The 72,089-nt window shown below is 41.2% G+C and overlaps 2 protein-coding genes across 2 annotated transcripts in view; both read right to left on the bottom strand.

Moving 5' to 3' along the window:
- Nucleotides 1-17,309: 17,309 nt before the first annotated feature.
- Nucleotides 17,310-61,392, bottom strand: LOC308285945 (uncharacterized protein). The gene is made up of 7 exons (XM_080726882.1): nt 61,315-61,392; nt 39,401-39,514; nt 38,419-38,484; nt 33,680-33,793; nt 28,110-28,181; nt 19,853-19,978; nt 17,310-19,432 (listed from the first exon to the last, which is right to left on the bottom strand). The coding sequence occupies exons 1-7, from the start codon at nt 61,376-61,378 to the stop codon at nt 19,116-19,118; spliced, it is 873 nt and encodes a 290-aa protein (XP_080583008.1). The 5' UTR covers nt 61,379-61,392; the 3' UTR covers nt 17,310-19,115.
- Nucleotides 61,393-70,671: 9,279 nt separating this feature from the next.
- Nucleotides 70,672-72,089, bottom strand: part of LOC308285836 (uncharacterized protein) — a gene marked incomplete at its 5' end in the record, with an annotated part of 13,616 nt that continues 12,198 nt past the window's right edge. The window contains one exon of the mRNA XM_080726727.1: nt 70,672-72,089. This exon is cut by the window's right edge and continues 611 nt beyond it.

Raw genomic sequence — 72,089 nt, 5'->3', positions numbered from 1 at the left:
GTGAAGATGAACTCTCCAGACCCAGACAGGCCTGTTTCCATTAAACAGAAGGAACCTGGAGACCACCAGGACCTCAGTGAGTTTCATGCCCTCTTTGTTACTTTGTTTTATTCTGTTCTGTTGTCTCTCATCTTTCCCTTGTCATGTAAAACTGGAGATTAATATGATCTTTGATAGAAAAAGTCAGACAAATATTTGTCAACGTAGTAGACATATTTTGATATTTCAGTTTTGTGTTTTCTATCTCAGATTCCTGTCCTGCCCTGTCCTCAGTTAAACCAAGACCCTGCTGTAAACAATGTGGGAAAAGCTGCACTTCTACTTATTATCTCAAAGAACACCAGAGAATTCACACTGGAGAGAAGCCTTATTGCTGTGATCAGTGTGGGAAAAGCTTCAGTTACTTGTCTGTCCTCAAAAACCACAAGAAAATTCACACTGGAGAGAAGCCGTTCAGGTGTGACCAGTGTGGGAAAAGCTTCACTCTAATGTCTCACCTCATACAACACAAGATAATTCATACTGGAGAGAAGCCTTACAGCTGTGACCAGTGTGGGAAAAGCTTCAGTCACAGGTCCTCCATCGAATCCCACAAGAGATTTCACACTGGCGTGAAATCATTCGATTGTAAAATATGTGGGAAGTGTTTTGCTCACTATGAAACATTAAAATCTCATCAGCTCATCCATACTGGGGAGAAGCCCTTCATCTGTGATCAGTGTGGGAAAAGCTTCAATCAAATGTCTCAACTCAAATCACACAAGAGAATTCACACTGGAGAGAAGCCATACAGCTGTGTAATATGTGGGAAAAGCTTCACTCAATCATCAGCCCTTAATCCCCACATGAGAATTCATAGTGGAGCGAAACCTTACTCTTGTGACATGTGTGGGAAAAGCTTCAATATAAGGAGTCACCTCACTGTACACAAGAGAATTCACACAGGAGAGAAACCTTACAGCTGTGATCAGTGTGGGAAGAGCTTCACTCAAACATCTAGCCTCGAAAAACACAAGATGACTCACACTGGAGTGAAGTTCTTCAGTTGTGAAGTATGTGGAATGTCTTTTTCTCAGAATAGAAACTTACAACATCATAAGCGCATCCATACTGGAGAAAACCTTTTGGGATGTAAAATATGTGGGAAAAGCTTCACTTCATCTGCATTATTAAAAAGTCATCAGCGCATCCATTCTGGAGAGAAACCCTTTCGGTGTGAAATATGTTTGAAGTGTTTTATTGAGAACTCAAAGTTAAAGATACATCAGCGCATCCATACTGGAGAGAAGCCATACAGTTGTGAAAAATGTGGGAAGTGTTTTAATCAATCCGCAAACTTGAAAACACATCAGCTCATCCATGCTAGAGAGAAACCTTTTAGTTGTGAAATATGTGGGAAGGGTTTTACTCAGAAAGTAAACCTGAAAAGACATCAGCGCTTCCATACTGGAGAGAGCAGCATCCATTCTAGAGAGAAACATTTTCGTTGTGAAATATGTGGGAATTGTTTTATTGAGAACAGGTACTTAAAAATACATCAGCGCATCCATACTGGAGAGAAACCATACAGGTGTGAAACATGTGGGGAGTGTTTTACTCAGTCCTCGGGCTTACGAAGACATCGGCGCATTCATAGTGGAGAGAAACCTTTTAGTTGTGAAATATGTGGGAAGTGTTTTGCTAGGAAAAAAAGCTTGGAAACCCATCAGCGCATCCATACTGGAGAGAAACCATACAAGTGTGAAACATGTGGGGAGTGTTTTAATCAGTCCTCGGGCTTACAAAGACATCGGCGCATTCATACTGGAGAGAAACCTTTTAGTTGTGAAATATGTGGGAAGTGTTTTGCTTGGAATAATGGCTTGAAAAGCCATCAGCGCATCCATACTGGAGAGAAACCCTTTAGTTGTGAAATATGTGGGAAGTGTTTTGCTCATAAAGGAACCCTGAAAACCCATCAGTGCATCCATAGTGGAGAGAGCAGCCAGACAGGAGGAACCTGAAGACCACCAGGACCTCATTTAGTTTCAGGGGAGGAGTGGATAATCCAAAAGGCAAACGTAATCAACAAACCAGCAGGTGGGCACGGTGGCACCACAGGTTTAACTGGACAAGATGTGACTTATTAGTGGGCCAAACAAGTTGTGCACGTGCATGAGTAGTTGTGCACGCTGTCTTTGTTGCCTTCAGTCTATGCCATTATTACACAATGGCTCACTTTTACCTCCCCTCTTCCAATATATATTGGAAGAGGGAATATATATGTAAATATATTTTATTTTACTTAACTTTTTTTGTTATTGGTGATATCCTTTGCATAGTACTGTGTTATATCCGCCTGTCTTTCAATGTTATGTGGTTCCTGTGTAAATATGCTTCAGGAGGTAGGGTCCAAACGTCTAAGGTTCGATTCCCGGATTCCTTGAGCAAGACACTGAACCCCTAACTGCTCCCGATGAGCAGTTTGGTGCCTTGCATGGTTTCCTCCGCCATCATGGTGTGTGAATGTGGGAGAATGTGAAATACATTGTAAAGCGCTTTGGAGAAAAGCACCATAAGTGACAATAAATACATTGTTGATACTTGAAATGACTGCTAAATAAAAAACGGTTCCAGTTTATATGAGATTATAACTTAAGTTAACTTTTCTTTGTAATCTTCCTTGCCATGCATTATTGAATAAACTATTTTCTACTTTGAACTGAACAGAGCTGCCTTGGATCCTTTCTAAGTTCCCCACCTCATCATTACAATTCTTTGAAACGGAATGGAACTAGATGTTTTTTGTCCTAAACTTTTCTATGGCTTGTCTTTTAGTTTTTTTTCCAAATAAATGTTATATGATGTTTTTGCATAGTATTGTTGTATATTTGTCTGTCATTTAATGTCTCAATGAATTGAGTACAAAGGACCCCAGAGTACAAAGGCCACCAGTGTAAACAAGCCCTTTCTTGGGTTTAAATCTTATTAGTAGACATTGTATCCAAACTGTACTGTCCTGGGCTTTTACTATGCGACCTGATAATAGACGATCAATTAATCAATATAACGATTATGTATTATCTATATAAATAAATAATACATGATTGTGCGACAGGCTGATTTTACACTTGGTTGTACGCATTGTTTTACTTGCCCAAAAAAAAGGTCATGACTACTTGCCCATAAAGTAAATTGTCCATTATACAATGATAGGTAAAATTGTAATTACTTCAATTGTACACTTATTATTACTTATACTTTATGGGGCTGTGCGAGAAAAAAAAAATGCAGATTTACTCGCCTAAAATCTTATGATATTTAGTCAACTAAAATTAGACTAAAACTAATACTTTTCAGGTGACTAAATTATGACTAAAACTAAATGACATTTTATTCAAAAGACTATGACTAAAACTAAATCAAACTTTGCTGTCAAAAACAACACTGCGCTATACAAATGCACCATTTACCATGTACCCTCTCAAACAAGCACTTCCCCGGTCGGGCAACCTGAAAGCAAACTCCACCTGCCCCAAAGTGTTGCATAGGGCTACGCCCATGAAAATCTAAAATCCACATCTCAAAATATTAGAATATTCCACAAGACCACTAAAACAAATTTACAGAAATGTCAACCATTTGAATACGTTCATTTATGCAGTCAATACTTGACCTGGAATACGTTTTTTTTTTTTTTTACAAATTACTGTTACATCAAAGGGGCGTGGCATGAAGGTGCTCAGCCTGTGGTTGGGTCCGGTGTCTGTCTCCCATCTTCCTCTTGACAATACAACACATACCGTTGTTCCCTATTGAGATTGGCACATTTCCTGGGAAAAGCTGGCCAGATCACACATGTCACACGTGTCTTCTTATTTTATCACTATAAAAAAAAAAAAAAAACGCCTGCAATGTAGTGCATTTGAAACTACATTGCAGTGCACATCATGGGGTGATCACTGCTTGCCTCATGTGATTTTTTTCTTCTTTTTCTTTTAGTTTATTTTCTGTTTATTTTGAGTGAGGTCAGGAGACAAAGTGAAGTGAGTGAGATGAAAAAAACAGGGTGAAAGGTGCCAATCTCAACGGGAAACATCGGTATCAACCATGGGGTTCAGGTCAGGCCAGTTGGCTGGTCAGTCAAGCGCAGTAACCCGGGTGCATCCCCTCCATTCCGACATGCTGCCATTCTGAAATCCCTCCATTCCGACACTGCCTATACCTAACCCTAACGTTTATGGAAGTGCTGCCACTCAGACAATTAGAAGTCAAGGTCGCAATGGAGAGCGTGTCCGACCGGTAATACCATGGTCAATACAGCAGTTACTAGTAGTTTGTGGCTCTGTGGGCTGCTGGAATAAGAAATCATCATGTCCATAATAACGCTTTTCAACCCTGATAGATGGTGACTCTGGACTTAAAATAAAAAGCACCATCACTGACTTTGAAAATGTCACACTCGGGTCAAAACAGCTGATCTAATGTAATGGGTCCCTGGACACTCTGTTGAAGACCCATGTCTGAAGATATGGCATGTCCTGATAAAGTGTTCTCAGCACTTGAGACCTCCTCGTGATTCAGATAACTAGCCTACAGCCCCTTGGTGTGAAGCAGACAGACGCTTGTTGACGCCCATTTGTGATGTAAATCGCATCACAGGACAAAGCCGCCTACAGGCCAAAATTTTGGGAAATATTTTAAACATTTGGGGATTATGAGAAGTAGAGACACATTTGAAGGTGATAAAGTTGATGTTGGGCAAGATACATGCGTTATTGATTTTTGTATTATGTTTTTAGACAATTGAACAACTGCTGAACGTGGAGTTACAGATGGAAAAACACACAAACACACAAACACACAAACACACGGGGCGATTCTAATTAAGGTTGTGGGATGAGGTAAGGAGAGATAGCTGGTATGTATTCAGTTATGGTTTTCCTAGCTCCTTTCAGAACCTCTCCCTCTGCTATGTAGCTCCGAGATGAGGTTCCTGGAAAGTACATGCCCAAATGAGACCTTTACCAAACACTGTATGCAAAAGGTACAGGTCGTATACCTGTATCTCAAATGTCGACTTTTTAAGCGATGGAGAAAATCAAAGCGATGTGTTGAAACAATACTTTTAAATTGCTAGTTTTGTCAACCAGTTCCATGTTTTAGTCAGCCTGTACAGTGTGGCCAGTTTTCTCGCCCCGATCGCTTGGTGGCAAAACATTTCTGCAACACAGATTAATGGCGAGTCACGCATACGCACATTACTGCTTCCGTAAAATGTCATTGCATGGGAAAATAATGGAACTGAAAACGAACGATTTAAAAGTATTGTTTCAACACATCGCTTAGATTTTCTCCGCCGCTTAAAAAGTAGGCATCTGAGAGACGGGTATGCAACCTTTACTTTTTGGATACATTTTGTTTGATTGATTGAAGAATTTATTAGCAGTTTGCAATAGAAAAAAAAAGTACAGTTTCATGACAGCACAAATCACTGGTACAAGGTCAACTAAAAGGAGATCCTAGAAAGCTCTGCGGCTTATTTCCACAGGAACCACACATATCTCATAACATTGAAAGACAGACGGATAGAACATAGTACTTTATCTAGGATAACATAAATTTCAAAAGCAGAACATCAAATACCAAGGCAGACAAAAGGGGTGGTGGGAGCATGGGGGCTTAGTCTATTTATAAGTCACGAGTAGCAGCCCCCTGAAGGTGACTTTTTATACCAATTTTGAAGGAGGCTAGGGATTTGCTCTCCTTTAAGGCTTGCGGAAGGGTGTTCCACCTGTTGGTGGTATAGCAGGGGAACGAACACTGTTTGGTAAAGGTTAGAATCTTGTAAACATGTCGAACTATACCACCGGAGCTATATAGCGGAGGGAGAGGTTACGAAAGGAGCTATGATTGTCCTATGTGGTTGATAACCTTAACCTCATGTATAGGTGATGGCACAACGGGAAAAGACTACTAACAAGAACAAATGCATTGTAATGAAACAATTTAATTCATAATCTACAATGGAGTTGTTGATGAGAGGTATTGATTTTCAAGCTTTCAAAACAATAATCACAATAGGCCTACTGTAGCGAAAATAGCGATCTAAAATCTATCATGAATGAACAGTATGTCTTACAAAAAAAAAAACTTTTTCTCTGGATTCCTTTGGTCATGATGTAATAACCCATAAAGACCACTATTTAGCATTTTCATCAAAACACTCGTTTTGCTGCTACTCCTACAAACTCCTGTGAAGGGAAAAAAAGAAAGGAAAATGTGAAATAAATCATTTCACTACCTCTCATGTGGTCATATAGATTGGTTTTATGTTTGGCTATTTATAAAATGTGGGAAGAACCTATTTTACACAAAACAAAAAGAGATGAAAAACATGAAACAGTTGACACCACATTGAATCACATATTTAAAGGCCTCTACGCAACGCAAAGACATAAATGATCATGAATAATGAACATATTTAACATTTACTACTTTTACATTTATCAGACTACAAACTCTACATTCTAAAACCCTCGTGAGCAGGGTTTTAGAGATTAGTTTTCATTTCATAGTTTAAAGGGCCACTTCACCTCTGGGACAACCCTATCTTATTCTATTGTTGTTTGGGACATGATCAACACAATCTTGAGTTATTTTTTGGGTTCAATCTGTGTTTTGAGATATTTTAGTATTTCAGCATGTACTAGTGATACATTTTGCATCATCAGTGATGCGTTTTGCATCATATGATGCAAAACGCATCACTAGTACATGCTGAAATACTAAAATATCAAAAGAAAAACAGATTGAACACAAAAGATAACTCAGGATTGTGTTGATCATGTCCCAAACAACAATAAAATAAGATTGGGTTGTCCCAGAGGTGAAGTGGCCCTTTAACCTTTGTAAGAGAATAAACAGAATAACCATAGCCACAATGAATAATATGTAAATTATCATTACCGCAATTTGGGTTCTCTCTAACGCAACAGGCATTAAAATGTTGCGGTGGATGAGACCATGTGTTGCGGAGGATGATAAAATGTTCCGGTGGATGAGACCATGTCTTCAAACTATGAATTGTGTGGTAAATATAAGTACAAATAATACACTAGTTCATCCTCCTGGGGTTCCAGATGACCAGGGTAAAAAATAAAAATAAAAACAAAAGCTATGATGACTAAAATTAAGAATAAACATAATGACAATTTTGTCAACAAATAAAAATGACTAATACGTTAGGGAGGGACTCTTGGAGAAGACATCCACTAGAACTAAAAGGACAAGTCATTTTATGTTTGGTTGGTGCTCTGTTGTAGCACTGTGAACATATAGCAGACAAGCTCACGATGCCTTGTGAGCTTGTAGATCTGCTATTTTCAGCATGCAGCCAGACGTACTGAGGTCCTGGTGGTCTTCAGGTTCCTCCTGGTGCTGGATGGCTCACAGTAGAAAGGCTGCTCTTTCTGCTATGGCTGCTCAGATGTATTTTCATGTTTCCGTACTGAGTAAAACACTTCCCACATATTTCACAGTTGTAAGGTTTCTCTCCGGTATGGATGCGCTGATGTATTTTTAATGTTCCTTTCTCAATGAAACTCTTCCCACATATTTCACAACCGAAAGGTTTCTCTCCAGTATGGATCTGCCGATGCTTATTTAATGAGCCAGCATCAGTAAAACACTTCCCACATATTTCACAACCGAAAGGCTTCTCTCCAGTGTGGATGCGCTGGTGACGTTTGAGATTCTGATTGTCGGAAAACCTTTTCCCACACTTGTCACAGCTGTAAGGTTTCTCTCCAGTGTGGATGTGCTGGTGAGATTTGAGATGCTGACTGAGGGTGAACTCTTCCCCACACTGGTCACAGCTGTAAGCCTTCTCTCCGGTATGGATGAGCCGGTGGGTTTTTAAGTGTACATTCTGGGTAAAACTCTTCCCACATGTTTCACAGCTGAAAGGCTTCACTCCAGTGTGAATTCTATTGTGTCTCACAAGGGTATCTATTCGATTGAAGCTTTTCCCACACTGGTCACAGCCATAAGGCTTCTCTACCGTATGAATTACATGGTGCTGTTTGAGAACATTCAGGTATGCAAACCTTTTCCCACACTGGTCACAGCAGTAGGGCTTCTCACCAGTATGAATTCTTTTGTGGGTCAAAAGGTTAGACATTTGAGTGCAGCTTTTCCCACACTGGTCACAGGAATACGGTTTCTCTCCAGTATGGATGCGCTGATGAGTTTTCAATCCATCATATCGATTAAAACCTTTCCCACATATCTCACAGCTGAATGGTTTAAATCCTGTGTGAGTTCTATTGTGTTTCACGAAGCCAGTCAATGAAGAGAATCTTTTCCCACATTGGTCACAGCGGTAAGGTTTCTCTCCGGTATGAATTCTCTTGTGTCCTTTAAGAGTAGACATGAGGGCAAAACTCTTCCCACACTGGTCACAGCAGTAAGGCTTCTCTCTAGTGTGAAGTTTCTTGTGGTGTAAGAGGTGAGACAATTGAGTGAAGCTTTTCCCACACTCCTCACAACAAACAGGTTTCTCTCCGGTATGAATTCTCTTGTGTCTTTTAAGAGCAGACAAGGAGGCAAACTTCTTCCCACACTGGTCACAGCAGTAAGGTTTCTCTCCAGTGTGAATTCTCTTGTGTTTCACAAGAGCATCCTTTTGGTTGAAGCTTTTCCCACACTGGTCACAGCAGTAAGGCTCCTCTCCAGTGTGAATTCTCAGGTGTTTTTTTAGATTAAAGATTAAATTGAAGCGTTTGCCACACTGGTCACAACAGTAAGGTCTTTCTCCGGTGTGAACTATCTTGTGTCTTTTGAGTAAACACGCTGATGTGAAGCTTTTCCCACATTGGTCACAGCAGCAACGTCTTGGTTTAACTGAGGACAGGGCAGGACCGGCATCTGAGGTAGAAAACACAAACTTAATGAGAGCTAGTTTCATGCAACTATCAGACTTTACATTCCCATTTCACCTCACGACCAAAGTCAATGTTACTGTCAAATATTAATCCTGTGAAACATGAGAAATGAAAGATGAGGGACAACAGAACAGAATAGTTAACTCTTTTGCCGCCATGTTTATATGTTTTAGGTTGTTTACATAATGCTCACGGCCATAAAAGTTGCTTTGCGAATTTATAGAAAAATAGCCATCCATTACTTCCAGACAGGCTGTGGCGGGGAAAAGAACGATCGCTCGTAATGGCGGCCGGGACACGCTATTTAAAAAACCGAGCACTCGTTTAGCAGTAAAAGAGTTAAAGATGAGGGACAACGCAACATGACAAAGACAGAGACGTCATGAAACTGTTTGTCATCAGGCCTGGCTGAGTCTGGAGAGTTAAGCTACATTCATACTGGGCACATTAACTATAAAGATATTTATAGTTGATTCGTTCCCAGATCAAAACAAGAAGACAGAGACATACAGTATAACCAAAACATGATCTGGTAGTCAAGATAACCACAGTCACCATGACCTGTAATCCACTAGCCTGAATTTACAGTACAACCAAAACATGGCCTCCTATACTCCTAAGTTAAGAAAGTAGTTCACATAATATAACCTAATAAATGAATCATATACCGGTAATTATGTATCATAATTCATATCTAACAATGAATATGAATTGATAAAAGGATGATATTAACCACAACAAAATACCTATCAAACACTACATACCTATTCTGTGTAACCTGATCGCTGGTTTCAACATGGTGGTCTGCATCTCTGCTGCAACTTCAGGATGTGTGTTGTTAGGCCTGGGCGTCGAATCTTTCATGGAAAGCTCCAGATCTGAAAAAAAAACTTCAAATGATGAAAAGAGAAAATGCTATTTTTTAGCCAAAGCAAAAAACTTAAGATGACACAGAGGCTTCCCCGCAGGGGTGTTGCACCACATTCTGGGCCCTGGGTACAAGGATTCACTGTGGCCCCCCCCCCATGAATGTTCTTCATAGGGGGAGGGGGTTTAACCCATTTAGACTGGGAACGCATTACTACGCGTTATTTTGTGCTTTAACTTTGAAAAATAGCAGATATACAAGCTCGCAGCGCGGCACCTTGTAGATCTGCTATTTTTGAAAAATAATGTGTGCAAGTCTTTGAATATTTCAAATCCTTCAAAGGTTTTTGGAAAAACGTATGTTTCTATGTCAGTGGTGCGCAAACCTTTTCATGTGAAGGACCCCCAAAATGATATGTATTTGGCCACGGACCCCCATCTCAAACAGAATACCTGTCAAATCTGGGAATGAATTCCTTACCAAACAATTTCTTCACCAATGTGTTCGTAAAGGTGTCTAGTAACATATCAAAGATTGAAATTCAACATCCCTAGCAAAATGTTTGACAGCTAGGGTAATTATTGGGCTCATTCACTTACTATACACTGTACTTTAAGGGGAAAAATCACTCCCAAAAATATGCTTCAAGTAGGATGTGAGGGGTCTAACTAGGTGTTTTTAATTATTCTGAATCCATTGCAAGCATTTGTTTTGCACAAAAAACATCCCTTGGGCTAAAAATGGACCCCCATACCACTGTGAAAAGTGATGACTCCTTCATGCAAAACAAATGCTTGCAATGGATTCAGAATAATTTAAAACACCTAGTTAAACCCCTCACATCCCACTTAAAGCATATTTTTGGGAGTAATTTGTTTCCCTTATACATAGTATAGTGTATAGTGAGTGAATGAGACCCAGAATTACCCTAGCTGTCAAAGATTTTCCTAGGGATGTTGAATTTCAGTCTTTGTTAGATATGTTACTAGACACCTTTACCAACACATTGGTGAAGAAATCGTTTGGTAAGGAATTTATTTCCAGGTTTTTATTAATATTCCCTGACTATTTTCCGACTACTGAGTATACAGCAGGTACTTTGAGCCCATAAAGCAGGAGTTCTCAAACCTTTTCAGGCCGGGACCCCCAAAATAAACATATTTGAACTGGGGACCCCCACCCTGACAAGCACTTGGAATTGTAGGTATTACATTTAATGCAATCTAACCTAACACGGACCAGTTTGTGTAGGCAGATGGTAAATGGTAAATGGTGCATTTATATAGCGCTTTTGATCCAAAGCGCTTTACAGAGATTGTGCATTACATTCACCCATTCACACACACATTCATACACCGGTGGCGGAGGAAACCATGCAAGGCACCAACCTGCTCACCGGAAGCAATGTGGGGTTCAGAGTCTTGCCCAAGGACCCTTCGACATTAACTCAGGGGGAGCCCGGATTCGAACTGGGAACCCTTCGGGAACCCTTCGTGCTCTAATAACGGTTTCTCTACCCCTGAGCTATGCCGCCCCACATGGGTGGGCGCGGCGAATCTCTCCGCGAGTCTCCGGCCAATAGCATGTGTTCTCCTCCCCCCACCCCCCTCTGCTCCTCTGCTCAGCGCAGAGAACGCTGCTGCGTCATGACGCCAACACATTCGGTGCGACGCTCTCTGCACTCTGATTGGTTAGGGGAAATTCTACACTTCCTCCAACAGTGATCATAACGCGATCGCCCAGGCTTCTTTTTCTTTCCGATCGCCAAAAGAAGTCTGGGTTTCCGAGGCTACATTTAATGTGACTTGGTTTCCACAGATAAATATGTAAATATCTGTCGCACACTTGGCACACTGGCCAAGCTTTGCGGGAACGCTTAATGAAATGTACTCATAAAAAGCACTGCTCACTTCACACTGGGTGTGAATTATTTCCACTAAACATTTAAAAATACAAATACAAATGTATGACACATGCCAAGACTGCAGTTCTACTTTTACAACATGGTTGCATAACATGTGATTGCATGAAACGTGCTTGTCTGCGCATGTGCGTGTGTGTGTGTGTGTGTGCGTGTGTGTGTGTGTGTGTGTGTGTGTGTGTGTGTGTGTGTGTGAGAGAGAGAGAGAGAGAGAGAGAGAGAGAGAGAGAGAGAGAGAGAGAGAGAGTGTGTGTGTGTGTGTGTGTGTGTGTGTGTGTGTGTGTGTGTGTGTGTGAGAGAGAGAGAGAGAGAGAGAGAGAGAGAGAGAGAGAGAGAGAGAGTGTGTGTGTGTGTGTGTGTGTGTGTGTGTGTGTGTGTGAGAGAGAGAGAGAGAGAGAGAGAGAGAGAGAGAGAGAGAGAGAGTGTGTGTGTGTGTGTGTGTGTGTGTGTGTGTGAGAGAGAGAGAGAGAGAGAGAGAGAGAGAGAGAGAGAGAGAGAGAGAGTGTGTGTGTGTGTGTGTGTGTGTGTGTGTGTGTGTGTGTGTGTGTGTGTGTGTGTGTGTGTGTGTGTGTGTGTGTGTGTGTGCGCGCGCGTGCGCGTGCACGCGCGTGCATGTGTGTTAACTGCCATCTCTAACAGCCACACACACACACACACACACACACACACACACACACACACACACACACACACACACACACACACACACACACACACACACACACGTACGCGCGCGCACACACACACCAGTGCTACAGAAGTGGGAGGGACGGGGCACGTTCAGGGCCGTGGGAACTCATTTACAGCAGCAGGTGCTCGTTCCCAGGGACACCTCCTGAAAAAAAAAATGCTTTTAATCGTTTTTTATAAATAGGCCAAATTGCAGAATCGTCGTGCATCCCACGGCTATGGGCGCATTCCCAATCTGTGTTTTCAATCTGCTCTTCCGTTCCACACATGCAAGCAGTTAAACTGTGAGAGAGCCAACTCTCTCTGTCAGGGGCGTCAATTGGGTATGGCAGGGGTATGCAGCTGCCATACCCTGGGTCCAGGGGGGGGGGGGGGGGGGGAAATACAAGTTACTTGTAAATATGTTAATACGTTGTAAAATTACAGTAAAATAACTACAAATTAAACATTTTACAACATGATCACTTTAACAAGGTATCATTATATTCTCCCCACTTGTATTCTCCTTGACAGAATGGTATAAATAATCCCAGGTTCCGCAGGTCAGCTGCACAGGTGCAACGCATTATTATTGTTAATTGTGGCACGTTTTACTAACATGCCAAGTTTAGCTGCACTTGAACAACCGTTCCAGGCTGCCATATCCAGCCCAAGAAACCATAGAAACCTGTGTAAAAAACTGACAAAACTCGTTTTTTTTTAGACATTGTGAAAATAGCCGATCTACATGCTCTGCGAGGCGTTGTGAGCATGTAGATCTGCTATTTTCACAATAGAACGGTGTTATACAAAATGTAATGCCTATTTTCCATGAGGACTTTGCCATACCCTAGCCTTTGCTGAACTGACGCCACTGCTCTCCGTCTCCAGACAGGAGACATGTCTCCCTTGTGCTACCATAATGTGTTCAAATACAATGTCCAAGTATTTGCTAGAGAATCACTGTAACCACATATAATATTTGTTTAAACCCATAATAATAGATCTTTCCCTTTAACAAAAACTGCACTATCCACACTTTTCACAATTTCTTGGCTAAATAGTTACTATATCGATTTTAAATCATTGAATCGAACCGTATCGTATCGCCATGAATGAACCAATATCGTCCATGTATCGTATCGTCGGTCACCAGCACTTTCGCCAATAACATATTTGCCTACACGCATTTGGTCCTTTCGCCTGGCATTTTCGCCTTGGAGGAGAGTCTTTTCACCTACCTGTCTGAGCCATTTCGCCTACCCTCAATTCTGCTGTCAGACTGTCCATGTTTTCATATTATCTCTTTGTCATTTAAATATTAGAGTGACTGTGACAGTGGTGTCAAGTGAATCTAACAGTTTACTTGACATTTATTATTTACATCACATTTTATTCCTAAAAAATTGCAAAATAGTTTGTTATGCCTGTTGACAGGCAAGGTTGATTCTATAGGCTATTTAGGTGTAGCATATCTTATATAGACCTATAGGCTAATAGCCTATATTATGTTGTATAGCCTAATGTTAAAACAATATAGGCCTACAATACTGTTCATTTTACAATAGGCCTACTGTTCAATACTGCACCAAAGAATGTATAGTATCGGGACATGGATTAATTAATTATTTGGGCGCACCTGATTCCAATAGCTCTGTATTTGTGTGATTACTATGGAGTGCATAGGATAGCCGTGAGTAGCACCACTGTCACAGTCACTCTAATATTTAAATGACAAAGAGATAATATGAAAACATGGACAGTCTGACAGCAGAATTGAGGATAGGCGAAATGGCTCAGACAGGTAGGTGAAAAGACTCTCCTCCACGGCAAAAGTGCCCCGCGAAAAGACCTGGCGAAAATGTTATAGGCGATTATGCCTGACACCGTATCGTCAACCATGTATCGTGATATGTATCGAATCGTTATTAAAATGTATCGTTAAACCCCTAGTACAGTACATACCTATCCTGTGTAACTTGATCATTGGTTTCAACATGGTGGTCTGCAAAAGCACAAAATTTACGTCCTATTGGGTCGTCGTCCCTGTGTCATTCAAGTAGCTGATCTACTTCACACTGCTTGGTACATGCGGGGAGAGAGAGAGAGAGAGAGAGAGAGAGTGTAGTGGCAGTTAACGCACACACGTGCACACCCACATAGGGACGTGCTGGGCCCCTGATTCAGCCCGGGAAAAGGAGTCGGAGAGGCCCTCATTGCGCGCGGGCATCGGCCATGCACCAGATTTTTTCGCGATAGATCTCTCTCTATAGCGATGCTGCTACTCAAAGATTGTCCATTTCAGATCATGAGAGACAAGCCAATTACATGAGTTATATTTACTTTGTGGGCCGGCCATTTTTTTTAATGGCCGGCCTGGACCAGCACCCGGCCGGGAATGGACCGACCTTTTGGGAATTGTCTCGCTTTTCCCAATGGCCAGCACGTCCCTGCACCCGTGCACACACCCACACACACACACACACACGGACACGAACACACACACACACACACACACGCACACACACACACACACACACGCACATGCACACACACACACACACACGCACATGCACACACACACATGCACACAGGGGCAGAGAAGCATGTTTCCTGCAGTCACACACACACACACACACACACACACACACACACACACACACACACACACACGCACACACACACACGCACACACACGCACACACACACACACACACACACACACGCACACATGCACACACACACACACACACACACACACACACACACACACACACACACACACACACGCACACGCACACACACATGCACACAGGGGCAGAGAAGCATGTTTCCTGCAGTCACACACGTGTGCTTTGTGCACAAAGGGAAGGAAACTACTGGTCAGCGGCGATAAAAAAAAAGTAAATCTGGCGTCTCCAGCCTTCAGCCAATCAGCAGCCTTCCCCACCGCGGAGGAAAGAGGTGGAAGCAACTAAGTACATTGAAGTAGATTAAAGTGGATCAAAAACTACAAGTTCTAAATATTTGGTCCATATTCTTAAGGTTAGGTAAGAATGAGCCAGCACATGTGTATGTAAGTGACTGACCAACAGCTGCGGTCACTCTCACCCTATGTGTGGCTCTTTTCAAGGTTTGGGTCAAGATAAGGCCTGTAATGATTGACAGAATGGCTCATATAAGTAACACTGAACATGTATGTTTGTGTGTGTCTCCCACTGGGTGAGCCGGCGACGGGCTCGCTCAGTCTCCGCTGCTGTCTGTCCAGGGACGTGCTGGGCCCCTGATTCAGCCCGGGAAAAAGAGTTGGAGAGGCCCTCGTTGCGCGCTATAGAGAGAGATCTCTCTCTATAGCGTTGCTGCTACTTTGTCATTTCAGATCATGACAAGTGACAAGCCAGTTGGCCAATTACATGAGTTATATTTCGTCGTTGTCGGGTGAAAACCTGTCCAAAACCGTTTGTTTTGTATTTATCATTTTAAAAATATGATTTAAACTAGTGAAAACAGCAGATCTACAAGCACACAACCGCGAGGCGTTGTGTACTTTTGTGAGACGGCCTTGTATGATGAAGCAGGGCTTTGCTTTGCGAAAAAAATTACAAATCTGAAACTTGGAGATACAAGTTTTCTGCCCGACAGTGACGATTTACTTTGTTGGCCGCCCAGCCCCCAAAATGGAACGAAGGCCGACATTTTTATTTTTTTATTATTATTTTCCTAATGGCCGGCCTGGACCGGCCGGGAATGAACCGGCCTTTCTTGAGTTGTCCCACTTTTCCAAATGGCCAGCACGTCCCTGTGTCTGTCTCTGTGCCTAATACAACTGATGGAAAAACCTGATTACCTGCCTGCGTCTCTCGTCTCCTCTCTCCAGCACAAGGCTAAGAACTATGCACAGCAACTTCGTACTTATGAATTCAGTCTAAAATTTGTGTCAGAACTCTCCGATCCAGTGTTTCCAATACACTGCATAATGGTGCCGAAACCTGGGACTACAATACACTATGTAAAGTACAGTCTGTACCCAAGTACACTTTTGATGACATTTTGTCTCTACTTGAGTATTTTTGTTTCAATACTTGTATTTCTACTCCGCTGTACATCTCAGAGACACATATTGGACTTTTCCTCAAACTTTTATGCAAACATGTCATTGCAATGAATCATGCTCTTTCTCCCACTGTGTGTGTGTGTGTGTGTGTGTGTGTGTGTGTGTGCGTGCGTGCGTCCCCATGGGTGGTCCCGACCCACAGGTTGAGAACCACTGTTCTATATCAGTGGTTTTCAACCTTGTTCAAATCAAGGTCCGTTATTTATTTATTTGGCGTTTGAGCAACGATCCACCATTTAATGAGATGCAGGCCTACAGCCTCTCACACTCAACACTTATAATATTTAGTTATTGTTGGATAGGATTCAGTCCACAATTCATACTGTATTGATGTGGTGCCATAGGAGAGATAACAGGCAAACCATCACAATAACAATTATTCTACATTCTGTAATCGTGTAGACGTCTTGTAAATTAAGAATATGCAAATGTTTAACAATAATTTTACTCTTTAGAGTGTAAAATGAAACCAAATGGACCCGTAGGGGTCCATTTGGTTTCATTTACACTGTCAAGAGTTAAAGGTCTATGAGGGTCCATTTGGTTACCAACTCTCCATTATTTAGCTGGGGACCACCTGGAACCCCCTCCAGGACCACTGGTGGTCCCCGGACCACTGGTTGAGAACCACTGTTCTAGATGTATCAATACAGTGTTAAACATAATCAGTGAAACATACAATAGACACAGTGCTTTGGAATATGTTTTTATTTATTGACAGATGAATATGAGCATTATGGAAGCTCTTTAAAGTATATGGTACCAGTAGTGTGGTAGAAATACTCACATTGATTACCAGTAGTGTGGTAGAAATACTCACATTGATTACCAGTAGTGCTGGTAGAAATACTCACATTGATTACCAGTAGTGCTGGTAGAAATACTCACATTGATTACTTGAGTAAAAGTAGTAACAGCACAATGTAGACATTTCTCAAAGTGTTTTAATAAATTGCAGGTCTACTGTACAGGATAAACGTTTGATTAGGAATATTGAAAGTATAAAACAAGCAGCAACAAAGTAACTAAAGCTTTCAACTAATTGCTTTAGAGTAAAACTATGGAAAATTATAGGAATATTGTCCTTCTGAGACAGGGCCGTACAGAGAGCAGTGAGGGGGCAGGTGCTCAAACAGGGCCGTACAGAGAACAGTGAGGGGACAGGTGCTCAAACAGGGCCGTGCAGAGAGCAGTGAGGGGGCAGGTGCTCAAACAGGGCTGTACAGAGAGCAGTGAGGGGGCAGGTGATCAAACAGGGCCGTACAGAGAGCAGTGAGGGGGCAGGTGCTCAAACAGGGCTGTACAGAGAGCAGTGAGGGGGCAGGTGATCAAACAGGGCCGTACAGAGAGCAGTGAGGGGGCAGGTGCTCAAACAGGGCCGTACAGAGAGCAGTGAGGGGGCAGGTGCTCAAACAGGGCCGTACAGAGAGCAGTGAGGGGACAGGTGCTCAAACAGGGCCGTACAGAGAGCAATGAGGGGGCAGGTGCTCAAACAGGGCTGTACAGAGAGCAGTGAGGGGGCAGGTGCTCAAACCTAAACAAAAGGACACATTATGCGTTCACAGATCTTTGGGGGAGTCTTTTTGTGGGGGTCCCTCGTTCCATCTCACTCCAGAAATGTAGGACATTGAATGTCTTATGCTAATAGAGAAAAATAAGATGTTCCACTTGTTTCACTGTCCCATTTCATTGGACAGTGAAATAAGCAATGTGTTCTCATTACCATGTAACATTTAAATCATTAATATTACTTGAGTAAATGTACTTTCCATTTCCCCACTGCCAGTAGCAGGGTTACACAGCAGTGGTCCTCAAACCTTTTCACCTCAAGGACCCCCAAATGAGGCTGTTTGGCCCTGGACCCCCGTGGACCCCCAGATGAGGCTGTTTGGACCCCCGTGGACCCCCAAATGAGGCTGTTTGGCCTTGGACCCCTGTGGACCCCCAAATGAGGCTGTTTGGCCGTGGACCCCCATCCAAGACTTGTGTTGTTAAAATGTTTACAAAATTTCCCCAAATCGTTTTTATTTTTAAAGCAGATCTATGAGCTCACAATGAATCAAATCGCTACATGTTGTGAGCTTGTAGATCAGCTATTTTCAGATAGCCGATGTGTGTACGGTTGAAGTGATTAAACAATTTTTTTATGCAATATTAACTCATATTGCTGGGGACCCCCTCGAGGACCCCTTGGGGTCCCTGGACCCCACTTTGAGAACCACTGTTACATAGCAGAAAATCACAGTCATCATTTTGCAGTATTTAATTATTATTATTATTATTATTTTATTTACCATTATTTTAGTGAGCACATTTTCTCTCCTCTACATTTCCAATAGAAATATTGTACTTTTGATATTTCTAGGAAGAGACTCTAGGGACCCAAATTTTTAAATACATTCAAATATAGTGAAAATAGCCGATCTTCATCCTCACAAGTGTTGATCTGCTATTTTCACATCCACACATTCATTTTTGAACATTTCAGATTTTTTATCATTATAATTTTACTTTTTGAGAAATGTTCTGAATTTCAACAGAACAATGCAATGATATCAAAATGCACTTTGTAATTAAATTTGTACTTTTGAATACTTGAGTATTTGCTAGAGTTTATCCTTACAGAGTGTAGAGCAGAAACCCAGAGAATATGTTCTGATTGTCGGTAGTGTCATAGAGTGTGCGTGTTCTACGAGTACCATCCACGATCCCACTACCAGGTAAACGCATGTCAACTGTGTCTCCTCTCTCCAGCTCCACCACAATGCCATTAGATACATATTCATAATGATTAGTAGGATGACTTTGGTATCCACAATTATACATGAGTTGCTGTCCATTCTTATACAGCTTGATGCACACTACCTGTAATTTTGTACCGTGAGCGGCAGTAAACCTGAAGAAATAGACTCCTTTGACTGGTGATGAGAAGACGCCTATATGAGAGAACATGTACACGCATGCATGCACACACGCACACGCACACGCACACACACACACACACACACACACACACACACACACACACACACACACACACACACACACACTCTATTAGTACAGGTATGTGAATAATTGTCCTACCATAATTGTGGACAAGAAGATGATGGTTTCAACCACAATGTCATTCTTAGCATAGATAGACATGTTACTGTATGATGTATTCTCAGTGTGTTGGAACTTGCATTACTGTCCTATTCTGCTCTATTAGTAGCAGATGAGTTTCACTGGACACACAGCTGGACAGTAGTCCACATTTCAATGTGTCTGATAGATACAGTATGTAAATCGTGTAATAATTAGTTGATGAGTGTTAATTGATTGTGTAAGTGAATTAACCTGGTAATCCCTCTTACCTGTAGATGGATTGTATGCGTTGCCGATGTTAGTGTGAACTCTGGAGTAGACCAGAGTGGTTGTAGAATCATATGGTCCAAATACTCCTACACCCAGACCAGCAGAGAAGGCCACCTTTGGTTTGTCTGTCAACACAGGAGCATTAACACAACATTTGTTATAAAACTTATATTATACTATTAAACAAATCAACTGTATTAACACACACACACACACACACACACACACACACACACACACACACACACACACACACACACACACACACACACACACACACACACACACACACACACACAAACAGAGAGAGAGACAGAGAGAGAGAGAGAGAGAGAGAGAGAGAGAGAGAGAGAGAGAGAGAGAGAGAGAGAGAGGATTGTGCCTGCCCTGGCCTGCACAAAGCTCACAGCTGAGCTGACAGAGACATGGAAATGTATTATACATGCAGTTCAGAGTCGGACCTAAGGGACAGGTCGTTTTTTTTTAAAGAGGGGAACCCCTGGAGAAAATGTATGTGCCTGATATAAAATGCTGACCCTCCCCATGACTGTAAAAAGAATTCAATGACCCTCCCCAAGAGATAAAAGAAAAAAGATGAACGCTCCCTAGGGGTGTCACAACATGTTGTGTAAAATGTGACAATAAGTATATTCTTTAATAATTGTTATTTTATTTTATTGTCTCCACCAGGCCGAAGGCATGGGGAGTTTTCGCTCCTGTCCGTCCGTGTGCGTACGTGCGTCTGTTGGCCCGGTCTCAGCCAAACTATGCACACACACTTAGTGTGGTATGCTATGTCCAAAATACAGCTCCCGTAGATTTTTGTGCCAAAATTGATTTTTCTGCAGATTTTGGTTCTATAGGGTCCAAACTATCAGAAAATGACGGGGGTCAAATTTTCCGACCCCTCCCTCATTTCCTGGGGGCGGGTCACTTCAGTTTTGGCCCTATTCGGCTATGTATTCCCAATTTCCCATAGTATTTTTTGCTAATATTGTTTTGTTTGCTGTTTTGGCTTCTATAGGGACCAAACTATCAGAAAATTATGGGGGTCACATTTTCAGACCCCTCCCTCATTTCCTGGGGCGGGTCACTTCAGTTTTGGCCCTATTCAGCTATGCATTCCCAATTTCCAATAGGTTTTCTTTTTGCAAAAATAGTTTTGTTTGCTGTTTTGGCTTCCATAGGGAACAAACTATCAGAAAATACGGGGTTGAAATTTTCAGACCCCGCCCTCATTTCCTGGGGGCGGGTCACAGTTTTGGCCCTATTCAGCTATGCATTCCAATTTCCCATATGATTTTATTTTTTGCTAAAAATTGTTTTGCTGTTTAGGCTTCTATGGGGACCAAACTATCAGAAAATTACAGGGTTCAAATTTTCATACCCCTCCCCCCATTTCCTCAGGAGGCAATACTTGAGCTCATCACATTGTGTGTGCAAAGCAGGTTGCAAGGGACAGTCGTCTCTGCAAGTGCTATGGCACTGGACTGGAGACTTTGCCAAAAGTATAAAAAAAATATCTGTGACAGATATTTTCTTTTATCTGTATCTTACCATCCACTTGAATGGAGAAATATATTTTTGTATCTGTTTATCTGGTCCAGTGGGAATGAGCCTTAAGGGAGGACATAGATAACAGTGATCATGAATAGATCCTGTATTTGACTAGAATAATAACAGGTCAGAAGTATAAATGCTACCCCATCCTCCTCACTTGAACTGTTCCTCAGAATATACTGTGAAGTTGTGTATAAAGTACTGTAAAGTACTCCCCCCAGGATATGGGGTCTGAAAATTGGAACCCTGTCATTTTGTGATAGTTTGGTCCCTATAGAAGCCAAAACAACAAAAGAAAAAATATATTTTAGCAAAACAATCCTATGAGAGATTGGGAGGGGTCTGAAAATTTGACCCCCATCATTTTCTGATAGTTTGGTCCCTATAAGCCAAAAGAGCAAACAAATCATTTTTTTTTTTTGCAGAAAACTCCAGCAAGATAGCTGAATAGGGCCAAAACTGAAGTGACCCACCTCCAGGAAATGAGGGAGGGGTCTGAAAATTGAACCCCCATCATTTTCTGATAGTTTGGTCCCTATAGAAGCCAAAACAGCGAACTAGAGGTATGCGAACTAGAGGCCAAGGAAAAACCTTTGCCCTGCATTTTTCACAACTGCCTTTTATAGCACCACCAGGAGGCCGACTTATGTAAAACACATTTTTGGATATTACTCCTTCAGATTTTATCCAAAAATCACACAAATCTGTACACAGTATCTCTATTGTCATGTGATCAAGACAGATCTGTCTGATATTTCATATTCCATCCTGATTGGCTAACATTGCCTTCCAAAGATGCCAGGATTCGTCAGTTTTGAACAAAATGCCTCAAATCATGAATGCAGCTTTCCGTGAAACTTTGCACATACATTCCCACTAGGTCAAGGAACAAATGCCACCCTTTTGACATTGGCCTGTTATAGTGCCACTATTACACTCCAAACACGATCTTGGTGTATAAAACAGTTCAAAACATTTTATTTTCACTCACAGCAGGAGACAGGTAAAAAAAAAAAAAAACATGTCCTCTCCTACAATTCCCTCCAGAGAACTGGTCTGCCCCTACAATGCATTACCTCTCACAACTACTGCTGTCACCTACTGCCATCTACTGGCGTGTGGTTGCTACAATAAATGTAAATAGCTTACTCTCAATAAGTACATTAAATACTGTGTGAACACAAATAATATTAATGTCTTTCTTTTACAGATAGAACAATCACCATTAACTTTTCAGGTAGGAATAAACAGGTAGGTATGATGCCATTTCAATATGTGTATATGTATATAAGTGAGTATTAACAAACAGTCAAGCATAATCCTCACAGGTGCTACACCACCATCAGGTCGACTTTTGCCAAACAGTTTTTTGGAACAAAATCATGCCATGAAAGGCTGAAGAAGACCTCGCCCAATTTTCACAATGGCCTATAACGCCACCAGGAAGCCACAATAACCTTCCTGACCTGGTGGAGACCTGTGCTCAGAAGAGCACTGCTTCTAGTCTGCAGATAAAAACAGACTATGTTATTAATAAAAACTGGTATGACCCTCCCCTTGGACTCGAAAATAAAAATTGCTGACCCTCCCTTGGACTAAAATTAGAAATATGACACTCAACTATTTTTCTCCAGGGGTACCCTTATTTAAAAAAAAAAAAAAAAACGTTTGCTCCATAACTCTATGGTTCTGCGCAATTGACGAACGGGTTATGTTTGTTTTGTAATGTAAATTAAATTGTTAAAAAATAAATAGAAATCCCAGATTTTTCCCCCGATCTCTGATCTTTTGAAAACAACGAAATCGGACCCGATCCCCGATCGCTTTATCGGATCACGACATCTAAAAAAAAAAAAAAAAAAGAATTCTGGGCCCGTTTTTAGCGCAAGGAGTGTTTTTCTTGCAAAACAAATGAAATGCAATGGATTCAGAATCATGAAAAAAACATAGTTTGACCCCTCACATGCTAGGAGTAGTTCACCCCCAAAATGACTTTTTTTCTATTGATTACTCATGCCATGGAGACTAGAGTTCAATAATATTTTTAGTTTTTTGTCGCATTCCTAAGACAAAAATGTGATAACAATAAATTTACCCCGAGCCGGTCGTCACATCATTCTCGTTCAGAGCCGTGACCGATAATCAGTCGCGTTCAGTCAGTCAGTCAAGCACAAGCAGTCAAAAACACACCTCTTTCCTCTCTGCCTGACTGTTTCGGTCAGATGACAGACTCTGCTGCATGCCTGGCCTGCCTGCTGCCTATTGTGAACGTGACGCACGCACAGATATGGCATATCAATCAAAAACATTCACACCGTCGCCGCACGCTCTATCATTATAAAACGGCCAACATCACTCAAAAGTGCAAATTAACATTTCACCCGTTCAGAGAATGAACGATTATCCCTTACCATTAGCATTACGTTCACACTTCATGAATTAACATGACACTGGCTCGATGGTCCATTGTATGAGATGAGATGTGTTACTATAGGCTATTAATGCCATAGTGTTTTCTATGGCTTATCTTCTAGCATTCTTTTGTATAGAACTGTACCGCTTTTTTTGCAAACTTAATACAGTAGTCAGTCAGTCAGTCAGTCAGTCAGTCTGCAGTCTCGTAGGGTAGGCTAGTAATTAGAACATCCAGTTCAAAGAATGAACGATAACACCCTTTTCACTCGCAGGCAGTCAGTCAGTCTCGGTCAATCAATCATCAGTCACAACTCTTCTCGCGGTTGGAGGCACTCTGCTGCTCCGTAACTGTTGTCCCTGATTTCTGTTCCACACCCCCACGCACACACAGTCCTGCTTCTCTGAGGGAGAGCCCGCCTCCAGCCCACTAGAGTGTTCAATAAGGAAAGAGGAACGGTGGAAAGGAGGGACGGAACGGTCGGTCGGGTCGGTCTTCTCTTGTGAGATAAGTTGAATGAACCGTCTCTCTCTCTCGTCGCATTTCCAACTGAACGCCGTGAACGGTTGAACGGGTCTTTTCCGGATGGTGACCCGTTCGATCTCGTTCACCATAAAGATCCGTTCATTTGAACGGGTCATTCATGACCGACAAATCACTACTACTCCTTTAAAGCATATCTTAAACTTTAAGCAGCTGTCAAAAATTCAGTTCTAACCAAAATGGCTATTATCTAATGCTATTGTTTCCCCTTATATGGAGGTGAATTAATTTGACTGTACAACGCAATTCTGATTTACTCAATTAAACACAAAGCTAGGAGTGAAAATTATGAATATAATGTAGGGGTGCCTCGGAGGAAAAAAATGTATAGGGGTGCCCTAAGCCAAAAAAGTTTGGTAACCCCTGTACTAGACACCTTTACAAACTCATTGGTGAAGAAATGTATTGGTAAAGAATGTATTCCCATTGTAATATTATCCCCTGACTAAACACACCAAATGAATGATACACAAAAAGCCGAAAGCTTGTTTCCATTGTAATCCATTAAACATTCAATGCTCAAACAACTGGACAATACAGTGCAACAAAAGCCTAGACTCTTCTCCCCTCCATAAAACACCCTGGACAACAAGACTCTTCTCCCTTCCCTAAAACACCCTGGACAACAAGACTCTTCTCCCTTCCCTAAAACACCCTGGACAACAAGACTCTTCTCCCTTCCCTAAAACACCCTGGACGACGCTCCACACGTCCCAGACTCTTCTCCCTTCCCTAAAACACCCTGGACGACGCTCCACACGTACGTCCCAGACTCTTCTCCCTTCCCTAAAACACCCTGGACAACAATACTCTTCTCTCTTCCCTAAAACACCCTGGACAACAAGATTCTTCTCCCTTCCCTAAAACACCCTGGACAACAAGACTCTTCTCTCTTCCCTAAAACACCCTGGACAACAAGACTCTTCTCCCTTCCCTAAAACACCCTGGACAACAAGACTCTTCTCTCTTCCCTAAAACACCCTGGACAACAAGACTCTTCTCCCTTCCCTAAAACACCCTGGACAACAAGATTCTTCTCCCTTCCCTAAAACACCCTGGACAACAAGATTCTTCTCCCTTCCCTAAAACACCCTGGACAACGCTCCACGTGTCCTAGACTCTTCTCCCTTCCCTAAAACACCCTGGACAACGCTCCAGACATCCTAGACTCTTCTCCCTTCCCAAAACACCCTGGACAACGCTCCTCACGTCCCAGACTCTTCTCCCTTCCCTAAAACACCCTGGACAACGCTCCACACATCCTAGACTCTAAGCTTCTCCCTTCCCTAAAACACCCTGGACGACGCTCCACGCGTCCCAGACTCTTCTCCCTTCCCTAAAACACCCTGGACAAAGCTCCACGCGTCCCAGACTCTTCTCCCTTCCCTAAAACACCCTGGACAACGCTCCACGCGTCCCAGACTCTTCTCCCTTCCCTAAAACACCCTGACAACACTCCACAGGTCCTAGACTCTTCCTGGGAAATTTTCCACATGTTCAATGTACAGATTATAGGCTATAAACAGTATATATTCTGATATTGTATTGTTTACTTTAGACAGATGTTGTTTACCTGAGATCCTTTACTGAGGCACCACACTGTCTCTATGCATGTGATGTATTACCTTGTGTTTACCCTGCTTACTGTAAGGCTGGCCATACATTAGCAGATAGTCGGGCACGATTGAATCGGGTAGCATTAAACACTACAGGATCATTTTTTCAGATTCTCTGACCAGATAATCTAAACGGGCTCACACTAGCCGTTTTGAACAGTCGGGCGCTCCGCACGCTACAGGATTCTATTCAGATTGAGTCGGGCCTGAACAAAGCAATAATACATAATATAATGAATACAAAATGTCACGGGGGCTGTTCTTCGCCTTGCAACAGCAACACACACATGCATGCACGCACACCGCACATGCACACAAAAACACATTAACGTTATCCACACAACACACCATCGCTTCGTGCAATGGAGAAAAAAAAACGCTTCAATAAGGAATTTGTGTCCCATTTTGATGATAATATGAGTTTACTTTCACACGTTTCATGTCCATCCATGCCTCTGTTCAACTCTCTGACTTTTACCCTCTCTCTATCACTGCTAAACTTCGAGTGCTGCGTGCTGTCTGCTTCTCATGGTGCCTGATTTATGATTAGTCGTATGACTGTGTGGCGCACAGAACATTAGATTTCCAAGATCAAACTGTGTCCCTCCGCGCCACGTTGTAGGGTTTGTAGATCAGGCAGTGGGCGTGTACTTGCAAGAGCAAAGCCAGATGTGTCGTGTCACTCGTGTGCTGTTCCCACTCCAGTCTGTGACTGGTAGTGACTATTTCTGCTGATATAAAACAAACTCGCTACCATTGAGTTTTAATTCCCATCGCAAGCAATCATGATACAACCTGGGCGGATGGATGTGGACGGTATGAAAAGTGTCTGCGTGCGCGCGCGTGTGCATGTATGTGTGTGTGTGAGTGAGAGAGAGTGAGGGAGGGAGGGATAGATGGAGAGAGAAAAAGAGAGAGAGATCTGTCGATCAGCTGCAGCTGTCTTTCTCTCGGTCACCCGCTGCTGTTCCAGACGGGATCCCAGAAAAATATCAAACATGTTTGAAAAGAGTCGGGCTGGCCCCGATCGTCCTCCGAGCCACTCGGCTGGGCTCCGAGTGGATCTGTGAGACCTCACGCTAGACGACATTCATGCCTGATAGTCGGGCCCGTTTCAGTCCGATTGTCGGGAGGGTAATTAAATGGCCCGATTATCGGTTAGTGTAGGGCCGGCTTAAGTCGCTCTGGATAAAAATCCTCTGATAAATGTTACATTGTAAATTGTACATGAGGTGAGGTTATTAACAGTTTGTTAAACCCAATAGTTTCTATAGTTTCAAAGCACAGATCACAGATCAAACATTGTTTGATACACTTTTAGTTCCTAATTATTTTTTGTAATTATCCAAACGTAGTGTGCCACTGTTTTCCCATTCACTGCACTCCATGTTGTGGAAATTCACTAATCCCTGGATGTTCACCAAATTGTTTTCTTTTACATATGTAGCACCCAGCCATGAACCAGCGACAACAGCCCTGCTAATCGGGCCCAGCCCTATTAGCACGACTGGTTGTGCGTTGGACTGGCGAGTGGGAGTCCCGGGTTCAATCCCTGCTTCCCCGTATCACTACATCTGGCGTTGTCGGCAGGGTGAGGAGCGTGATGTCCTCGCGTGAGGGAACAGTGCCACGTTGTGTGAGGCGGTCCGCGGCGTGAAGTGTGAAGCGCGAGGGCGCGCTCCAAAAGACCAGGGGGGTGAATGTAGCACCCAGCCATGAACCAGCGACAACAGCCCTGCTAATCGGGCTCAGCCCTATTAGCACGACTGGTTGTGCGTTGGACTGGCGAGTGGGAGTCTCGGGTTCAATCCCCGCTTCCGCGTATCACTACACATGCAGAAGGGCACGATTGAATCGAAAATCCCTAACTTTTTTTCGGGATCAGCACACCACGGCCTGGATTGGCACTTAACCAGTTGTCTCTCTGTATTTGATGTGTTTACCTTGCTTACTGTAAGTGTCTGATAAATGCATACAGTACATTACAATATCAACACAGTATATATCCTCAATTTATTGGCATTCATTTCAAATTATTAAAATTAATTAAAACTAAATTAAGTCATTTTTCCATCACTGTCCTCTCCTGTCTGCATCCACTGAATATCATTGTGTTATAATTACCTTCAATGTCTTTCAGTCTGTTTTCCAGGAGTTGGACCTGGGTCTCGCTGGCAGTGAGGTTGGCAGCCATTTCTGAAAAATATAACAGAGAAAACGAGCACAGGTAAATGGTACAGGTCTGCATGGTCAGGTATGTTATTGTGCCCTGCTAAAGTAGGTCGGGATTTTGTAGGTCCTGGTTGCGCTCAGTGTTGGGGAAGTTACTTTGAAAGCGTAACTTGTACTATGGCTTAGGTACTATGGCAACTCACCATGGCAGTAACTTGATCAAGTTAAAGTTATACCCCTGGAGAAATGTAACTTATAAAGTTTCAAGTTACATAGAAAAAGTAACTTGAGTAACTTGAGTTACTTTTTTTTTCAGCGTTAAATTGAGAATGTACATTTGGTGTTCATGAAACAAAATATAATATCCTACAAAAACATGCCAGCAGAAATATGCCTCTCAACTGAGTTTTATGTTTTATTTCAAAAAGGTTGAAATTTTCTTTAGTAAACATCTGTGTTCCTAAAATAAAGTTGAAAAAATAAGAAAAGTATGATCTGTTGAGGACATTTGATCGTCAATCTTAACAAAGCTTAAATGTAAAATTATAACTTTGCTTGTAACTTCTTGTAACTTGTAACATGAGCCAAAAATGACCCAAAAAGTATCTGAGTTACTTGACGAGTTACAGAATTATGAATGTAACTCAGTTACCAGCAAGGTACATCAAAATGTAATTTTGTTACATAACTCAGTTACATGTAACTTTAACTTCCCCAACACTGGTTGCGCTATAATATTGCATTCATGATTTGAGGCATTTTGTTCCAAAAATGTGTGTTGCAAAAGTCGACCTGCTGGTGGCGCACGTCCTAGACTCTTCTCCCTTCCCTAAAACACCCTGGACGATGCTCCACACGTCCCAGACTCTTCTCCCTTCCCTAAAACACCCTGGACGATGCTCCACACGTCCCAGACTCTTCTCCCTTCTCTAAAACACCCTGGACGACGCTCCACACGTCCCAGACTCTTCTCCCTTCCCTAAAACACCCTGGACGACGCTCCACACGTCCCAGACTCTTCTCCCTTCTCTAAAACACCCTGGACGACGCTCCACACGTCCCAGACTCTTCTCCCTTCCCTAAAACACCCTAGACGACGCTCCACACGTCCCAGACTCTTCTCCCTTCCCTAAAACACCCTGGACGACGCTCCACACGTCCCAGACTCTTCTCCCTTCCCTAAAACACCCTGGACGACGCTCCACACGTCCCAGACTCTTCTCCCTTCCCTAAAACACCCTGGACGACAATTGAGGTCCTCCAAAAGCGCTAATTTTCACCGCTCCAAAGTCACTTTTTCCATCATAAATCTTTTATTTATAGTTCCTAGAGACGATATAGTCCGCAGTTAATGCCCAAACAGCATGCATTTCCTGAAACGGATCAATATTTACCTCAACTCCTCAAGAGAAGAAGAATGAAGTCTCGCGTCTCGCGTGATTACCGCGTCCCGTTTAGCTTTTTCTTTAGCGCAAATGAAAGCTTTCTCCTGGAGTTATTACAGCCAGTATGTACACAACAAGGCATCGTGGTATATATATAAAAAATATTAAGCAGAAGAATATAATCTAGTTAGTCTGTTGATCGCTAGAATCTAGTAATATGACTGAGAAGAAAAATAAAAAGACACATTTCTGTGGTCATGAGGTAATTTTTACCTAAAGTTTATTTGGTGAGGCATTGCAGAATGTCTTGAGGAAAATACGATTATTTTGTGTTTATATTGTAGCCTACATTGTTTACAAATAATAATACATGTCAAAGTTATTTTGTAAGTAATTCCATTAATAAATAATAAATAAAATCGAAGAAATGTATTGAGGAAAATAAAAATAAATAAGGTAATAGAATTACCTTAACTATAAATAAAAGATTTATGATGGAAAAAGTGACTTTGGAGCAGTGAAAATTAGCGCTTTTGGAGGACCTCAATTGACCGCCGTTTTGGCTGTGGGAGAGAGATCTGAGGAGTCCAGGAGAAGTAAAAACTGGAAGGACTATGATAAAAATCCATCATACCAGGTATGTACAGACGTGATAAAAGGCTGATTAAGTGGTATTATGTTTTATTCTGGAATTTTCCTTTAAGGCTATGAGATTTTAGAGTCAGTAAATAATGTTGCACATTTATGTGCACTACACACAGGAGTTAACACTCCTGTGTGAGGCAGGTTTCTGCTTTATGGTGCACTTCACTCTGCTCACCTGGTAAGAATTATGTTGTTTTATTACGTGCACGTAACGTTACGCTTTGGTTTTATTTTGTAATGTTTCAACCCACTGTACATATAATATTGGGCTTGAGCTCCTTCACTGTGTGACCATGTCTATAGACATTAAGAGTAGTCCAACTAATTGTGTGTTCTTTGTTGCAGTGAAACTAACCTACTTGAGTTGTTCCTTTTTGATGTGGTGTGCCTCACCTACTCATGATGCATGAAGAAATGTGTTCTATAGCGTTGAGGACAGTGAAGTGAATCTGGCAATATTAATAATCCAATATTTCTTGGTAGGCCTATATTGTCACTCTCTATACTATGGAGACAGTATGTCTACGAGAACCCAAGTGATATTCATTGGTCTTCTGCTAGAGAGATGCTGAGATTAACACCTCTTTGTTAAACAGTGCCTTCTGTTTGGTAAACCTACTTACTATGCAAGGCCTTCTTAAGACAATGGACTATGTTGATTTTATCTATTTAGGCAGTCTGAGAGGAACCGACACCTCCAGTGAGCAACTGGTGACCAGACTGACCCACCCTGTTTATGTATGCATGTACTGAGTATAAATGTGTGTTGTAAAATGCTGTCATTATGGGCAACTTGGGCAGGCCGACAGGCTGCCTGAGAGGGAGCTCCACACTGGGAACCCATCTTTGAAATAAATCTACGGAAGAACCTCTTTTTGACTGTCTCTCTGACCACTTCTTCTCCAGAAAGACTTAGAAATATACATGGATTCACACTCTCATTTTCAGTCTAATTTGCCTCAAAATACACAACATATTGGTGCCCGAAACTCCGGTTGTGTTGGTGTGGATGATGTCCACTCCAGGCAGAAGAACTCCAGGTGGGAAAACCTTGGTTCCATGAGTGCGAAGTCTGTGTATTTTTCTTTCTTTTTTTTCCACTTTTTTGCCTTGAGATGACTTCTTTTTGGGTCGCTACCAAGAGGGGCCACCACGACAACTGAGATGACGACTGGAGCAGACCGAGAACCAGAGACCTGTCTTCCTACTGGTCAACGGGACGCCGCGGACTACCAGGGCGGCAGAGACGGCGACGGAGAAGGCCGGTGCGGCGACGGAGCGGCTTCTGAAGCAGGCCCGCACATCGGAGACATGAAGATCAGCAACAGCTGCTTTTCAACACATCTACAAGGATTCGACCTCGCAGCATTCAACTCCTGTGATGACTACGTTTATACCTCACGGCAACACCGCTGTGACGAAAAAGGGGGAAATCGATGCGGCGAACCATTTCTGGTCCACCGCATGAGGGGAGAAGAGATCAGACTACAGTAAAAACTTTTCGAGGACAATCGGACAGCTACAGTATCAAGAGGGGTTCACCCATGGACCTGCTTGCAGTTTACAGAGGACAGTGGGCCTACTCACCACTGCTAGGTGAGAAACGTTGACTTTTGCCAGAGGATACCAGAAGCATCATAATGAAGAAGAATTCAAAGGTTAATCAGTTTAAATGTGTGTTTATTCAACATTTCATTTGTTGAAGTTTTATGTGTTGTTGATTTTTAGCTAAACAAATTATCATGATGACTAATTAGGGGAATGTTGACATAAGAGGAATGTTTGATTATGTAACTAAATTATGTAATTTGAACGACTGTGTCAACTGAGGTATATTTGCCATGATTGTGACGATTATTAGTTTCTTATGGATTAGACTCTGGTATTCCAACCAATAATTGACTGACGGGCAGCCTGGTGCGTGAATAAAGACGACAGCGTGGATGCGGGCTTTTATCTTGGGACACAGAGTTTTTAAAGTAACAAACAGATATTTTATCTCATATATCCGAAATTGGGGTTTGGGCGGATAGAAAGCTGAAGAAAGCTTTTTTTCATAATTTCAGGGCAAACAAGATGAGCCAGTTGGTATTGTTATGATAAAAAAACATAACATAAGCATGCCAAGAACAAATTCAAGTTGACTGATTTGTGAATTATTGTTTTAGGATTAGGAAGTGAAAGAAGGCTATTTTATCAACAATTGTATTTGTTTAAGTGTGTATCCTATGTATTAACAACAAAGTTTCATTCCAATGTGTGATATTTCAGTGTTGATGAAGGATTTTAATTTTCTCTTTGGATTTTGGTATTAAATGTGGGAATATTATTAGAAGTATCTTTGGGTTTTGGAATCGAGAAGTTTGTTTTATTTTATGTTAACATTTTGACCGAGAGTTTAAGAAGAGAGAGAAAATTCTGAACATTGATTGAATGTAAAATGGATGAAATGATGTAAATCACTTGTGACACAATGTATGTAGAACTGTAACCTATCATTATGCAGTTATTTTGTTGGTTTCGAAACATGTTGTTCATGTTTCGAAGAGGGGGATATGAAGTGAATCTGGCAATATTAATAATCCAATATTTCTTGGTAGGCCTATATTGTCACTCTCTATACTATGGAGACAGTATGTCTACGAGAACCCAAGTGATATTCATTGGTCTTCTGCTAGAGAGATGCTGAGATTAACACCTCTTTGTTAAACAGTGCCTTCTGTTTGGTAAACCTACTTACTATGCAAGGCCTTCTTAAGACAATGGACTATGTTGATTTTATCTATTTAGGCAGTCTGAGAGGAACCGACACCTCCAGTGAGCAACTGGTGACCAGACTGACCCACCCTGTTTATGTATGCATGTACTGAGTATAAATGTGTGTTGTAAAATGCTGTCATTATGGGCAACTTGGGCAGGCCGACAGGCTGCCTGAGAGGGAGCTCCACACTGGGAACCCATCTTTGAAATAAATCTACGGAAGAACCTCTTTTTGACTGTCTCTCTGACCACTTCTTCTCCAGAAAGACTTAGAAATATACATGGATTCACACTCTCATTTTCAGTCTAATTTGCCTCAAAATACACAACAACAGCCTTATTATGTGGCATAATTTGTATTCGAAAGTTAATTGTGAATAAAATGTCAACTTTTGCTAACTGCTGTCTTCACTGAGCACTCCAACCCAGTTTTTAAGCTCTGAAAAGAACCTCCTTTTTAAAGTAAAAGCCTTAAACGGCGTTGGTGAAAATCCAACTGGCGTTGTCAGTAGAGTTGTATGTATTTAGTAAGCCTTATTTCCATTTGGTTACACAGGCATCCTATGGTTTCAAAGTACAGATTATTATTTGTTTGATATTATATTGCTTAGACAGAAGCTACAGTAGCTTCCTGGTTTACCTGTGATACCGAGGCTCAGCATTTGATGTGTTTACCTGGATTACTGTAAGTGTCTGATAAATAAATACAGTATCTATTCTGAAATGATTTACCTTCAATGTCTTTCAGTCTGTTTTCTAGGAGTTGGACCTGGTTGTCGCTGCTGCTCAGTCTGTCTTTGAGGATTTCCACCTGGGTCTCACTGGCACTGAGCTTGGCAGACATTTCTGGAAAATATAACAGAGAAAATTAGAGTTCTGCTTCAGTAGTAAAAATATTTATCTTTCAGTCTTTTGTCATGTCTCTTGCTATTGATTGATTGAAGATTGAAGAGTTTATTAGTAGTTTGCAATAGAAAAAAGTACAGTTTCATGACAGCACAAATCACTGGTACAAGGTCAACTAAAAGGATTTCCTAGTAAGCTTTATGGCTTATTTGCACAGGAACCACTTTATTTATCTCATATTACATTGAAAGACAGACGGATAGAACATAGTTGTAAAAAACCCTCTTACTTGGTTGATCATGTTTCACTTAGCAGTGGGTGTGGCCCAAGTGATTGGTACCAGGCTGCTCACCTGTAGTGAGCCCATATAGGCTCAGGCATTTGCCTCAAGCCACACTATGGGACCCGGCTGGGAGTTTGATATGATGCATTATAGTAAGTTTGTGTTTCTTTTCAGTTCTTTAGATATCGTTTTCCTTGATGTATTTGTTAAGTTTCTTTACATTGGTTTATGTATGCCTTTGTTTGTTTATTTGAGTTACTGATTGTTGTTGTTTTCTTTTCTTTTCTATGCAGTCAAAATCATCATTATCATCTTCAACTTCATTCTCATCTGTCTACAATAAACAGCTTCAAATGCTAAATGGTCTGGTCCTTATGCTCTAATCAGCATACTGGTGTAGGGGTATATAACTGAACTGTGTAGCCAGTGGTCCCATAGTGTAGGCAAGGTAAAGACATTTTACAATAGTACTTTACCTAGGATAACATCAATTACAAAAGTATTCTATTTACAATCTCGAGTAGCAGCCACCTGAAGGTGACTTTTCATACCAATTTTGAAGGAGGCTAAGGATTTGCTCTCCTTTAAGGCCTGCGGTAGGGCGTTCCACATGTTGGTTGTATAGCTGCAGAACGAATTAGAGCCTTTTTTAGTGTTAAATCTAGGTTGAACATGATTAGTGGAGCTGCCTCTGGTGTTGTGATCGTGGACATCCTTAACCTTTAAGAAGTAGTTTGTCAGGTACATGGGTATCTTGGAGTAGTAGGTGTAGTGTATCTTGTACACCAGGTCCATTGCAAGATGCTGTACTCTGTCAGCTACTTTGAGCCACCCCACGCTTTCGTGGTGATGATCGGTAAGGTGGGTCTGTCAGGAGGAAGACCAAGCACGACCCTAATCAGTTTGTTCTTGGCTGTTTGGAGCTTTAACTTTAAGGCAGCTGGGGCACGATACCAAATGAGGATTCCGTAATCAATGAGGGACCCAATAAGAGCACCTCCTAGGGTCTTTAATATTGATCAACGGGGCAACCTTATGCAAGAAACAAATTTGTTGGTTGACCTTATTGATTACCTTGGTAGTAATTTTTTCACTGGATAGGTTAGCCTCCAGGATGCAACCCATGTAGCAGATGTGTTTTTTCTTGTCATCACAGTGTGACCTACTTTAATTGTGAAGTTCTCAACTTTGCTGAGTTTCTGACTAGATCCAAAGAGGATCAGTTTTACCTAGGTGAACTGAGAGTCTGTTGTCATTTAGCCAGGTGCAGATCATGTTTAGTTCACAGTCTTTTCAACCTGCAATATGTCTCTGCCTGAGACTAGGAGAGCCGAGTCATCCGCGAACAGAAACAGATTGCAGTCACAAGCAGATGAGGATCGGTGGTTCTACAAAGAAATGTTGTTTCATACAACTGTACACTGTGCAAGTACAGTAACGGAAGGGGAAGCAGCTAAGAACATAGGAAGAAATGCACCGGTACGAAGTGAGCGGTCAAACTAATTCCTGCAAGGACGCCTGTGCAAATTCAGTGTTGATAAGATGTGTTGATATCAACATGACGTAGTGTATGATGTCAGACTAGAGGTCTGGTCGGTTTATATAAGGTTTTGTATGCTGCACATTTTTTAATATAGACCAAGACGAAGCTTCTATTTTTTTTGGTGTAGTTACTATCTCAGATCAAAGGTAATATTCAGCTCTTATGAGTTTGAACAGTCTATCAAGGCCGTACTGTCCATGACATCAACATAACACAGACCAATCAAAGGCATTTTTTCTTTTTGTTAAACGCGTTCTTATGTGGCGTTCTAAGCTTATGTGAGCTTATGTTTCTATGTTTGGTTTATGTTTCTATGTTTAGCTTATGTTTCTATGTTTAGCTTATGTTTTTAAGCTTGTGTGTTACCTGAGACCTGTGACAATAACCACAATCTGTGAAAGTGTGGTTACTATCTCAGATCAAAGGTAATATTCAGCTCGTATGAGTTGAAATTTTCATTGGTCCGTGCTTGTGAACCAAGCGCGAGCCCCTGTGTCCATGACGTTATGGTCAAACCGGCGTTCGATTGGTCTGTTCTGTTTGCTTAACACCTAACACATGACATCATGATCAGAACAGATTTTCATTGGTCCGCGGTCCGCGATGCGCGGTGCGTAGCGGCAATGTGCAGCTATCTAGGAAGCAAATTAAGACACTACAGTTTGATTTGATCATAGCTTAGAAAATTATTAAGCGATTTCTATAATTAAAATGTCTCCATATTGCTTGGGAAGTCCACTTCCATGACAAATGACTGTATTATGTCCCTGTAAATATTTAAATGTTTGCCATTTTAAAATAGCCGATGTACAAGCTCACATTGTGCCAGGCCTAGCCATGATAAATCCTGGCTATATACACCGCTAGGGAGGAGCGAGTCCATTGTTGCCTGCTTGTTTTTTTTAAAGTGTTGCATGAATAACATTAGTCAAGGTAGCTTAATTTACACACACATGTCAGCAGAGGAATGTGGTGCCAGACCGTGCCACCTTGTGGATTCATGTTTCAACGAAAATATATAAATATGCAATGAGCCAAAAGAGCCAAATGAGCCAGTCTTTTGAACGGCTCTTTTAAGTGAGCCAGAGCCATGGCTCTGGCTCATTTCAAAGAGCCATAAATTGCATCTCTACAACATGTAGCTATCCATTAGGAGTCTGTAAACCCACCATGTGCTGTGAGACCCCAGACATGCGTCTGTGCGTGTCAGTAACTGTCTCTCAGTCCTTGTCCCCTTTTATGGGCATATCAGTTGGATTGGCGGTTCTTCTGAACATTTTGTCACAGGTGATGTCACAAAAGGTGATGTCACAACGTTACTGAAGGAAGGACATACTCACAGGCTTGCCGGTTTTTATAGTCAACTGCGACCTATGGTCGCAAAAAACGAAATCAGCAGATCTACAAGCCCACAATGTGAGACATGATCGGCTATTTTATAATGGCCGAAATGTATACAGGGCTGAAGTGGTTAATGTAGGTTTTGTAGTAATAATCTAAATCTACAAAGTAACTACTGTAGTATCTGAATAGTTTTCAAATAATTGTAGTGGAGTATAAAGTACAATATCGCTAGTTGCTCCACACTAGCAGTTAGCCTTGCTACTACGTTGGACAGCTGAGCTGAAATCACCACAACATTATATAGGATTACTACATTACATCAATAAAATCACATGCTCCTTCATTTGAGTCGATACTCAGTCCCAATTGAAGGTTGCAAAACTTGGGGCGGGCAGCCGTAGCTGAATGGTTAGTGAGTCTGCCTTGGACTCTGGAGTGAGCCTGCCTTGGACTCTGGAGGTCCCAGGTTCGATTCCAGCTCCAGGAAGTGTCCATGAGCAAGACACCTAACCCCTTAAGTTTTCCCCTTTTTTTCCTGACTATATCTACTGCATAGTAGTGTGTTCTATCCGTCTGTCATTCAATGTTATATGAGATACTTCAATGGTTTCCTATGGAAATAAGCTTAGTCTTTTCTAGCATCTCCTTTCAGTAGACCTTGTACCAGTGAACTGTACCGTCATGAAACTGTACTTTTTCCTATGCAAACTTCTAATAAAGTCTTCAATCAATCAATCAAATCCTGCAAACGTTGGAAACCAATGTTAGCCAGCAATCTGGATGGAATATGAAATAACTATAGAGATGCTGAGTACCGATTTGCGTGACATTTGGACAAAATCTGTAGAACTAATAGCAATAATGTGTTATGAAAAGAGCAGCCTCCTGGTGGCGCTACAACAGGCCGATCTGAAACATTTGGGGAGAGAGAGAGAGAGAGATAGCGGTATGTACATATAGATGTGCCCTTTCAACTGCTCTTTTCCCAAACAAATGTTTCTTTTCCTGTTTTGCCTTTCCAACTTTTATGGAGAATGGAGCGTAGTTTTTCAGGAATCCGCAAATGGCAAGAAACCACTCCATTCCCAAAGCTGAATCCACCCTCAATGGTAGATTCAAACTTCAGAGTCAGAGAAGGTCATACAAATTGCAAAAATAGCTGATCTACAAGCTCAATGTTCTGCAGATCCACTGGATATCTCTGTCTTGCCAATGGCAGGATCTGTGAAGTTTTGAAATGACACAGCTATATAGTATACTGTAGTTAAACTATGAAACATGTTACAGTAAACACATTTCAAATTGTACCTTTATAATATCTTGAAGGGGAAAGTCTAAAACGTGGGTATCTTGGGAGCCTACTTGCTTTCAGGGGTGTCTTTGAGTGAACACTTAACAGTCTTAAAAAGAATTGCAAATCTACAATTTAGTATTAAAAAATAATATTTATACAACCTGCGTTCTGACTCTTCAGAAGCTCCACACTAGCAGTTAGCTTTGTTTCTACGCTGGACAGCTGAGCTGAAATCACAACAACATTAGCATTAATACATACATTAATAAAATCACATGTGGCCTCCATATATGGGCATTCCCATATGAAGTCCCATTAGATATGGGCTTAATATTGATGACATGGGATTATGTTAGTGTGGTTCCCCTGACATCACAGTGAAGTCAGAGCATGATGTCACGGTGATGTCAGAGCGGCAAACTCATAGACCTTACAAAAGTGTAAACGTCCGGAAGGACGGACGAACAGACGGACGTATACGGACAATCTCTGATGGTTCTGATAGTAAACTGTGACCTACGGTCGCGATCAATCATGTGTTTTACAAAAATCTGCCTCCTGGTGGCGCTACAACAGGCACATACCGGTATGCGTGCGTATGCGCGCGTGCGTGTGTGTGTGTGTGATTTGCATTGAATAATATAAGCATTGTCCTCACCCCGGTATAGCTCCAGTCTGAGACGGCCATATCAACTTTTCCAGGTCATCACAAACCATTTGTTTGTGGGTCCGTTTTTAGCCCAAGGAGTGTTTTTGTGTGAAAAACAAATGAAATGCAATGGATTCAGAATCATGAAAAAACCCTAGTTTGACTCCCCACATGCTACTTAAAGCAGATTTTCTTTTTGTATTTTTTCCAGTTGATCCCATGCCCAGCAGTGGGCACACGTCCATATGCACGACCTCGCCATTTATGGCGAGGTCACTTCTCGCCCTTAGAGCATCTTCCTGGTCTTGCTTACTGTAAGTGTGATCAATGCTTACATTATAAATTGCACATAAGGTGAGGTTACAACAGCAGGGGGTGCAAACAGTACTAATATGAATTACAATAACAACAGTATCTGTACACTTATTAAAATTAATTCAAACTAAAATAAGTCTTTGTCACTGCCCTCTCCTGTCTGCATTCATTCTAATTACCTTCACTCTCTCTCAGTCTGTTTTGAAGGAGTTGGACCTGGTTGTCACTGCTGCGCAGTCCGTTTCTGAGGATGTCCACATGGGTCTCACTGGCACTGAGCTTGGCAGACATTTCTGAAGGGCAGTGGAAGGGTAGTTAGGTCCAGATGATATAAAGGCACACTGCTCACACACGCACGCACGCACGCACGCACGCACAAACACATTAATGATATCCACTCAACACCATCGCACAACGGGGGAAAAAAACACTCCAATATGTGTGTCCCCAACCTGATATGAGCTCACTTTGACGTTTCATGTCTACCCATGGATCTGTTAAACTGTAGTATACTCTGCTGCTGTGTCTTGCCTCTCATCATGATGCCTGATTCATTTATGATTAGTCGTGTGACTGTAGTGCGCAGCAAATATAGATCTCCAAGACCACAACGTGTCCTGCCACGCCACGTAGGGCTTGTAGATCAGGGTTTTGGCGTGTAAGCTACTTTGACTTGAAACGCAAAGCGTGACCTGTGCTGTGCCCTGTTCCCAGTAGTATGTGACTGGTAGCGTTTCTGCTGTTTCTGGTTGGCCTATAAAACTTGTAGATTGGCTATTTTCTAATGGCCGAAATGTATACAGGGCTGAAGTGGTTAATGTCATTTTTGAGCGGAGGTCACAACGCTCCTATACGTGGCCGTGTGTGTGGGTCTCCGTCCGTCCGTCCGTCCGTCCGTCCGTGTATGTAGTCTAAACTTCGGCGCATAACTAGTGCCGCACCATTTACGCCACTCGCGCAATATATACATCAAAATGTGCGGCTCGGCCGGGAATGGTGTGCTATTACCTTTCATTCCGATCCGCCTTACCATGCCGACGTAATCGGCAAAAAACGACGCTTAATTGTCCCCATTGACTTATAATGGGACAATGCAAGAAATCACTTTCAAGTATTTTTCTCTCGTAAACCATAGGAGCTACAGTTTCAAAACTCGGAGAGGAGATTCATAATGATTTTAAGAATGAATCGAAAAATAATTATATCACTCGGCCTCATGGTGGCGCTATAACGGCCCACTTTACGTTTTGCCCCGTAACTCTTGAACCGTAGATCGGAAAATTAAAATTCTTTTTTCCCTGGATTCCTTGGGTCAAGACGCATCTCCCCATATAGGCCACGCCCATTTGCGCCAGGATAGATTTTCCGCCATCTTGAATTTTCTCCAAAACACACTTTTTGCTCCTTTTCCTACATATTTTCTTCAAATGTCTCAAAAATCGGTACACATGATCTATGAGGTGGGTAAACCACCGCTCAGTTCACACGGGTGTGATTTTTGAGCGGTGGTCACAACGCTCCTATACGTGGCCGTGTGTGTGGGTCTCCGTCCGTCCGTCCGTCCGTCCGTCCGTCCGTCCGTCCGTGTATGTAGCCTAAACTTCGGCGCGTAACTAGTGCCGCACCATTTACGCCACTCGCGCAATATATACATCAAAATGTGCGGCTCGGCCGGGAATGGTGTGCTATTACCTTTCGTTCCGATCCGCCTTACCATGCCGACGTAATCGGCAAAAAACGACGCTTAATTGTCCCCATTGACTTATAATGGGACAATGCAAGAAATCACTTTCAAGTATTTTTCTCTCGTAAACCATAGGAGCTACAGTTTCAAAACTCGGAGAGGAGATTCATAATGATTTTAAGAATGAATCGAAAAATAATTACATCACTCGGCCCATGGTGGCGCTATAACGGCCCACTTTACGTTTTCCCCCGTAACTCTTGAACCGTAGATCGGAAAATTAAAATTCTTTTTTCCCTGGATTCCTTGGGTCAAGACGCATCTCCCCATATAGGCCACGCCCATTTGCGCCAGGATAGATTTTCCGCCATCTTGAATTTTCTCCAAAACACACTTTTTGCTCCTTTTCCTACATATTTTCTTCAAATGTCACAAAAATCGGTACACATGATCTATGAGGTGGGTAAACCACCGCTCAGTTCACACGGGTGTGATTTTTGTATATAAGTATCTAATATAATGTATATATAATATAAATCTACAAAGTAACTAGTAACTATAGTTTTCAAATAATTTAAGTGGAGTAAAGTGGAGATGTAATGGAGTAGAAGTAAAAGTACAGAAAATGTTTGACTCATGGAAAACACACGTCCCTGCTTCTGGTGACTGAATGTAATGAGGTGGCCTCCGTTTTTTAAATCACTTTTTTATTTATTTTAATGTTTTTTGTTGTTTTTTCAAAACGTATACAAAACAAATGAAAAAGTAATTAAAAAAAACATGGTGCATCTAATCAAACGATCATTAAATATCTAAATATTGAATCAAGCAACAAACAAAGCATCACAAAAGAAAGCTAGAGCAGATGTTAAAATGAGCCCAATCATGTTTGAAAGGTAAACATCTCTAAGTCAGTGCTTCTCTCATGTGAAATAAGCTGATGTTGATGATGACCTGTTTTTAAAGGGATATTTCACTTTCAAAAAAACTTTTGGTCATTTTATTGTTTAATCAGGCTTTTATGAACACCCTGAACAGTTTTTAATTTGCTTCATTCAATATTTAGATATTTGATGTAAATGTTACCAGGCCCTCCTCCTGCAGGAGGCCTCCACAAAAGTCCACATACACACCCATTGTAACTTCAAACTCCATTTTAACCATGATAGATTATTTTTTCGATAACTTTTTTCATTTATTTTTAATAATATTTTATTGTATTAGATTTTTTCCATTTTCCAAAATAATTATTAAAAATAAATAAAAAAAGTTATTGAAAAAACACGGCCTGCTCACGTATTAGGAGGGTAGTATGAGTCACCAGAAAAAATAATGGGTGTTTTTAATGAATCTATCATGGTTAAAAATTGAATTTGAAGTTACAATGGGTGTGTATGTGGAGAGGAACTGGGACTGGAGGGCCTGATAACATTCATATCAAATATCTAAATATTGAATCAAGCAAATTAAAAACTGTTCAGGGTGTTCATAAAAGCCTTATTAGACAATAAAATTACCAAAAGTTTTTTTTGAAAGTGGAATATCCCTTTAAGACCCCAGCTGCTGTTACTGTACAGTAAGCTAATGAGGATCTAATAATGATAATAATAATAATTAAAAAAACAATCTCAATTTCTTTTGGCTGCAGTAGCCCCTGATTTCTGAAGCCAAGTACCCCCTGACTATATAGCCTTTTGATAGAAATAATTACATCAAAGTTCCAGTTCCAATGCCAATATGTTCAAAATAAAACAGCATAATGGCAAATAAACATTGTTTTCTATTCAATAACAGTTGTACTAGTCAAGGTATTGATGTCATTTGGTTTAACAATTTACAGAAGAGCAGGTTCACACAAAGTCTGTCAATATTGTATCATTGACCACAATACTAAAATACACATTCCCATTTTCTAGTTTTTTCTCACGTAGGCCTACCCCCTGCAGTATCCCCGTGTATCCCCATTTGAGAAACACTGCTCTAAAGTGTCCTGACCTGCATCTCGTCTTTCCAGGTTGCTCAGCCTCCCCGCTATGCTGTTATTCATCTTTTGGAACATATCGTTGACCTCCCAGCGGATGTCATCGGCCCCAACCAGACAGAACAGGAGCAGCAACAGAACAGCCTTCATGGTGAAGTCCAGATTGTGAACAGAACACTCTCAACACCCTGTATTTATTTACTGGATGTTCAGACCAGGGGGGGGGGGGGGGGGGGGTGACAGATATATTGTTGTATTCCTGTTTCTCATTGGATGGAGGCATGGAGCAGCATGTTTGGAGAGCCATATGATTGGTTCCTTCACGGGGCGCAGGCTTTTAGGGGAGGTGGAGTTAGCTGTCTTCCTAAGAGCAGGGGTTCTCAAAGTGGGGTTCGGGGACCCCACTTAAGGCGCTGCTTCTGGAGTAAGTGCTTCCATCTTGCATGGCAGGCTCTCAGCCCATGGTGATGGAAAACACTAGGGGTGTAACGATACATTTTAACAACGATACGATACGCATCACGATACATGGTTGACGATACGATACATGGACGATATTGGTTCATTCATGGCGATATGATTCAATACGATTCAATGATTTAAAATCGATATAGTAACTATTTAGCAACTAAATTAAATCTGTGTGAAACGTGTCAATGGTGTATGTTTTAAAGGGAAACATCTATTATCGATATAAATAAGTAAACACTGTGATTCTCTGTGATTCTCTAGCAAATTATATTTCAACACATATGGACAAACCTGCACCTTGACATGAACACAGAGATTACACACATTTATCGATAGACCAAGAGTAGCTATATGGAATGGAAAAGTAATTAAACCCCTCTTTTTCATTTTCCTTCTTGAAATTTCTAAATGCAAGGCACAAATAGTTTAGTTTCTATAGTTTCTATAGTTTTACTAGTTTCCATACAATCAATTATTTGCACTGCAAAACGATTCAATACTGATTATCTGCATTGAAAAACGATACCGATATGTTTAACGGTACGATTTATGCTTTTGCATAACGATATAGTAGATCATTGCAAATTAAAATCGATTTTTCGATTCAGTTACTATATCGTTACACTCCTATGAAACTATATTCTATTTGATTGATTGATTGATTGATTGATTGATTGATTGATTGATTGATTGATTGATTGAAGACTTTATTAGAAGTTTGCATAGAAAACGTACAGTTTCATGACGGGACAGTTCACTGGTACAAGGTCAACTAAATGGAGATCCTAGAAAGCACTTGGCTATTTACACAGGAAACCACTTAAGCATCTCATATAACATTGAATGACAGACGGATAGAACACAGTACTATGCAGTAAAACAAAAAAAAAACTCACCAATAGGTGATAGCTTGCACTTTCTTCCTGATCTTGGCAGTGACACAACTGTGCCATGCATCCATCCATCCATCCATCCATCCATCCATCCATCCATCCATCCATCCATCCATCCATCCATCTTCAACCGCTTATCCGGAGTCGGGTCACAGGGGCAGCAGCTCCAGCAGAGCTCCAAACGTCCCTTTCCAGAGCAACATTAACAACTTCCTCCTGGGGGATCCTGGGGCGTTCCCAGGCCAGTGTGGAGATGTAATCCCTCCATCTGGTCCTTGGTCTGCCCTGGGGTCTCTACGACTCTACCCAGTGGGACATGCAGTTTACACGTAAAAACTATTGCTGTGCAGTTGCTTATTTGATTGACACAACTTTCTACATGGCCAAGGGACATTGCTGTATTTATATTTTCGACCAAGCAGATTTGGTCAAACTTTCAGGAAACCAATAATAAATTCATGAAAAAAAAAATGTGTAAAGTCAAAACTGCCATGACATACATGTGTTCTTTTCTATGTAAACACACACACACACACACACACACACACACACACACACACACACACACACACACACACACACACACACACACACACACACACACACACACACACACACACGTATAAAACTGAATGCAGGTTATTGAAGAAAGACTCTGAATGATCAGGAGACTTTGAAAAACACTGGCCAGAGTTGGAATGTTTCAACAGAGCTGTTTGGCATAGACGGTGAGTGAGACAAATGTATTTTTTTCCCCTACTAATTTATTTATATTTTAGGTTGAGTTATTTACCATAATTTTACCAATGTATACACAGCGCCAGGATGAAACTCGAAACGACCGATCATGAAATATGAACTAATAATAACAAAAAGCAAAACAGTATTAGAAAGGATAAAGATATCATAATATCAACAACAAGGTGTCTGTTTCCAAATCAACAGGGAGGACATTTCACATGCACAACTCTGGGTAATCCAAGGACACGGCTTGTTTATCAGACTTTATCAGACTTTCCATATCCTGGTTGCCATGGTTTCCATTGTCTTGCCTGTGAACATGTCCCATCCTGTACTCCAAGTTTCCAGTTGGGACCGACACGACCCATCCTGTCCTCCTGACCTCTATCTGGCTTGGTTCAAACACACTACGCCGGGGGTCTTCAACGTTTTCAGGGCTGTAACAGCATACAGGGCAAGGACCCCTTAACTATGAGAGAGATGAAGCAGGGACCCCCACAACCTTGTCAAAGACTCCATATTGTGTCATTGTTTGCCAGCACAATCTTTAGGGTATTTTGGATTCATGTCAATTTGTGTTTTCAGATATTTAACCACTTGAACTGTCAATACTTCTCCCCTCTACAACAAACCTTTGCCGAAAATAGCCGATCTACAAGTTCACAAAGCATCGCGCTGCGAGGTGTTGTGAGCTTGCAGACCTGCTATTTTTGCCCAAGTTCTCAGAGTCTGGTTAAGAAACTGGCTAAAAAGATATTCTTTTTTCTTTCTATCACACAAAAATTTGGAGGACCCCCTGTAGTAACTGTGAGGACCCCTTGGTGCGTGCGTGCGTGCGTGCGTGCGTGCGTGCGTGCGTGTGTGTAATTGTTACTTCTGAAGATGCTGATGTAGGTCTAATGTGTGAGTGCCTTGCTGGTCGTTGAAAACTGAATGCAGTTTATTGAAGATTTATTTATATTTTCAGGTGAATTATTTATCATAATTTTACCAATGTATACACAGTGCCAGGATGAAACTCGAAACGACCGATCATGAAATATGATCTAATAATAACAAGCAACAGTATTAGAAAGGATAAAGATATCATAACAACAAGGTGTCTGTTTTCAAATAAAAAGGGAGGACATTTCATGTGAAGGAGACTCTGGGTCATGCAAGGACACGGCTTGTTTATCAGAGTTTATCAGACTTTCCATATCCAGGTTGCCATGGTTACCATTGTCTTGCCTGAGGACCTGGCCCATCCTGTACTCCAAACTTCCAGTTGGGACCGACACAGCCCATCCTGTCCTGATTGATTGATTGATTGATTGATTGATTGATTGATTGATTGATTGATTGATTGATTGGAGAATTTATTAGAAGTTTGCATAGAAAAAGTTTCAGTTTCATGACAGTACATTTCACTAGTACAAGGTCAACTAAAAGGAGATCCTAGAAAAGCACTTGGCTTATTTCCACAGGAAACCATTTAAGTATCTCATATAACATTGAATGACAGACGGATAGAACACAGTACTATGCAGTAGATATAGTCAGGGAAAAAAGTCAAAAGAAAATAAACAGTGCAAAAAGATATATACAGTAGTAAAATACAAAGAAGGGTCAGGGAAGGGTAAATGAATGGTAAATGGTGCATTTATATAGCGCTTTTATCCAAAGCGCTTTACAGAGATTGTGCATTACATTCACCCATTCACACACACATTCATACACCGGTGGCGGAGGAAACCATGCAAGGCACCAACCAGCTCACCGGGAGCAATGAGGGGTTCAGAGTCTTGCACAAGGACCCTTCGACATTAACTCAGGGGGAGCCCAGATTCGAACTGGGAACCCTTCGGGAACCCTTCGTGCTCTAATAACGGTTTCTCTACCCCTGAGCTATGCCGCCCCACAAGGGTAGGGCTGGGCTAGGTTTGCTCTTACTAGTTGTGAACGGCTGCTGCCTGTAAGTGGTTTTTCAGGACAGTTTTAAAGGATGCTAGGGATTTACACTCCTTTAAGGCCTTCGGTAAGGCGTTCCACATTTTGGTGCTATAGCAGAAGAACGAGTTTGACCCTTTGACTGACTTGACTCTGGGTTGAACGTGATCTGTGGCGCTGCCTCTGGTGTTGTAATTGTGGACGTCCTTAACGTTTATAAAGTATTTTGCCAGGTACATGGGTATCTCAGTGGTGAAGTGTATCTTGTACACCAGCCCCATTGCAAGTTGCTGTACTCTGTCATCTACTCTGAGCCACCCCACTCTTAACTGGTGAGTAGCGGTGAGGTGAGTCTGATAGGGAAGGTTAAGCAGGACCCTAATTAGTTTGTTTTGGGCTGTTTGGAGCTTAGTTTTCAGGGCTTGTGGGGTGTCCCGATACCATACCGGTACGTGGACTCCCTAAGCTCTATCTGGGGGATGGGCATGCTTGGTTCAAACACACTCACAACGCCTCACAACGCCTCGCGCTGTGAGGCGTTGTGAGCTTGCAGATCTGCTATGTTTGGCCAAAGTTCTCAGAGTCTGGTTAAGAATCTGGCTAAAAAAGGATATATATATTTTTTTCTTTCTATCACACAAAGATTTGGAGGACCCCCTGTAGTAACTCTGAGGACCCCCTAGGGGTCCCGGACCCCCTGTTGAAGACCCTTGCACTAGGCACTTAACATTGAGCTGGGAGGCTATGTTTTCCAGCTTTGCTCCTACAATGCTCTCTGTAGACTCACCATCTGCATGAGAGGACCATTTACATCAGGGTTCTTCAACAGGGGTCCGCGTCTCCGCGACCCCTAGGGGGTCCGTGGAAATACTGCAGGGGTACCCCGAAATTGTTTTATATATGAGAGAGAGAGAATGTGCTGCCGACACAGAGGCTGCACTGTGTGCGTCTGTGTAGAGCTGCTCTATATCTCTTGACTGAGTGTGTGTGTGTGTGTGTGTGTGTGTGTGTGTGTGTGTGTGTGTGTGTGTGTGTGTGTGTGTGTGTGTGTGTGTAATGTCCCCACAAGGTAGGCTTGCAAACCTGTGTGTGTGTGTGTGTGTGTGTGTGTGTGTGTGTGTGTGTGTGTGCGTGCGTGCGTGCGTGCGTGCGTGCGTGCGTGCGTGCGTGCGTGCGTGTGTGTGTGTGTGGTAAAAGTCGCGCATGTGCAGATCCTGTTCGAACTGACACACAAAGCCACGTATAGCAGAGCTGTGTTAGCACACCGCTCCAAAAATATGATTCTGTCTCTTTTGAATATACAGTAGCTTGTAGATTGATAGTATGACATTGGTTCTCAGTTAATGAGGTATGTTTGTAAATCTATTATTTTAATAGCCTAGTATTGAATGCACAATTAATAGCATGGTATGTTTATACACATAAAACACAATTGTATACATAAATATACAATAAATGTTGTAGCCATCAGTTTTGGGGGTCGCTGGCCTGAAAACGTTGAAGGCCCCTGATTTACATGATTTCGATTTGGTGAAGTGAAGCCAAGAAAGAAACCTAGGGCGCCGTGCAGTGCTACCAGCTGACAGTAAATATGAAGCATAACTTACTTCTAACAGTGACAATAAATGATACCAAAGCTTCAGGTTTTACTCTGAATTACTTGTCAGCTCAAGTTCACAACAGATCGCTGCACAAACACTGTCGGCGACGGACGGGTTGGTGGTCAGTAAGGATCGTTGTTTTCCTTTTTTCAAGAATTATACAAAACAAATTAAAACGTAATTATAAAAACATGGCACGTCTGATCAAATTAATTTCAAATATCAAAATATTCAATCAAGCTAGAATTGTTTGAAAGGTAAACACCCATTAAGTGTCCTAACCTGCATGCATTTTGTCCTTCCAACTGTGACATCTCACTGATAATGCTTCCGGTTCAGATTCAGATTCAGATTCAGATTCAGATTTCTTTATTAACCATTGTGTAATACACATAGGAATTTGCTTTGGCATACTACATTTTTGCATTAAAACTAGACCAGGTCAACCTGGTTGTGCCAGACCCCCTGTCTGTCATCATCATTTATGACATCATGCCTTTTGTAGGCATGTCATCATCATGTCATCATCATATATACCCTTTATATAGAAAAGGAACAGACCGACATTTGCTTATGTAGGCCTACCCATTTCATGGGTCTGGCAAAAAACACAGACAGAACGCAACACACGTAGCCACCACAGCAGCCATGGGCGGCGCTATCTTGGAGAACCTGCGCAACAATTCAGGCGGTCAAGCGACCGCCTTTTTGCAGATTCATCTACAAGGTCCTGATAATCACTCACAATAGCATAAATGGAGGTTAGGGTTAGGGCTGGTTAGGTTTAGGTGGTCGGAATAGCAAAGTGTCAGAGTGCCAATAAGTAATCAGCACAAACAGGCCTAAAACCTTTTTTAAGGAAGATCTTCTCATGCTAAATTATCAGCTATTTTGTATTTTTAGTTTTGTGTGCTTTTAAAACTTGCTAATGTTATCCTGACTACTAATTGAAGCCGAGGCCGAATTAGCCCAAATCACATGAAAGAGGTCTCACAGCACATGGTTGGTTCTGCAGACTTCAACTTTCGCACACAGATAGCTCAGATCTTTGCCTACGTTCTTAGATACTTCCCCTGCTGTTACTGTACTTATTTTTCAGTAGAACGGCCAATCCAACCAATATGCCCATCAAAGGGGATCCTGACTACTAATTGAAGCCGAGGCAGAATTGGCCCGAATCACATGAAAGAGGTCTCACAGCACATGGTTGGTTCTACAGACTCCAACTTTCGCACGCAGATAGCTCAGATCTTTGCCTACGTTCTTAGCTACTTCCCCTGCCGTTACTGTACTTGCATGATGTACAGTTGTACAAAACAACATTTTTCAGTTGAACCAATATGCCCATAAAAGGGGACAAGGACTGAGAGATACAGAGATCTCCATATATGGGCACATATCCGTTTTACATCACACTGACAAGGACTGAGAGGTACAGAGATCTCCATATATTGGCACATATCCGTTTTACATCACACTGACATCACACTGACACAAGTTTGTGACTCGGAGGATGACTTGAATTATGCAGATTTCAATGTCTGTACAGCATTTGCTGAAGAGAACAAGAATCAGTGGAGATCTGAGTTGGCTGAGGCGCAGATGGAGGAGACAGACATAAGACATAAGACCAGGGGAAAAGAGAGCCAGCGCTGTAAATGTTTTCATTGAGGATAATGACAAGGACATTACTGACAACATTGTTTATAGCGAAATCCTTTAGGATAATGGGCATAAAGGGACATGGACAGATACAGAGATCTCCATATACGGGCATAAAAGGGACACAGACAGACAGATACAGAGATCTCCATATATGGGCATAAAATGGACGCACACAGACAGATACAGATATCTCCATATAGTATGGGCATAAATGCACACAGGTAAACATATGGTCAAAACGGGACCTATGACAAATGGGGTTTGCATTGAAAGGTGGGACATTCATTCCCTATTTACATCATTCCCGAGTATGCCAGTCCCCGACCTAGAGGGCGGCCGAGCTTCTAGTATTATTGATTATGTGTTTCTTTGCAATGTAGCACTCCTAGATTCCCTGAGAATGAAAAGTGCATTACAAATAAAAGGTATTATTATTAGGTGGTTGACGCACCCTAGCAATTCATGTTCAATGAGAGACGGGCCATTATTTGGGACATGCAGGAGCGGAGGTCAGATTGGCGGTTATGGACAGTTTCCTGTTCAAATCTGCTGCTCCAATAAAACAAAGCTCTGGGAAAAGGAATTTGGAATAACAGGAAATGTATGTCACTTCTGGGAAGTGGGACCACAGTTACAGTTATATGGACATAGACTGTTAACTCATTTAGCTCAGGACCCCCTTGAACCCCCTCAAGGAACCCTGAGGTGAATGACCTGATGTTGTACTTTGATCCCCATTTCTCAGTGCTCAGTACTTTTTGATTGATTGATTGATTATTTTATTAGACAAAAATGGAGAACAGTACAAGTATAGTCAATAGAAGTACAGTTAAACACCTTGCCTAAAAATAACGTCTCAAATTGATTTCATTTTATAGCTTTTAGTTTTCTTTCCATGTTCTCTCATTCCTTGTTCTCTAATGTTGTTTTCTCCCCTCCTTTTTATTTGATGTATCATGGTGCAACACAGTTATCTTTTTTTTTTAAAGATTTGTTTTTGGGCTTTTATGCCTTTAATGATAGGACTGACTATGGGGGGAGATACAGGGAGTGACATGCGGACATGCGGCAAAGGTCGTCCGGATCGGAAATCGAACCGGCAACTGCGTCAGGCATCAATGCCTATATGGTATGCGCCTGGACCAGTAGGCCAGCGGGAGCCCCCAGGTGTAACACAGTCTCACTCCCAAGAAGGCATATCGTCACTGTCGGGCAGAAACCTTGTATCTCCAAGTTTCAAGTTTGTAGTTTTTTTTTTCACCAAGTAAAGCCCTGCTTCATCATACAAGTCTGTCGCACAAAAGTAAATCAATGTAAAAAACATAAATGAACTAAATACAGATGACATGAAATGATGTTGTATTAACATTATGTGATGGTGGCGCTATTTTCACAATAGAAAGTTTTTTATTCGACTTTCTCTGGTGGGAGTCGACTTGTGTAATGAAGTCGACTGAGTCGACTTGTCGACTTTTCCGTTAATGCCCTAGTGCAAGTAAATACTGTTCTCGAAGAATTGTATTGATGTCACGTGAAGATTGAATAATCCTCAAAAGCATTATATTGTCCAATGAATAAAAGGAAAAATGCAGACCTCTCCATTCTGACATTTTCTCCATTCTATGTAAAGGAGAAATCAAATACTTATTATCCCCACATACACACACAGTCATCCACTGGAGCGGCGAGCACGCTCAAAGATATGTGTCAAAGCCCTGTTGAGATGCAGAATGTGGTGTTAGCGTTCGGCGTAGCGCAGGGGTCTTCAACAGGGGTTACACACACACCAACAGAGTTACTTAACCACTTGAACCCTAGAATCCCTATTCTGAGGGCAACATTGGCCAGAAATAACAGATCTACAAGCACACAACGTCTCACGCTGCTAGTTTTGGTCAGAGGGATAAAAGAGCAGACCAAGTACAGAGCTAATGGTCGAATCAATGTAAATATTGAGGGTTTAAGTGGTTAAAGGGGGGTTACTAGTCTGTGCCTAGAGGCCCAGTGTCTCATAATGTGCCTATACCATATATGGACAAACACATCATCATCAGTGGTCTTCTAGATCTGTGGTTTTTCATTATTTATTTGAGCCACGATCCACCATTTAATGAGATGCAGGCCTACAGCCTCTCACACTCAACACTAATCCAATACGGAACTAAAACTTCCTATGTTTGGTCGCTAGTTGCGCTGTTTTCCCCCCGCAAGGTACCAAAAAGAATGTGTCTACTGTCTACATTGGACCCCATTAATTTTCCTCTTTGATTTTCTAACCTTAATAAACATCGTCATAAATACTTTATGGTTCCTGTCGCTAGTGAAAAACTCCCTTTCAATCACCATGATATGCATTTTGTGCAAATATGGTCCCATTTATGTTAAAATTGATGATAAAGTTGCGGGGGAGTGGCCAACTAAACTGATACCAGCCGGCTGTGTTCTTCTTCGTGTGCTGTATTTCGGGAGGCTCAACACCACATTCATTCTCCCATGTATCCCTGCGGTTCCACGTGACCGTTGACAGCCAATAGCATTCCTTATGATTCCTGGGGTACCATTAAAACAATGATGGCGACACCCATACAAGGGATGGTTTTCGCAGCATAGAAAACAATGGCTTCGCTTCGTCCATATTTTTTTTACAGTCTATGGTTGAGAACCAATGTTCTAGATGTATCAAGATATAGTGTTAAACATAATCAGTGAAATATACAATAGACACAGTGCTTTGGAATATGTTTTTATTTATTGACAGATGAATATGAGCATTATGGAAGCTCTTTAAAGTATATGGTACTGCTGGTAGAAATACTCACATTGATTACCAGTAGTGCTGGTAGAAATACTCACATTGATTACCAGTAGTGCTGGTAGAAATACTCACATTGATTACCAGTAGTGCTGGTAGAAATACTCACATCGATTGCCAGTAGTGCTGGTAGAAATACTCATATTGATTACCAGTAGTGTGGTAGAAATACTCACATTGATTACCAGTAGTGTGGTAGAAATACTCACATTGATTACCAGTAGTGCTGGTAGAAATACTCACATTGATTACTTGAGTAAAAGTAGTAACAGCACAATGTAGACATTTCTCAAAGTGTTTTAATAAATTGCAGGTCTACTGTACAGGATAAACGTTTGATTAGGAATATTGAAAGTATAAAACAAGCAGAAACAAAGTAACTAAAGCTTTCAACTAATTGCTATAGAGTAAAAACTATGGAAAATTATAGGAATATTGTCCTTCTGAGACAGGGCCGTACAGAGAGCAGTGAGGGGGCAGGTGATCAAACAAAAGGGCACATTATGTGCATTCACAGATTTTTGGGGGTGGTCTTTTTGTGGGGGTCCCTCGTTCCATCTCACACCAGAAATGTAGGACATTGGATGTCTTATGCTAATAGAGCAAAATAGCATGTTCCACTTATTTCACCGTCCCATTTCATTGGACAGTGAAATAAGCAATGTGTTTTCATTACCAAGTAAAATGACAAATCATTAACATTTCTCATTCCCAAATTATAATTCTGAATGATAATTATGATTGTGAAATTATAATTATTTGTCAAATGTTCGTCTTGATAACGGCCATGTATGTTCGGCAGGCCACTAAAATAAAATAAATACAAATACAATAAAAAGTATAAGTATCGCATTTTTTAAATAGAAAAAGTAAAGTAAAAGTATCTGTAAATAGTAATCTAATACTACTTGAGTAAATGTACTTTACATTTCCTCCACTGCCAGTTGCAGGGTTACACAGCAGTGGTCCTCAAAACTTTTCACCTCAAGGACCCCCAAATGAGGCTGTTTGGACCCCCCTGGACCCCCAAATGAGGCTGTTTGGACCCCCGTGGACCCTCAAATGAGGCTGTTTGGACCCCCATGGACCCCCAAATGAGGCTGTTTGGACCCCCGTGGACCCCCAAATGAGGCTGTTTGGACCCCCGTGGACCCCCAAATGAGGCTGTTTGGACCCCCGTGGACCCCCAAATGAGGCTGTTTGGACCCCCGTGGACCCCCAAATGAGGCTGTTTGGACCCCCGTGGACCCCCAAATGAGGCTGTTTGGACCCCCCTGGACCCCCGTGGACCCCCATCCAAGATTTGTGTCCTTAAAATGTTTCAAAGATATCCAAAATATATTTTTATTTTGAAAGCAGATCTATGGGCTCACAATGAATAGAATTGCTACACGTTGTGAGCTTGTAGATCAGCTATTTTCAGATAGCCGATGTGTGTACGGTTGAAGTGATTGAACAGAATCGTTTATGCATATGCGATATTAACTCTTATTGCTGGGGACCCCCTGGAACCCCTGGGGGTCCCTGGACCCCACTTTGAGACATAGTATTGTTACATAGTATAGAGCAGAAAACCACTGAGTCATCATGAGTCATCATTTTGCAATTATTTTATATTTTATTACCATTATTTTAGCGGCACATAATATTCTCTCCTCTTCATTTCCAATAGAAATATTGTACTTTTGATATTTCTAAGAAGGGACTCTTGGGACCCAAACTTACAAAAATATCTGCTTTTTTCACATCCACACATTTGTTTTTGTAATCAGAACATTTCAGAGTGTATGATTATTATACATTGATTTTGTTTTATTTTTGTTTATTTTTTGTTATTTATTTCATTGCAATGCAATGATATCAAAAAGAAAATGCATTTTGTAATTTGTACTTTTGAATACTTTTGAGTATTAGCTTGAGTTTATCCTTAGGCCTACAGAGTGTAGAGTAGAAACCCAGAGAATGTGTTGTGGTTGTTGTTATTGTCATAGAGCCTGTGTGTGTACTGAGTACCATCCAAGATCCCACTACCAGGTAAACGCATGTAAACTGTGTCTCCTCTCTCCAGCTCCACCACGATGCCATTAGATACATATTCATACTGATTAGTAGGATGACTTTGGTATCCACAGTTAAACATGAGTCTCTGTTCATTCTTATTCAGCATGATGCACAATGTATGTAATTTTATACCGTGAGCCGCAGTAAACCTGAAGTTATAGACTCCTTTCACTGGTGCAGAAAAAACGCCTATGAGAGAGTGAGAGAACATGTACACGCACACGCACCCGTACAAGCACGCACACGCACACACGCGCGCACACACACACACACACACACACACACACACACACACACACACACACACACACACACACACACACACATACACACACTATTAGTACATGTATGTGAATAATTGTCCTACCATAATTGTGGACAAGATGATGATGGTTTCAACCACAACATGATGTATTCTCAGTGTGTTAATTGGAACTTGCATTACTGTCTTATTCTGCTATATTAGTAGCAGATGAGTTTCACTGGACACACAGCTGGACAGTAGCCTAGTCCACATTTCAATGTGTCTGATGTTACATACTGTATTGTGTTATTAGTTGGTGAGAGATAATTGATAATTGAATTAACCTGGTAATCCCCTCTTACCTGTAGATGGATTGTATGCGTTGCCGATGTTAGTGTGAACTCTAGAATAGACCAGAGTGGTTTCAGTAGTATATGGTCCAAAATACCCTACACCCAGACCAGCAGAGAAGGCTACCTTTGGTTTGTCTGTCAACACAGGAGAATAAACCAAACATTTGTTATAAAAGCTTATATTATACTGTTAAAGCAATCAAATGCATTAACACGCACGCAAACATTCAATAATATCCGAATGAATGACCTTTATTTATATAGCACACTTCACAGCACGAATGCACAGAGTGCTTTACAGAGATACACAGTAAAAAAGTAAGTAAGCTCTGTACAGGATAGGGGAAACAAGGGGTGCTCACTTCTGGCCTGTCTATGGGAGAAGTGCTAACTACCTCCTCCTCTGGCCTCCTGAAAGGTGAGTTCTCAGGGCAGTTTTGAAGGATGCCAGCGAGCTACATGTTCTCTGTTGTCATCAAGTTGATGACCAAAGCCAGAAGGAGGGTGTATATGTGCTGGGTGAGTTAACAAAAGCCAAGACGCTTTCTTCCTCCCTTCCCTAAAACAACGCTCCACACATGCAATGTACAGATAGACTATACAATATATCATGTAAATTGTACATAATGGGAGGTTATTAATACCAGATTAGCTGATTTATGGGTTGTAAAATGATGGCGCAAGGCAGCCCAGAGAACAGAGAAGAGACTGGTGACTCATAGTTTAGGGAACAGTACCATCTAGTGGCCAAAGACAGCAGGACACATACGTGGTTACATGTAACACATCTTTGGCAGGGAATATTTTATTCAAATTATGAATTAAAACTAGGTGACGCCAGAGCCCCAGCTGAGTGCCCAAAGATACTCCATAGACTTCCATAGAAGAATACAAGGGCCTGTTGCGTCAATGCATGCGTCATTACGTCACTTGGTCACATGAGCGCAGACAGGATGTTATTGTGTAACTTACTGTAGGGACCAGTGTAGATCATAGCTGTTCAGTGACGATCAAAATTTGGACATTATGTCACACGCGGCCACAGTTTTAGCCATAAAACAAACATCGGAGATAAAGGGCTTTAAAGATGGGGAAATGCATTGGAGTATACGGAGAAAAACGGCCACGCGATGCTCTCAGCGTCGACTCGAAGCGACTAGCGGCTAATGGGCTACATCCAGGCGCAGCCCCAACGTAACGGTGAGATTTAAAGTTAATACTGTAAATACAGTAAACACGTCAACGCGTCGTGGGCCTCCAGGGACATCAAAGAGATTGGCGTGTAGACACCTCGTGGGCACCCGCTGTGTTAAGTCATTTTTCCATCACTGTCCTCTCCTGTCTGCATCCACTGAACATGAATAATTCATACAAACATTCATTCATTCTGACTTTTCAGAAGCTCCACACTGGCAGTTAGCTTTGTTTCTACTAGCACTGGCAGTTAGCTTTGTTTCTACAAGCACTGGCAGTTAGCTTTGTTTCTACTAGCACTGGCAGTTAGCTTTGTTTCTACTAGCACTGGCAGTTAGCTTTGTTTCTACAAGCACTGGCAGTTAGCTTTGTTTCTACTAGCACTGGCAGTTAGCTTTGTTTCTACTAGCACTGGCAGTTAGCTTTGTTTCTACTAGCACTGGCAGTTAGCTTTGTTTCTACTAGCACTGGCAGTTAGCTTTGTTTCTACTAGCACTGGCAGTTAGCTTTGTTTCTACTAGCCGGGGAGCCACTGTGCCAAAATGAGAGAAGACCTGTGATGTCATGACATACTCCAAATTTTTGTTTTTCCTATTAATTTGGTCAATAAGGTACACAGAATGAGAGGCCTGCTCTGCCGGAAACACTGCGAAAAAGTTTCCCATTGACTTCACTATACTGGAAAAAAAACACACCAAAAAAAGTAGCATGTGAGGGGTCAAACTAAGGGTTCTTCATGATTCTGAATCCATTGGAAGCATTTGTTTTGCATGAAAAACATTCCTTGGGCTAGATTTCAGCCTCTCAAACCTGTGAAAAGTGATGAGTCATCACTTTTCACCGTTATTTTGGTCAGTTTTCTAGCCCAAGGAATGTTTTTCATGCAAAACAAATGCTTGCAATGGATTCAGAATCATCAAGAACCCCTAGTTTGACCCCTCACATGCTACTTAAAGCATATATTTTTTGGTGTGTTTCTTTCCTGTATAGCCTATTGAAGTCGATAAAGTGAATATACAAATGGCCATAACTTTTTTTTGCAGAGTTTCCGGCAGAGCAGGCCTCTCATTCTGTGTACCCTAATGACCAAATGAATAGAAAAAACGAAAATAAAAAGTATGTCATGACGTCACAGGTAAAACCCTATTCTTTGAGCTTTTGGGCCTGTGGCTCCCCGGCTATACGCTGGACAGCTGAGCTGAAATCACCACAACATTAGCATTAATACATACATTAATAAAATCACATGCAGTTTTCATTGAGTGGATACACTTGGCAACACCAGCATTGAGTCTATGATAAATGAAAATACAGTTTCATTTGAGTGGCAAACATTCAGTAAATTACATGATCAAAACAGTAACTTTCCTTTGACTGATTGAGGATTACCTCCTTAATTTTTCAGGTGGCAGCCATATTGGATTTACAATAATAACAATAACAATAATTACCTTGACTGTCTTTCAGTCTGTTTTCAAGGAGTTGGACCTGGTGGTCGCTGCTGCTCAGTCTGTCTTTGAGGATTCCCACCTGGGTCTCACTGGCACTGAGCTTGGCAGACATTTCTGAAAAATACAACAGAGAAAATTAGAACTTTAGTGGTAAAAACATTTAGCTTTCAGTCTTTTGTCATGTCTGTTGTTATTGAACACCCTTTACATCTGTGTGTTGGTTAAAACATATTGAACCAATTAAATGTATTAAAAAGCTCTTCTGACAAAACCAGCTGACTCCATTGGTTCCTCAAACTGTCTGTCAAACCAGCTAAAGCATTGGCATCAAAATGTACCAAAAGTAGAAACTCGTTAAATGCAGAATGTACCATTTCACAAGTTTTCAAATGTATATACAAAAATGAAATTAGCAGATCTACAAGCTCACAATGTGACACATTGTGAGCTTGTAGATTGGCTATTTTGGTTAGTGAAGGTTTTGTAATCTAAATCTACAAAGTAACTGAAGGTTTCAAATAGTTGGAATAATTAGAGTAAAAAGTACGCCTATATGCCTCTGAGATGTAATGGAGTAGAAGTAAGAGCACTGGAAAATTGTTGATTCATTGAAATCACACGTCTCTGCCTCTGGAGACAGATTGTGTCCTTCTAATGCATGACATGGCCATGTTTATACAATTACTTTTTATTTTATTTTTCACAAGATGGCTCACTGGAGGCAGTTTGTGATGTGTAATTCATTCTCTGTTGTCATCCAGTTGATGATCAAAGCCAGAAGGAGGGTGTACAGTATGTGCTGGTGACAAACATTCATTCATGTGTTTGAAAAAACATCAAGTTACAATATAGCCTACCTGTATTCTGTCGCTTCATTTGCTCCACACTAGTTCCTACGCTGGACAGCTGAGCTGAAATCACAACATTATCATTAACAAATACATTAGTAAAATCACATGCAGTTTCATTTGAGTGGATACACTTGGCAACACCAGCATTGAGTCTATGATAAATGAAAATACAGTTTCATTTGAATAGATACACTTTAGATTACATGGATCAAACATAGTTAATTACATGATCAAAACAGTAACTTTCCTTTGACTGATTGAGGATTACCTCCTTAATTTTTCAGGTGGCAGCCATATTGGATTTACAATAATAACAATAACAATAATTACCTTGACTGTCTTTCAGTCTGTTTTCTAGGAGTTGGACCTGGTGGTCGCTGCTGCTCAGTCTGTCTTTGAGGATTTCCACCTGGGTCTCACTGGCACTGAGCTTGGCAGACATTTCTGAAAAATATAACAGAGAAAATTAGAACTTTAGTGGTAAAAACATTTATCTTTCAGTCTTTTGTCATGTCTGTTGTTATTGAACACCCTTTACATCTGTGTGTTGGTTAAAACATATTGAACCAATTAAAATGATTAAAAAGTGTTTCTGACAAAACCAGCTGACTTCATTGGTTCCTCAAACTGTCTGCCAAACCAGGTAAAGGAGGGGTCTTCAACAAGGGGTCCGGGACCCCTGGGGGGTCCTCAGAGTTATTACAGGGGGTCCTCCAAATCTTTGAGTGATAGAATTTTTTTTCTCTCCTTTTTTTATACCAACCCTAGTGTCCATATTCTGAGAACTTTAGCCAAAAATAGCAGATCTACAAGCTCACAACGCCTTGCGATCGCCTTTTTTTGGCAAAGAGGTGTAGAGGGGAGAAAGAGCAGACTAAGTACAGAGTGAAAGGTCAAGTTTATTAATTATTGATGGTTCAAGTGGTTAAATATCTGAAAACACAAATTGACATGAATCCAAAATACACTGATGATTCTGCCACCAACCGATGAAACTATATGTATCTATGGGTTGTGGGGGTCCCTGCTTCATCTCTCTCTCGACTAAGGGGTCCTTGGCCTGAAAACGTTGAAGACCCCTGAGCTGAAGCATTGGCATCAAAATGTACTTAAAGTACCAAAAGTAGAAAGTACTCATTATGCAGAATGACTCCTTTCAAAAGTTCTCAAAATGTATGTAAAAAAATATATAAAATAAATGAAATTAGCAGATCTACTTGTATATCAGCTATGTTCTAATGGCCAACGTGTATACAGGGCTGAAGTGGTTAATATAGGTCTTATAATAATCTGAATCTAGAAAGTAACTTGTAAAGTTTTCAAATAATTGTAAGTAAGTAAAAAGTCAGAGATGTAATGGAGTAGAAGTAAAAGTACTGAAAATTGTTGACTCATTGAAAACACACGTCCCTGCTTCATTTATTTTAATTTAAAACAAATGAAAAAGTAATTGAAAAAACAGCACATCTGATCAAATGAACATCAACTATTTAAATATTAAATCAAGCAACAAACAAAGTGTCACAAAATAAAAACTAGAGCAGACATTAAAATGAGCCTACTCATGTTTGAAAGGTAAACATACTTTAAAGGACAACTTCATGTTTTAGATTGCAATGAGAGAAAAGAAAAGAGGAGTGTTAAATTGTTTTCATTTACTGCTTTCTACAGATTTCAGTGGGTGGGAGCAAGCGTACAAGTGGCTAAACATGTATCTTTAGACACAATGAGCCACCATAAGTCACATCTGCCCATGAAAGATTGCGGTGCATCTTGGGAATGGGCTTATTGAGCCATATCTTCATCCATTAACCCTTGTTCCTAAACTTGTTTGCCTTTTTTTTACTAGTTTGAAAAACATTGAAAAAAACGTCAATTCGCCGATCTACATCAGCACGTTGTGAGCTTGTAGATCAGCTATTTGAAATATTTAAAAAATATATTTTAAAAAATAGTACAAAATGGCAAAAGAGTTTAGGGGTAAGGCATGGACGGAAATAGGGCCCAATGTGTTTAAAAAGACATTTAGCCACTTACGCTGCACGCATGCCCCATCCCACGGAAATCAATATCGTTAAAATCGCTAAAACGTTTGAAAGCAGTAAATGAAAACATTTCAACACTCATCTTTTCTTTTCTCTTTGTCCTCTCAGTGTCCTGACCTGCATTCTGTCCTTCCAGGTTGTTCAGCCTCTCCTCCATGCTGTTCTTCATCTTTTTGAACATATCTTTGACCTCCCAGCGGAGGTCGTCGGCCCGAGCCAGACAGACGAGGAACAACAGCAGAACAGTCTTCATGGTGAAGTCCAGATTGTGAACAGAACACTCTCAACACCCTGTATTTATTTACTGGATGCTCAGACCCTAACACTGATTGGTTCCTTCAGGGGGGGAGGGACAGATATATCGTATTCCTCTTTCTCATTGGATGGAGGCGTGGAGAATGGAACACATGCTTTCAGGGGAGGTGGAGTTAAGCTGTGTTCCTGAGAAGAGCAGCAAGTGGTTCTCAAAGTGGGGTCTGGGGACCCCCAGGGGTCCGTGAGGAGGTTCCCACAGCAAAACGATTTAAACACATTCAATTCTATTTTCTATTTTGGTTAATTGGAAAACATCCCATAGTTAGTTTTGTTTATTGTCCACAATGTGGAAATGTGTCTACATATTGTCTACAAGCTGAGATGAACATCTTGAGAAATCACACGTAATTGTGAAGAATGTAGAATAACAGCAATGACAAAGACAGCAGTCTTCTCTCGTTGGTTGTCTTCACAGAGGTGAGGGTCTGTTGATTCTTTGAGACACACATCACAGTTTTTGCCCGGGCCAAACAATGAATCACATGACATTAATCCTCTTCCCCTATTGGCTCATATTAGGCCATGACGTACCATATCCAGTAGAATGTCTACAGTGGGCTCAGAATGTCCCATTTCACAAGCCTTCACAATGCTTAAGAAAATAGCAGATCTACAAGCTCAGCATTGCTATTTTCAAATATAGCCAAATAAGTATGTATATATATAGTAATAAGCCAACTAGGAAGGTATATGAAATATGGGACAGATCAGTCTTGATCTCTTGACTATAGAGATAGGCTACTCTGTACTGATTTGCCTGATCTTTTGGAACAAATCTATAGGAGTAATATCAAAAACTGTGTTTTACATGAGTCGGCCTGCTGGTGGCACAGCGGAAGGTGTCCACTGGCACACTGGTGTGGTATATTTTGGGATCATATTCATAAAGTACAGGTCATGAAAGCAGAGGACAAGGGGCTAGACGGGAAAGCACCGAGATTTGAGTGAATCAAGGTAATCTGGAAACTTGAGTGAATGGTAAATTCCACAGTTCACAGACAACAGAGCTGTCTCACTGGCAACAAATGCTGATATTTACATAGGCCTGGCTTAATTATGCATTCAAGTTTTAAGGTGTCAAGCTCCACAGGGAATCTTCTGTGAGGCTCGGTTGAAGACAATAGACTCTAGAGTATGTTGATTTGATCGTCTGGGAAGGTCTCACGCCTTCAGTTCCCCAACCTGATTCAACTATCTTGTCAAATAGACTGTTGATTATTAAGTTAAGATTAAAGTGCGCTTTCTGTATTTTGACATTCTGTACACTAGGCTGTATTGCGTGGCTGGTATCGTTCGGTTTCGTTCCCGCCCCATGGGCACTACATAAACTTTGCTTCATTAGAAAGATCTATTGATAGGAAGTAAGAAACAAAAAGTTCTCCGCGTGTCACTTGCACAATCTTTGTCACCAGCCAGAAATGTATTTAATGGGAATAACAAAAAAACGAAAATATTGTGCTTCTGTTTTTGCTTGTAAAATTTGATATATTGATTTTGGCAACACAAAATCTTTCTCAATTGTCATAAATACATCTGCCTAACATCTGAAACAAGTATTGGTGCCTTAGTATACTCATATGCAAATTTAGATCATGTAATGTAGCAAATTTGTTGAAGGAAACGCTTCAATGTAAGTGATTGTCAGTGACTGTAATTTTGTTATAATGACAAGTAAACTTGGTGTCTATTTGGATTTCACAGCAAGAGAAACTCAATGGAATACTTATCTTCATGATTGGGTGTGTCTGGATCTTAATTTACATATTTCCAAGATGGACGTCACCCGCCACCCGAGAGCTTTACTATGACTTTTACAGTGACAGCTGGCTGTTATGACAAAAGCAATATGAACACATTTGGTCAGTTTTACCTCTATCAAGAGTTGTGGGGATGATTGCGGAGAAAAATCTGAGAAAACGTACATACAGGCTAGCATTATTGGCTACCTTCCACTCATCCCATCATCGCCAACTGATCCTTCTGTCCTCAGAAAAGAGATGAAACGACTCTTCACTACATAAGTACACCATTATCACTGGAGATCAGACAGCACCAAGATGAGTTTGGCAATGTAGTCCTGTTGCTGGGAGGCTTCCACCAAGCTCACAACTACTGAACATGAAGGCTATTTGCAAGATTATCAGGGATGCAGGGGAAGATGATCTGCTTGTTGCAGCAAGTCTTTGTCGAGAAGGAACTATCAAGAAGATGTTTGTTGAAAAGACATAATACTACCAAACTTTACATGCCCTCAAAGTCCTGTTTGAAAAAAGAGATAACTGGCAGAAATGACGAGGCATCCAGCGATGGCAGTCCTAGGAGATCAGCTGCTGCTTTTCAGGAATCATTCAATGGGCAACCAACTGCAGTCCTCTGGGCAAACTTCCTGGTGATGTCAGATATTCTCCAAAGGTTTATCTACTACGAGCGGGAAGGTGACTGGACAGGACATCACTGTGAATCAGCAAGAATGCTACCCTACCTCACTTTAGTAGGCCACTACAAGTACGGGCAGCAATCTTTACCTTTGTATTTGCCTTAGATGAAGAAATTACCGGAAACAGCTTCAGAGGTACATGAAGCACTGATGGCAGGTGTATTTGTTGGCTGATGAGCAGATGGCAGCCAAAACAGTAGTGTTTCTTTTGACATGCTACTGGAACAGACATATAATGCTGATGCCAAGGAAGCATGGCATTACACTCAGCCCTGTCTCTGCAGAGCTCAAGTCTATGCTCCACCTCCACCCCTCCAACCCACACCATGTCAGCAGTGGACACTAACCCATCTACAGTGACCACATCATCCTTGCTCAACATATCTACAGGACAGTGTGCTGATTCCACAGTCAAGTGTTTTGCATGTTGTTCACTATAGTTGAAGACAAGCAAACCTGTACAGCATGTCTGCAAGACTGTCTTGTACTGATTTATTTCAGTGCCAGAACAGTTCGGAAACGGAGTGCCAGAACTGTGAGAATGTTTCAAAAGAAACAAGCTTCATGGGATGATGACTTTGATTAAGCAAGGGTCATGCATCACCATGCTGGCTTTTGGTGGAGATTTATGTTGAAATATCTTTTTTGCCACGGACATACTAAATGAGTGGACAATAATATATACCAGAAACACATAGAAGAGCAAGCCCTGAATTACCATAACATGTGTGTAACTCTGAGAACCATTTGGTTCCATTTGTACAATCTCAGAGTTAAGGGCGTACTAGTACTGGTTGGACTCCTACTATGCCAAAATGTCACAATGTCATAGATATTCTGAAGAATTGGATCTAATGATCAAAAACAAGAACATTATAAGATATAAAATCAGCCACTGACACATTTTGTCCGTAGTACAGACATATTGATGACCCCTGGATGAACGTGATAGGGATGAGTAATATACGCACCATGTCAGCATGTAAAATTAGCTAAATACTTGTTTTATTTCAAGATTTGCTTATGCAAATACATACATACATACATGGGAGGAAAAAAGCTTAACATTTGCTGTATTTTGTCACAGCACAGCCTTACGTTTACTTATGCTGCCAACATTTGTATGCGTTTTTGTTCTGGTTGGGGGGTAGTCTCGCGTAGCCAGACAACTATTCCACAATCTCCGAATGCTATATGAAGTCTGGAACGGCAGCTCCCGAACGGCGAGTATCGGAAGTAGCCAGTGCTGCACTGAACTGTAGTCCCCTGGTAGTCCCATTGGAAACATAAGAGAAACACAATAGCTCAGACAAAGTCATTCGAGCGGCCTATTCTTGTTATGGGTGTATAGTTTAAGAAAACGTTTGAAAACATCATGGAGGTATAACACCAACAACACCAGAGAAAGACAAAATAACGCCCCCAGAAATATTGAAAGGAGACATAACGCTTCCAGTAGGACATGTTTTTGCTACTGCACCAAGGGAGCGGTTGCGTCACATCCGCTTTATCTCGCACTCATTGTTTCTATTTCCGTTTGACTGTATGCCGGGAGCATTTGCCCAAATCGCGGAGGCAACAGTCTGGCCTCGCGAGACTAGTTGGGGGGTGTCTTGATGTAGCCTACAAATGACATATGTTGGGACACTCTGTGGTACTTAAATACATATTTTATACCTGACATGACCTTTTGTGCATTTATTATAGTCTTGTCCATTTTGGGATTTTTTCCAATTTAGGGGGGTGTGAGAGCAGTTTGATTGATTTTCATCCATTTCTGGCCAAGGTACCTTTCATTACACAGTTGGCTGTTAGATGTGTTATGTATGAGACATAAGCTTTTAGCTAAATTTACTATGTGTATGTTTCATTTTGCTGGGTGCCAAACACATACTGTACATTGAGGCGTTTTCTTCAACAAATTTGGTATATTTCACGATCTAAATTCACTTATGAGAATACAAAGGCACCAATACTTGTTTCAGATGTTAAGTAGATGTATTTATGACATTTGAGAAAGATTTTGTGTTGCCAAAATCAATATAGTAAATTTTACAAGCAAAAACAGCAGCACAAGATTTTCGTTTTTTTTGTTATTCACTTTTATATACAATTCTGGCTGGTGACAAAAGTCGTGCAGGTTTCGTGCGGAGAACTTTTAACCCATATACCGCAATACCGCCTATAACGGGTGGGACGCCTCCCGGTGGGGAATGTGAAAATGGGAGATGTACACACATTTGATAAGGAATTATAACTGCATGGGATTATCTCTGCGCTGTGGTCACAGCCACCATGGTCTGGGGCATTGTAAATTAGCATGTTTAAATATAGCCAGGAGAAAACCCATTATCTGCGGGGATGGGCGACATAAAGTACTGGAAAATGTGCATCAAATGACAGTGCCGTCGAGCGCTGCTTTTTTTTCCTTTTCTTTTTTTGCGCAGCCTCTTAACAATTAAGGCATGCATGGTGCTTTCATCAGTGCTACTAATTAAATATTAAAACAGCGAAATTAAACAAATATATTCGCTATAGTCTATAATAAAGAGTCTCGACATGTTGTGTGAGTGTCTTGTGAGCATGAGAGAGTTTGAATTTGAACGATGTAGTGCGCTACATAGGCCTAGTGAAAAAAGTATTAAGAGTAGATCTAGGCCTATAAAAGCCTTTTAAAATGTTATATCTTGCTCAAATTAATCATTACATCATTGCGAGAAACTAGGTCAGATCAATAATTAGCGCATCAGTTCCAGGTGGTGGTCGCTGATACGGCGAAGCGCAAATCAGTCTTGTCACTCACTCAACACAGCTGTTGAGCTGCCTACGGTACGGCACTGTGTTTTAGACTTTGGTTGGTGTTAATACTGTTATGTTGATATGATTGATCTGAACCAAGCTGGACCCAGTGGATTATGTAGTCTACAAGGAAGCACGTTGGCTGTCTCAGCCTGTCTGTCACAGCAATGGATTAATTGGTAGAAGCTGGTGTTACATTCTTCTTCTTTCGTGTATCATCGTCCTTTGCACACAAGTGATAACTGCGCCATCATGACAAAACATTATAAAAACAAAGGTAGGTTGGTAAAACCCAAAACCTAGCCTATATGCCTTTTGTCTTCTAGGTACTGTGCGCACACTGCCGCTGCCCACTTTATAGATATTATAATTATATATTCAGTTATTTTTTGGCAAGCGAGACATCTGGCTCTGCATGACTACTAGATATTAAGTTAACTATAAAAATAAGAACAGATATTGCATCTGTGATAAAGCGGAAAGGATCCCAGCGCGCGTCTCGCTCCTCTGGATAGGTGTAAATTGTATACCTTTTACGCATAGTTAAGAAGGGCATAATAATGCAGTCGTCCAGTATGATTTCATTCACTATACATATTTTAAAAGATTACAGTCTCCATCATCACTGCCGCTCTTCTGGAATGTTGCGGTTTGTACCCAAACTTTCGCAGTGTACAATGTGATGCGCATCCAGCAAGACACGGCTGAGAGTGTCGCATCTCCAATATCATTGATTTAATAAAATCCATTGCCTCATCCAAGCCTTCAACCAACTGTCCAAAAAGGAACATTTACCTGCAGGGTTCATTTGGTTCCATTACACTGTCAAGTTGCACTAGGTCAATTTAGAGCCCTTAATACACAGGTGCCTCGCATACCAAAAAAAAAGGAGGAGGAGCTGGCTTGGATATAATCCCGGTAGCTCATTCAGACGACAATAATTGTAAAGGATATCTACCCGATGGCCCGAGAATATCAAGCAAGTTTGATATTCTCGGAAGAGCTACCGAGGCCATAAAAAGTCCATTAACATAATCCAATCGTGTCGGGGTACCGTTCAAACCCAAGACCGAGTCCGGGGCCGACCGAACGATTTTCCCGGGGGGTCATCCCGAAATCTGATCGGGATGAATCGGCCCCGGGATCTGCCCAGTGTGCACGGGGCTTAAACGTCCCAAGGACAAATATTCATAATTGGAGTGTGTGTCGGAATTGTCAGAATCTCTCATTAAAAGGCCTTTTAATGAGGGATGTGACAACAAGTAGACATACATTCTAATATGGGATAAAGGAAAATGGTTTGGGCTCTAAACATGTCTAAGACTCAAGACACATGACCACATAAGAAAACGAATTATTGATCCCTTGGAATTAAAGGTTATGAATATATGTTTTTATATTGCCAGGATTTGCCATTAATAGGCCGTTGATGAGAAATGTGGCAAGCAGAAACATATATTCATGATTAACCAGTATAGGACGTGAAGACTTCTCAGGGAATCCTCTGTTTTCCTCCCTGCTCAGAAAGAGACGTTTTAATTATTGATCTTTGGGTAAAAGTAACTTCTGCTTAACCATTTTCAACAGGAATTGTTTGTATGAGTATGATTGTTTGAGTTATGAGTGAAATATTGATTGTAAAATGATTCATCATATTGTAGCTTTGTGTTTGGAGCATATTGTATAACCTGTATTAAGTGTGCAGTCTGTGCTGACTGCAGCCCCTCCCCTCTTTTGGCGCACCCAGTATTGATTAGCCAAAGGCCATGTGGGTACGGCATGCCTCTATTCAAAAAGGCTTTGAAGTGTTGATTATTTAAGTTGGGGCAGAGCGTGAGTTCTGGGTTCAGAAACCTGTCGCTAGCCACTCAGGTTTTAGTTCCAATCCAGATGCGAGAGGCGAAGCTATGCTCATATTCTGCATTCTGTGAAGAAAATAAAGTTTGTTGACTGCCTACAACTTGCCACTTCTCGACTCATCTTTTCCCCGCACGACTGAAGAACTTTGGACAGAATTAACGACACTGGCATGAATGTAGAGACAGGACTTTAAATCTCCTCACATCACTCTGAATGCAAACTGCATCCTACACATAATTCTACGTTCATACAAAAACTGTGACTGCGGAGGGAATGTGGGAGATACATGGGGGTTATTGGAGTCTAACGATAATTACACTGTTCTGACATTATTATATGGACGATCACAATCTGTTGGAAATATTAAATTTTTATGTGGTGTCATAATTTAACATGACTATCAAGAAACGAACAAAATGACACCCATGTGCTTTGCGCTAGAAATTAGACTACACTCTGTGGAGGTGCCAACTTGCTCCTTGTATCAGGTGACACCTGTAGGGTGCAGCACCCTTTACTTGTATCAGGTGTCATCTGTAGGGTGCAGCACCCTTTACTTGTATCAGGTGTCATCTGTAGGGTGCAGCACCCTTTACTTGCGTGTAGGGATGGGACGATATGAACATCACGGTTATAGAGGTTATGCGTGTGACATCATCATCATACCAGGAAGTTATGCGGGAAAGCCTACTGAGTGGCAAAAAAACTACCTTTTGGCCTTAACGGCTCATACATCCAAACAGAAAAGTCCTTTCTGATTGAATTAAACAATGTTAAATGACGTTAAACTCACTTTGCCACTCGATTTGCCATTCACTTTAAGCATGCACATACCCTCTATTGTGACAAAAGAAATCGCGATTTACAATATTATCAAAATCCATTATCTTGGGGCAGAACATTTGCCAAAAAATAGCTGATCTACAAGCTCACAACGCGTCGCATCGCAGATATTTTAAGTAGGTCTACCTTTTACCATTTATAGAGGGTTTAAATGGTACCGAATATGCAGCTCGGCAAATAAAAGGTGAATTGATCTCCATCGTTCACAATGGTTTGTAATGCAGGCTGCTATCCCAGGAAGTGATGTGATCCAAGATGGCCGCAGTGTGAATAAGGTCTACTCTATAGAGCATCGCAGTGAGGTGTCAGAAAGTAAACAGCCCATTCATTTTCACCATAGGGTTTTTCATTATCAGCCACAAAGTTGTAGCAATTCATTGTACTCTTACCACTAGGCTGGTGGTTGTAAAATGGTTCTATGCTCCTGTAGAACCCCCGAGTATGTATGCAATTACTCTAGTTTTAGTAAAAACATACCCATACTGCTAAAACTGTACATCCGGTGAAATCGACGTCTGTGATTGGTGGAGATTCTTCTTCTTTTGTAAATCTTGCGGTTGCCGCGAAAATAGCTACTGCCCGGCAGATTATTGCACTTCAGCAGAAATCCTTTGTCCGAGGCTTAAAAACGTGAAAATAAATACTTTATGAAATGTCTATGGAAGAAATGAATGGGGAAAACGCTTCCAACCTCAGAGTGAAGACGGGGTGGGGCTTCAACTGCGATGCTCTATAGCCTCTCACACTCAACACTTACAAAGTTATTGTTGGATAGGATTTAGTCCACAATTCATACTGTATTGATGTGGTGTCATAGGAGAGATAACAGGAAAACCATCACAATAATAATTATTCTACATTCTGTAATGGTGTAGACGTCTTGTAAATTAAGAATATGCAGATGTTTAACAATAATTTAACTCTTGAGAGCGTAAAATGAAACCAAATGGACCCGTAGGGGTCCATCTGGTTTCATTTACACTGTCAAGAGTTAAAGGTCTATGAGGGTCCATTTGGTTACCAACTCTCCATCATTTAGCTGGGGACCACCTGGAACCCCCTCCAGGACCAATGGTGGTCCCCGGACCACTGGTTGAGAACCACAGTTCTAGATGTATCAATACAGTGTTAAACATAATCAGTCAAACATACAATAGACACAGTGCTTTGGAATATGTTTTTATTTATTGACAGATGTATATGAGCATTATGGAAGCTCTTTAAAGTATATGGTACCAGTAGTGTGGTAGAAATACTCACATTGATTACCAGTAGTGCTGGTAGAAATACTCACATTGATTACCAGTAGTGCTGGTAGAAATACTCACATTGATTACCAGTAGTGCTGGTAGAAATACTCACATTGATTACTTGAGTAAAAGTAGTAACAGCACAATGTAGACATTTCTCAAAGTGTTTTAATAAATTGCAGGTCTACTGTACAGGATAAACGTTTGATTAGGAATATTGAAAGTATAAAACAAGCAGCAACAAAGTATCTAAAGCTTTCAACTAATTGCTATAGAGTAAAAAGTACTTTTGATATTTCTAGGAAGAAACTCCTGGGACCCAAACTTTAAAAAATAGTGAAAATACCATTTAAAATAATTAACATTTCTCTTTGTAGGCTAATTGGCCATCATTCCCAAATCATCATTCTAACTGCAACTATAATTATTTGTCAAATGTTCACCTTGATAACAGCCACGGAAGTTATGCAGGCCATTATAAAACAAAAAACAGGCGCCCACACCCTAGGTGGGGTTGGCGATAGGGCCTTTCTGTGTGGAGTTTGCATGTTCTCCCCGTGTCTCCTAGGGTTGATACCCTCACAAAAACATGCACGTAATCCTGGTCTCAATAATGCCTCCCCCTGGCCAGCCAGGGCGCCTGATGGAGGGGAAAGGAACTGGTTGGAATAACGTGTTCCTTCCACGCGCTACGTCCAAACCAGGGAAATCTCCACTGTCAGGTGAAAAGAAGCAACTTGGACTCCTCATGCATAGAAGGAAGCATGAGGTCAGTCCGTTGTCTCCCTTGGCGCGACAGAGGGAGAGCAGAGCCCAGGATTACATAGGCAATTAGCACTGGGTGAAAAAATGGGTTACAAAATTGTGGGATAAAAATTATAGAGAAAAAAAATAAAAATAAAACAAAAAACAGTTGTTAAAATGTTAAAAGTCAAAAATATCCTGAATCTTTTTATTTTTAAAGCAGATCTGTGAGCTCACAATGGATAGAATTGCTACACGTTGTGAGCTTGTAGATCAGCTATTTTCAGATAGCCGATGTGTGTACGGTTGAAGTGATTGAACAGATTGTTTATGCAATATTAATTCCATTTGCTGGGGACGGTCCCTGGACCCCACTTTGAGAACCACCGTTACATAGTATAGAGCAGAAAACCACTGAGTCATCATTTTACAATTATTTTATAATTATTCATTATTTTTGCAAGCACATAATATTCTCTCCATTACATTTCCACCCTTGAGACCCAAACTTTAAAAAATATAGATTATTAATTAAAGGAGCTATAGTCAACCTTTTCTTGAAAAACGGATGCTAAAATAAAAATAATGTTTCGAAAATATTTTATAAAAATAATAAGCTTCATACATGTGTTCCTATTCAAAAA

Source organism: Nannobrachium achirus (genome assembly GCF_963921795.1).
Source record: "Nannobrachium achirus genome assembly, chromosome: 5".
NCBI lineage: Eukaryota > Metazoa > Chordata > Actinopteri > Myctophiformes > Myctophidae > Nannobrachium > Nannobrachium achirus.
This window is presented reverse-complemented; position numbering and strand designations above follow the sequence as displayed.

Coding starts and splice junctions, on each gene's coding strand:
- LOC308285945 (XM_080726882.1), bottom strand. CDS start 61,378: ATGTTCAAAAAGATGAAGAACAGCATGGAGGAGAGGCTGAACAACCTG. Junction 38,485..39,400: donor CAGACTGAGAGAGAGTGAAG/GTAATTAGAATG, acceptor TTGTGATTTCAG/CTCAGCTGTCCAGCGTAGAA. Junction 28,182..33,679: donor CAGACTGAAAGACATTGAAG/GTAAATCATTTC, acceptor TATATTTTTCAG/AAATGGCTGCCAACCTCACT.